The sequence below is a fragment of the Ochotona curzoniae genome, unplaced genomic scaffold, assembly GCF_017591425.1.
Source record: "Ochotona curzoniae isolate NIBS_2020 unplaced genomic scaffold, NIBS_Ocur_1.0 contig_64, whole genome shotgun sequence".
Classification (NCBI taxonomy): Eukaryota; Metazoa; Chordata; class Mammalia; order Lagomorpha; family Ochotonidae; genus Ochotona; species Ochotona curzoniae.
The window spans coordinates 2,495,821-2,563,491 of NW_024466502.1; the positions used below are offsets into that span (position 1 = coordinate 2,495,821).

General features: G+C 44.5%; 1 protein-coding gene across 3 annotated transcripts; it reads right to left on the bottom strand.

Moving 5' to 3' along the window:
• Positions 1-17,328: 17,328 nt before the first annotated feature.
• TNFSF13B (TNF superfamily member 13b) lies at positions 17,329-50,854 on the bottom strand. Of its 3 annotated transcripts, none has more exons than XM_040991144.1 (6): positions 49,368-50,854; positions 49,160-49,250; positions 35,423-35,479; positions 23,178-23,290; positions 22,941-23,091; positions 17,329-18,969 (listed from the first exon to the last, which is right to left on the bottom strand). In XM_040991144.1, exons 1-6 carry the CDS (start codon positions 49,932-49,934, stop codon positions 18,857-18,859), a joined length of 1,092 nt encoding a protein of 363 aa, XP_040847078.1. In that variant the 5' UTR covers positions 49,935-50,854; the 3' UTR covers positions 17,329-18,856. The 3 variants fall into 3 exon arrangements, with proteins under 3 accessions (XP_040847078.1, XP_040847077.1, XP_040847079.1); XM_040991143.1 differs by having other exon boundaries at positions 49,160-49,231; positions 49,313-50,854; XM_040991145.1 differs by lacking the exon at positions 35,423-35,479 and having other exon boundaries at positions 49,160-49,231; positions 49,313-50,854.
• Between the last annotated feature and the right edge of the window lie 16,817 nt (positions 50,855-67,671).

Consider the following 67,671-nt stretch of genomic DNA (forward strand, 5'->3'; position numbering starts at 1 on the left):
AACTTCCAGCGCTGTGTCCCCTCATGTTCTGAGCTTCGGTGCTGACCAAATTGTGTCTTTTGTTTGGGAAGGATGATTTTGGTCTATGAAAAATCAATCAGGGACTATTTTCCATGTGTCCTTAAGAGCAAACTGTGCAACTGTGAAGAAGCTGACCTCGTGTGATATGTTTCCTAAAGAAATGCCCTCTTGCTGGTGTGCTGTGCCAAGTGCCAGTGACTGACGGCCATTTCGTAAATCTGTGATTTAAAAAAATAAATAACAAAACTAGAAGCCAGTTTTATTGACATTGCACATTTAATCATGCAATCAATGACTTTTATAGAAAAGCCTTAAAATAAAGAGCTGTCTATCTAAATATAAAGACTGCTTCTGTTGACAAAACGAGAGCCAGCTCGCCACGCTGCTTCTGCCTGCTGCCTCACCTTCCTCTCCCAGACAAGCCGAGTCCCTCCCTCCTCACTGTACATCTCTTCCTCGGGGGCACTTGGTTTTATGCTCTTGTAGATTAAAACTGCTCTTGTCTGGGGCAAGCGTACTCTCCCAACCAGCGCAATGTGTGGGGAGTTTAGCTTGGGCTGTGGAAGCACTGTGACCAAGCCACGGGCAGTGTTCCTGGCTCCAGGCGGCATGCACGGGACCCTAGGACCTGGAGGGAGGCAGGGCCCTCGGAGAGGGAGTAGGGCTCTCCAGGGTCAAGCTTGCCTGAAGGAACCGGAGAGCCCAGCTCCCTGCCTGGTCTGTCACAGGTTGGGGAGGAGTGTCCAGCCACGCCCAGGCTGTGCTCAGCTCCATTGCTGCTTCTCCAGCCACGGGCCTGCAGTGCCGGCCAGGCGGCTCTCCATCGCAGCGCCCTGACTGACAGCGTTCCGGCCCTCACCTGCCTTTTCTTGTCTTTCCCCCCTCTTTCTCTTTAACATACGTTCATTTGAAAGTCAAAGTCACTCAGAGAGACAGAGTGAAGCTTCCACGTGCTGCTTCACTCCCAGCGGGAGCCAGGGAGCCAGGGTCTTCTTTTCCAGGGTTCCCACATGAGTGGCAGAAGCCCAAACAACCAGGCCCCCCTCTGCTGCTTTGCCCAGGTCGTTTGCAGCGAGCTGGATCACAAGTGGTCATGACGCAGGCAGCTGGAACGGAGCCAGCACCATGTGAGATTTCAGTCAGAATGTCTCATTTAACATTATTTTCACTCAATTTGAAAGGCGGTGAGGGCACTGGCTAGCTGATAAAGCAACTGACTGGGGCTGAGCCATTCCCTTTGGAGGTCAGTCCATGCCCTGACTGCCACACTTGCAGTCCTACTCCATGTTACTGACCTCAGACTTTTTGGGCCCCTGCCACCCATGTGGGAGACGCAAAGTCCCTGGTTCCCAGCTCCTGGCTTCTGCCTGGCTGAACTTTGGCCATTTGATCAGCTGAGTAATGAACCCATGGATGCAAGATCTCTCAATCTCTTCATCTCTCTCCGTAACTCTGTCTTTCAGACAAATAAATCGACCTTATAAGGGGCTAGGGGAGAGAAGGAAAGAGGGAAGATGGGTACCTCATTGACTGTTCCATTTGGCGGATGCCCTTCTCGGCTGGACGGAATGATGGTTTGGAGGTGGAGCTTGAACTCAGACCTGGACATTCTAACACAGCAGGCAGCTGTCCTGCATGGCATCGCACCCCTGTACCACAACAGTCACTTCTGCATAGTTCTCTTTCTCTTTTTCTCTCCCAGGCTAACCATCCATTATCAGGGTGCCAATAGCATTTCAATAGCATTTTCTTGTTCTAAATAAATTGCTGGGTCAGTTTCCATGGGCTCCAAAAAAAATGGTAGTATATGGGGTTGTGATGTATACAAGAATCGTTGGATCTGGCACTGTGGCCTAGTGGCTAAAGTCCTCGCCTTGAATGTGCTGGGATCCCATATGGGCGCTTGTTCTAATCCCAGCGGCCCTACTTCCCATCCAACTCCCAGCTTATGGCCTGGGAAAACAGTCAAAGACAGTCCAAAGCCTTGGACCCTGCACCCACTTTGGAGAACCAGAAGAGGCTCTGGGCTCCTGACTTTGGATTGGCTCAGCTCCTTGGGTAGTGAATCATCGGACAGAAGATCTTCCTCTCTGTCTTTGCTCCTCTCCGTATATCTGCCTTTGCAATAAAAATAAATACATCTTTTTAAAAAAAAGACATGGAGGAGAAAATACCATATTTCATTTGAGAAAAATGACTCAGGGACCCAGAATACCCTAACTGCCTATTCCTCACACACAAGCTCTGCCACATTGCCACAGACTAGAGCCACGTCACTGCTTTATAACCATGCTTTGGAATTCTCAGATGAACGCAGCGTGACCAGACCTGGTGCACCAATCACAACACTGGGACTCCAGGAAGTCAACACAAGTCCAAGTCAAACACAGTCTTGTTGTGTGTGTTTTTACTTATTTACGTACCTGTTTGAAAGGCAAAGTTATAAAAAAAGGAGGGACACAAAGGGATCTTCCATCTATTGGTTCACTCTCCAAATGGCTGTGATTACTAGGGTTGAGTTGGGCCAAATCCAAGAGTCAGGAGCCTTTTCTGGGTCTCCCACATGGTGGTAAGTGCTTGCCCCACCTTGTGTTGCTCTCTCAGGAGAGGCAGGGAGCTGGATTGGAAGCAGAGCTGCCAAGATGTCACCTGGTGCCCACACTGATGTCAGTGGTTCATACAGAAGCTTTATTAGCATTGCCACAACACAGGGCCTGACATGGTTTGAGTCGGAACCCCTTTCATGAGACTCCAGATCCCAGGCTGTGGCAGAACACCACTGTCAGTCAGAACATGACATGTCAGCTCTGTGACTGTTTCAAAAGATTTCAGGGAGCCTTGCAGAAAGTTCTCAACAAAGGAAGTGAAGCTCAGTGTGAGCCTGAAATACTGGAACCCCATTTTGAAGGATAATAGCATAGTCGTGGCTTGCAGTCCAGCTCGGCTCCCAACGCGTCGGCAGCTTCCTCCGCAGTGACACATCAGAGCCTGTAACCCGGAGAAGTGCCACGGACAACACTCACAGGCGGTTTTTCCAGCCAACATGTAAAACTATCCTTGAAATTTCCAATATGTCATGGATATCACATTGTTTTGGTCTGGTACATTAATTGAAAAGAAAAATGGATGAATTGCCACTCCAAGACAAATATGAATAGCAGTCATTAAGATTATCATATAGCTAGATATTACTAACAGAATCATTGAAAGTCTGCCATTTCCATTTCATATTGTTAATTCGATTCACAATGCAGACGAACTTCATTAATGCCAGTGGCGCGTGGAGAGGCCTTTTCTAACAACAGTGAAATCCAATGAGGCTGCCTCTCGGACTCAGGTTATTAAACTGAATCCATGATTAAACCAAAAAACTAATTAGAAATGGAGACGGTTGGGATGTAGATGCCCTCTCGCCCGGGTGACGACGGAACAAGCTTCTTGGGGAGACAATGCGAGGGTTTTCCTCTCCAGAGCTTGAATGGGGCTTTGTGTCTAAGAACTTCGGCGGGGTTGCAGGCTATTCCAATTACACAAGATGTGTGTTTGTGGTTTTTGGTTTTTTTGTTTGTTTGTTTGTTTGTTTGCCATTCAAAGGACAGAGGGTGAGTCTCTGCATTGAAAACCAAAACGAAGGAGAAGTGTGAAGAGCAGACAATTCTTATTACTTTTGCGAAGAACATTCAAAACGTATCCTACCAGGTACCGCTTGCTTTTCTTGCGTCCCACACTGTTCATTAAACCATCTATGGAAAATGATTCTACTCATTGCCGCATTCATTGAACTGAAAAGCAGAAGGAGTAAGGGAGGCATCTCTGATGCCTGCACCTTCTCTCCACGACTATTCTAGCCCATCCCAGAGTGCTCTAGCCCAAGCTGCTTGTCTTGGGATGTTGTCCACCTCCGCTCCCCCGCCTCCAGAACCCCCTGTGACCTCTGAACGCATGTGCGTAGCCTGTGAACCTACCAGGGGGATCTTCTGGAAGCTGCCCTCACTTCCTGTCATCAGCAAGTCGTGAAGACTTGCCTTTTGTCATCAAGCCACCTGCAATCGGGTGCCTTTCTCCATGACTCTCCCTACTGCAGGGAGGGGCCACGGGCACAGGTGCCGCCGCATCCATGCACTTCCCTCTGCCATCTGCCCCCTCCAGGTGGTGTGGCGCTCCCTGTCTTCCTCTGGGCTTCTCTCACCTCCTCGCTGCTGGTGTTGATGTTGAAGAATTACAGTTTGTGCTCCACAGTCCATGTAATAAGGAGCACTTAGGCTTCCTGGAGAAGAAAATGACCTGTGTGAAAAGTGAGGGAAAAAAAGTGGCCTCAGATTCAGCTTAAGTCTGTTCTCTGAAGGTATGCAAGAAAAAGAACAGTGCTGCTTGTTAAAGAAAGCCTTTCAAATACTCAAAAATAACTCATGCCTCCTTCCACACCAATCCCATTTCCTTCCTTGTTACCTTCCTTCCTTCCTTCTTTCTTTTTTGATCTAAATTCCTTGAACAAATATAAGTCTAACATCATGGGCTATATGCTGCAATGTCCAGCTTTTCATCTTCCCACGCCAATGAAAACACTTGTGGGAACAGAGAGCTTCAAAAATGAGCAGACACCAGGTAGCCAATGGGCCATTCAATGTAACCATGACAATGAATGCAAACTCCTAGTGCCTGTGTCAGGTGCTGGGGATCAAGGAGTGATAACTTGTGATTGCTCAGCCCAAAAGAGCCCTGGTGAGTACAGGCAAGAATGAGTATGAATAGAATGCTATGCGCTGGGTCCTATTTGAATTCCTGATTCCCACTAGGACGGGGCTTGGAAGGAGCCTCTACACATCTGGGGAAGACAAAACGAGGTCCTTAGAGTGGGCTCTGACCGAACAGGACTGATATTCCAGTAAGAAGAAGAGAAGACAGGAGATATGCATGCAGAGAAGGGACCGCGTGAGGGACAGTGAGAGAGTTGGCCATCTGCAGGTGTAGAGGGAACCCAGGAGAAAGCAGCTCTTCGTGACCGTGAGCTCAGAAGGCTAACTTCCACAGCCACAGCAGAGTGAGTCCCTGTGCCTGCCACTGCACAGCGCGGCAGCCCAGGGAGACAGAGCCACTGTCACAGCATCAGGTGTAAGCATAACACTCTCACTAACCGATAACCACGGGACAGCTGTCAGCACAGGCCCATCCCAGAGGCCAGGGGCAGGAAGAGGACAGCCTGGTTTGCTCCCTTTACTAATGCGTGCATTGTTGCTTTCAGCAGCCGGTGATTTCCCAGAATGCAGCACACAGGCAAGTTGACCAGCAGTGATGGATGGGCAGTTAGGGAGTCCCATGTTTTGCCCTTAACTTTCCCCCATGGGTTAAGTGCTATAAAAAGAAAAGATGAAACATCCTGAGTTTCCGCTGAGGTGAGCAGAGAGACAGGAACAGGAAGGGAAGGCGGACTGAGTCCTCAGCTGGGATTAGAGTCTTGCCACAACGCCTTGCTAATCCCTCACTGAACGCTGTAACAGCAAAGCTATTCTAAAAATAATTGGATGGACTGTTACTCTGTGCTAAGTTTCCTAACAAACTGAGAAAGTTGGCGGAAGGAGGAGAAGCAGCAGGACTCCAAGGGAAGGACTCATCAAAGAGCTGGTGTTAGGAGCTGCTGTTTGTTTCCTTGCCCTGTGTCCACTTATAAATATTTATTCAGTAAATATCTCCTGGCCGCCCTCCATAGCCCCTCCCCCTTGCCTAGCAATCAGTGCCCAAAAATGCATTACACAACACAACGGAAGAGAACGGAAACTAGAAAAGAGCTGTGGGAACGGGGAGTCGTTTCTCCCATCTGTAAAGGTCGCAGGGCTCCTATGTCCTTTCTCTCTGAGTACAAATCTAATATAAATACATGTTTGCCCTTTATTCGACAGTTTCGAAGCACCCCTCAGCTGCTCTGCGGTCTCTGTGTGGTCCTGTGAGGGGTAAGCACGGAAATGTCCAGAGATTCGCAGAAGGGCAAGGCCCAGGGGAGAAGTCCCAGGCTCTGGCTGTGTTGGCAGCCAGAGCTTGCACTGACAAGCCCCCGAGTTTCAGCCAGGTGAGGAGCAGTGTTTTATGCTTTTCCTTGGCATGTTCATTGTTTACCTGGTTTTGCCTGGGAGAGCAATGGTGAGAGGTGGCCGGTGTGTGTTGGTGCCATCTGAAGGCAACGTGGTGCCAGCTGTGCGAGCTATGGCATTCCTATGGGACAGACATCCGGCCACTGCAGAATTTGCATGAGTGTTTATTAGTATTTTCCTGCAAGACTTACTGGTAGCAAAGAAAAAATATTTTGATTAAAAAAGTATGGTAACTACTTGACGGTGACACTCAGAAATAAGTGGGGCTGGGTGTTTGATTAGTGGGTGTCAGGCCTGGTGGCTAAGACACTCCACTAACTCATGTCGGAGTGCCTGGTTTCAGTCCTGGCTCTACCCACACTCCAGATGCCCGCCAGTGTGAACAGGAGTGGGTGGGGACAGCAGGGCGGCTGCAGCCGTTGAAGCTCTGTGGCTCACAGGGGGATTGGATTGGATTCCTGGGTCCCGGCTTCAGCTTGGCCCAGGCACAGAGTGGGAGTGTCTGCAGAGTGTACCAGCAGATACAAGTTTGCTCTGTTGGTTCTGTCTTTCTCTTGTCTCTCTGCTTCTTCAATGCATTCATGCACACATAAAATGTTGATTTTTTGAAAAGGAACATGGAAGGTCATTACATGCCAATTGCCGAGGGAAAGAAGCTGCTCTGAAAAGACTGCCAAGTGTGTGCTCCGACAATAAGATGCCCTCTGAAGAGCAAATCTGCAAGACGGCAAAGGTCTCAGGGTGGGGAGGAGGCCGGCGGGCTACGTGTGGGACTGGGGCGAGGCTTAGGGCCATGAAACTACTCAGTGCTGGTGGATACATGCCATTGTGCACCTGGTGAGTCTCAGGATTCGACCACGCTGAGGCAACCTCACTGCAAATCAATTTTGTGAACACAAACGCATCTTCAATACACCCCTAAGTCTGAATACATGAAACACACGAGCTTATTTACCCTCTATAATATTTTTAAAATAGAAAATTACCATGTATCAATATTCATCAATGGACACCAAAAAAATTATTGATCACTCAACATGAATGTAAGATAATGTTTGCAATAGCGGCCCCAGCGAGTGAGGAAGAAGAGGGCTCGCTCTTGAAGGTTTCCGTTTCTGTTTTTGTGTTAAACCCTCTGGAAATGTCTAAGGGCCAAGTTAGATAACAGTGGTGATGTTTTAACTCAATGACATAAACAGTTCGACAAACAGAAGTAGACAAGTAGAAATGCAGGTGTTACATCATTTAGAAAAACACAGATGCATTCACGTATTTCATTGTGAACTCATAAAACATGCCATTGTGTACTGATGAAATGCACACGGTGTTGGATGACGATAAGAAAGGGCGCCTAATCTCAAAAGGGATCCCTTCCATTAGCCTTTTCTTGGTAAATCCAGGCTGCTGTGAGCAGCAGTTAGAGTCAGAGAAGGGAAGACCTCCAGAGACCAGACGAAGTGAGGCTGGAGCCTGGAGCTGTCCGCCACCCTCCCTGCCACAGCCCCGGCCGTCCACCTGCCCACCTCCTGTCCCCTGCCCCTCTCATTGGACTGGGTCTTGATATCTAAGATGCACAGCTGAGTTAGTCCAACTGGGACTTCATTTACGTAGGAAGCGAGTACAACTGTGGTATCGCACACGTCCGTGACACAGGTAATCTGGTTTGAGGAAATACAAAACGTGCCTGTTAGGACTTTGACGGTTCTTCCAATTCACGGTATTATCATTTTTGTGTTGATTCATTTATTTGCGTTTTAGACTCATGTTGGTTGTCTTTGTGCTTCCCTCTAGTGGTTGTCTATGTGTACAACAAGCAAAGGAAGGCCCCGGCCGTTAGGTTAGGGTTTCGACTTCTTTTTCATACGGCATAATTCTGCAAGAAAAATATCGGACGAACTCACATTGGGAGCACTGTTACTCTGTAAAATCCCCAAGGTCATACAAAATACGGAGAGACTGAGAAAGCTTGCAGACCAGAGGATGCAGGGGAGGGATCGGCTGTGTGCTACGAGCCAGGCTGGCCTGGCATCTGGAGCCCAGCAGGAGCCAGTGCATAGAATCCAGAAGACGCAGGGGTCTGGTGAACAGTGGCCGTCCGGATTGACTTTTCTGTTGGGACAAGTTCCTGCAGGTGATGTGTAGACGGGACGTGACCCTGGTCTGGGACGCAGGGGGGCTCTGGGCTGGTCTGGGGGGATGCGGGGTGCTCTGGGCTGGTCTGGGGGGAGGCGGGGTGCTCTGTGGGCTGGTCTGGGGGGAGGCGGGGGGCTCTGTGGGCTGGTCTCGGGGGATGCAGGGTGCTCTGTGGGCTGGTGTGGGGGGATGCGGGGTGCTCTGTGGGCTGGTGTGGGACGCAGGGGTGCTCTGTGGGCTGGTCTGGGGGGAGGCGTGGGGCTCTGTGGGCTGGTCTGGGGGGAGGCGGGGGGCTCTGTGGGCTGGTCTGGGACGCAGGGGTGCTCTGTGGGCTGGTCTGGGACGCAGGGGGGGGCTCTGAGGGCAATCTTGTGACTTGCTCTAAATCTGAATCTGTTCTGAAGCAGAAAAGGACATTAAAATATTCTCTCAAAGGATACCTCAAGATTTTTCTTTTTAGAAAGCTTGTGTTTTCATTTTATTTTACATTTCCCCCCTAGTCCCTTGAAACAACAGTTTAGGCCAGTCAGGAGCCCCAGCACTGCCCTGTGCCTCCCAGTGGGGACCAGCAGGAAGCCTGATGGAAGCAGAGCAGAAAGTTGAACTGTTAGAGATGCCAGCTTTGAAGTCTCCCATCCAAGTGCTAACCAGCTTCAGAGATCAGAAGAGATCAGACGCGCTCAGGGTGGTATGGCCGTAGACCACCTTCGAAGTCAGTGGCTTAGCCCACTGTCCACAACTCCAGCCCCTGGTTCCTAGGCACAAAGCTGTGTCTTTGGGGGCTAGCAAAACTTTCTCTCCCTCTTTCTAGGGAAGTTCTCTCTCTCTCCCTTCCTCTTTCCCTCCCTCTTTCTTCCTCTCTTTTTCCCTCTCTCAATCCATCCATCTCTATCTGTCTTCTATTTCAAAAATCTAGTGAGTAGCAAGCCTGGGACAGATATCAAACATGCATCCCAGCTTCCTCATTGTAAACAATGAGCCACTTCGCTCTTGCTCTGCTTGGAAATTCAAATTCTTTGCCTCACCCTTCAAAAAAAATCGGTTGCCTTGATTTTCAGTGAAAGTACATGGGCAAACCAGCGCCAGCTAGTGTCCCCGTGAGTGGATTGTTGCCATAATTCTTCAGTTTAGAAAGGATGGAAACGGCCTACTATGAAGCAGACCAGGTGGTGCTGGCTGGGGGCAGTGCAGGGACCAGCTGTGCTGTGAGCGCAGCCTTCTGAAGGGCAGCGGGCTGCTAGCATTCGGGACTGCATTGTATGCACTTGCACCAGCACAGGCTCTCAGCGTGCCTGGTCAACTGCTTTTGCTGCAGCCAAGTCACCCATCCTATTATAGGTGGGAAACCAAGGCTTTCTTTCTCTGTGCATTTGCAAAGGGGAGCTGCTTAGGGGAGCACTTAACAAAGACTCCCACAGTTGCATCCAGGGGTTTCTAAATGCCTGCAGTGTCTCAGACTCTTACAAGTGGCTCTGCTCTGCCTCCTGGTCACGCATCCACACAGGCGACATGACTCAAAGGGAGCTCAGTGTGCTAGGTTTGCGCTCCTGGAATATGATGAGCTGGGACTGGAATGTGCAAACCACATCTCCGTGTCCTTACAGCGGACCTGGGTTTCAAACCTTGAAACAGGCAGTCTCGTAAGAAACTGGATGGCAATCGCACCGGGAAGCAGTGGGCATTCCTCAGGAGAAGTATGATTTTCAAACCGTTTTCATTTTTACCGTGCCTGTCGGATGCTAGTCTGGAAGCCCTGTGAAGTTTACACTTAAGGAGAAAAAATGATGCCATCTGTCTTCATTTACAAGGAAGTGAGATTGCAGGTGCTGTGCGATAGTCCTGAGATGAAGAAGTGGCTGTGTTCATTGTCAGGCAGCAACCTAAAGCACCTTGTCCATGCGGGGGCATGCCTTGTATTTTCCCTGCACTTTGGAAACATTCTTAGGGAGACCAATGGATTTATCATCCTACAGAGGGAGGTTATGGGCTGGGGTCCCAGGGTGTGCAAGCTGGGCAGCCCACTACTCCTAAAACTGGTCCCAACCTCACAGACATTCCTCTTTCCCTACTTGCTGCTACTGCTGGGTTTCTGATCCCAATTCTTTCTCACTCCTGTTGGGTCCAGATTCAGGTCACCTTCTGCTGCAGGGCTTAAGTCCTTGCCCCAGCTGTTTAACTTTGGATGAAGATTCCAGGCTGAGATGCCATTGAACAGAGGCTGGTGAGAGACAAAGGCCAGAACAGTGAGGACCTCCGGGGGCTGCTGTTACTGCCTCCTGCTCACATTCCTCCCTTTCCTCCTTCTGGTCCTTTCTTTCTTCTTGTTTCTGGTCTGCTTAACATATCTGTTGACCAAAATAATCACAGTCTGCTTGAAGAGTAAAATGAAGAGTTTATTCAGAGAGCGAATGAGAACTACGGCCCAGGAAAAGAGTGGGTAAGTCTGGGAAGACAGCTTGCTCCGTCTTTATCGGTCTCAAGTGTTCTATGTATATTTTTAACTTTTTTTGATGTTTTAAAAATTCATTTGAAAAGGAGAGAGAATGTGGAGGGGGGGAGAGAAAGAGAGAGAGGGAGAGAAAGAGATAGAGGGAGAGAGAGAGAGAGACTTTTAGGAACCTTTCATTTGCTAGTTCACTTCTCAAACACCCGCGGCAGTCAGGGTTAGGTCAGGAGGAAGCCAGTAGCTGGGTCTTCCTTGTGGGTCTCCCATCCAACTCTGTGAGCCATATCCGCTTCCTCCCACAGTGTGCTGGGACTCTAAACCGTGAGCAGCCATCCCAGGTGGGGCCTTGACCGCTTGCTCCGACTCTTGCCCCTCTGCCTGTCTTTACTGCTACAGCACAAGCAGAAAATCAGGTTACAAGGCAGTGTTAGTCAGATGTACCTGGTTATTCCTTATCGAGGGGCAGTGTATCTGCTGAAGCCGGACACACTTGCTTTCTGATTACAAGGCCTGCACAGTGTGCCTGCACTCCAGTACGAGCTAAATTCAAGAAGAGGCCAGTACTGGGTCATTCTTTCCCTCAAGGACTTAGAGCTGGCTCCTTTCATTCTGTTTCGCTTGCCTAATTGGAGCAGGTATTCCCATGGTCTTAAGGAAGTCCTTGCTTGGCCTGCCCCCAGCTTGGAGTCCTCCAGCTGATGCAGGTGTTTGCAGCCTCCATCTTGTCCTGGAGATTTCATTTAGATCATATTGGGAAAACAACACAGCGCCAAGCAGACAGGCCTCAATTTCCTGCCAAGGCAGTTTCTAGATCCCTTGCTAAAATGAAAACCAGACAGGGTGCTTCTCTTTCCTTTGGACTTGTGGTTGATACTCCATTATCTGTATTCATGAGTAGGGCTACCCATGTCTTTTGAAAGCTAAAGCATGGGTATGTATCGTGTGCAAGAGACTATTCTAAGTGTTTTTATATATTAATTAAATTTTCTCTATTCCATCAGAATAAGGGTCCTTTTAATTCAGATATCCCCAGCTATAAAACCAGTCAACAGCAGGTAGAAATTTATATGCTTGAACCTGGGTTTGATGCACCAGCACCTTCAGTCAGGACCATGGCATAGGCTACCGGACTCAATGCACTGCGGGATGAAACTGCAGGAACCTTGTCCAGCAAGAGTGGAACCTTACACCATGCAGGGCACGTTTCTGAGTGTGGGGACCTGTGGAGGCCATGTGTGTGTGTGTGTGTGCGTGCGTGCGTGGAGGAGCAATGGTAGGAATTCATGCCGAGGCTGGATTCTGAGGACCCTCTAGGTGGTTGTAGAGGAACAACATGTCCAACCAGCAGTGCATCGGGTAACAGGTGGGACTGGCTCCAGGATACTGCAGAGACAAACATTCCATGAGCTCACGACTTTCAGTAAGAACACTTTAGGTTTCCATCATAATCCTGGGGTTGGGTGGGCGGTGGGGGCTTGCGAGAGGGATGGGGAGGGCTGAGCTTTTTCCTCAGAGGCTCCCAGGGATCCAGACTGATGGGACAACAGACAAGATTGTGTGGAAATTCTGGGCCACAGACCCTGTGGAAGTTTGCTCACGACTAGTTAGTCAGGAAGTCATGTGGCGCAGCCAAAGATGCAGCAGAGTAGTCTCGCTGAGTGACCAGAAGGGGGTTAGAACTGGAAAGAACTGTGTGCTGCAAGCAGAAGAATGTTCTGGGTAGCCTTGATCAATAAAGGAAAAACGCAGTATTAGGAATAGCCCCAACCTCCATGACCAAGGTGTCTTCAACATGTCTATTACAGTGTAGTCAACAGGTATCTCCAACCAAAAGCAGCTGAAGGCTGACTGATGGAAGGAGTGTGTGGCACAGTGAGTGCATGGTCACATCATTGCTTAGCATACCCACATTCCTGCCTATCAGAATGCCAGGGATCTTCCTTTGCTTCCTATCCAGCCTCCTGCTCCTGGGTGGGAATGAGTAGCAGTGGCTCAAATAATTTCAATGTCCCTCCCACCCATGTGGGAGACCTGGCTCCAGACTTTATCCTGACTCAGACTTAGCTGCTGCAGGCAGCCAGCTGGGGAAGTCCTAGAGGGCATTTGGCTGGAAGGGCTGGCCGTCCACTGCTGCTGATGGCTTCAGGCTGGAGATGGACATGTGGTCAGGTCATGAGGTAGGTATGTGTCAGGTCAGGAGGGGCTTGGTTTTAGGAGTCCTGCTTCCATCCTGTCTCACTCACATGAGGCTTTACCTGACACCTCACTGGGATGTCCACCAGACAAATGTGGTGTTCCATTGGAATGCCTCATCCCCTCATTCGCACTTGGGCTGTACCTTTCCGTCTTGTTTTGTTTTCAGTCCTGTCTTGGGTGTGATTGTCATTCAAATCGCTCTGAATATAGTTTTGGATTTCCCAGATTTTCTCTTTCTCTTCCTGAATCACTGTTCTGAAGGCTGGCTATCGTTTCCTCCTCTGCTGTCCCAGGGGCAATCTGCCTCTGCCGGCATCTGGAAATGCTTGCTGCTCCTCGGCTTTTAGGCCTGTCTCTGTGATGGCTGCCTGGATGCTCCAGTGCCCCTCCCACTATGTGTGTGTCTGTGAGCCTCAGAAGGACGGCAACAGTTGGATGAGTAGCCCACTCGACGTCAAAGTGGCCCCACTTTAACATACATCTTATTTACATTTGTGAAGATCCCATTTCCAGAGAGGGTCAGCCTTATGGAATCAGGTGTTGGAACCTGAATGCATGTTTTTTTTTTTTGGAAATGTAGTTCAATAATAACAATAATACACACACACACAAGCTACAAGTGAGAACATGATCAGTGTCTCCTACAAACTTGAACAAGGCTTTGGAGCAAGTGAGACACAGAGAAACCCATCATCATGTTCTGTGGGTACCAGGGCTCCACTGCCTCTGCTGTCGGTTGGGGCCCCCACACAGAGTCAACTATTCTACTTCAACCCATTTGTTTCAATCTTTGTACTTAGCTTTACACACTGTGTGTGACTGAAGAAGGACTTCAAAAACTAGATGAGATCAAGATTAGGTAAGCAAAACCAATGTGTTGAACATTTACACATGCACAAAAATAATTGTGCAAAAAAACCCACTATTGTATGTTCTAAGTATTTGCAAATATTATACCGGCCTAAGAGGGCAAAGTAGACCTAACCTAAGCAACATGTCTGTTAGGATGTTACTACTAGTATACTTGTATTTTTTATTTTCAAAGTTATATAAGACATGATTCCATTTCTTGGTTTTAAATGACAGACGATTCAGGCCACCTGCACAATGACAAAGGTGAGGAAATCACCACAAACCTCACGCTGAGTAAAACAGAAACATTTGATCCTTGATCACCTGCGACAAGATCCCAAGACCTTCCTCAGCATTTAGAACTCCAACCAGCTTGGGCCAGCCCCTCATTCCTGAGCTTGGATCACAGGACAAGAGGAATTCTGAAAGGGAAACTGCTCTGAGGGTTCAAGCCCCCTTGTCAACTGTGATTAAGTTATAAAGTGAATCCAACTTCCATATGCTCCCAAAATTAATGTAGATAAAGTGTGTGTTTGCAATTAATTAGGACTACATTCAGCTTGGTTACCCCCTGGAGAAGCAAGCGTGGCCCCGATGCTAACAGGTGTACTGGACATAGCAGCATTCACTTGGCTGGAGCTGGCTGATGGTGATCTGTCCCTTCAAGTTTATTCTGCAAAACCTGATTCTGTTAGATCTTCAAAAAACTGATGAGCATTTTTGGCAGTATTCCCGGAATTTGTACATAAATGCATCTTATGTTGCAGCAATTCTGCTTCCAGATATAAACCTAGCAGAAATAGGTACACAGGTTGGGTTCATCCAGCTATTTTAAGAAAGTACGCATAGCCATATTATCCAAAGTTGTTCCAAACTGGAAACACTTCGGAATCTAATTACCAGACCAGACCAAATCGTGCTGGCAAGACCTTCTCTTTTCACAGTCACTTACAGAGCGTCTCTCCAGGCGCCAGTTAGAACTGCAAATTATGTTATACTGAGTGTTCTGTGAACCTATTGAGCTACAAAACGGAATGATCAATAGCCTAGAATAGGTATCCACAAGCACAACTTTGGATTTGGACTCTAAGTTAATATGGAGTCTGGGTTGGGTTCATTCACTTCAAGTATGGCATCTCTTTCCCTAAAAAGCAAAAACAAAAACAAACAACAACAACAAAAAAACATTGAGGTGTTCAGTGTTGTGGCTTAACAAGCAAGCCGTTGCCTGTAGTGTCAGCATCCCTTGTGCGTGCCAGTTCAAGTTAGCTGGGCTGCTCCATGTCTAACCCAGCTCCCTGCTGATGGACCTGGGAGAAACAGCAGACCCGGATGGAGCTCCTGGCTCCTGGATTTGGTCTGGCACAGCCTACTGTTGGGGCCATTTGGGGAGTGAGCCAGTGGATAGATTTCTCTCTCTCTAATTCTACATTTTGAAGAAATAAGTTCTATCTTTTAAAAAAAATCAAGGACAAAGTTTACAAAGAAAACTCTGATAACTGGTGTTGCCAGCAGGCACGGTCACATGGCTGCTGTTCCTCTCCTACCCTACATCTATTTCCAGATATCCAAATACACTTCACTTAAGCAAAGGCTGTTTCCCTGTCTCACATATAAGGAAGGTGGGACTCACATTGTATCACTGATTTAAGCCAACAGTAAATTGAGATAGTTTACATGGCTATATTCTATATCTGCTTACAAACACATTAAATAATCTGAGAACAACTGTCCTGTAAGCTGTAGATTATAATAGCTTTGTGTGTCAGGCAGTTTATATTGTGGTTACATATATACATATATACATCTAGTATATATATGGTTATATATACTTACATATATAGGCTTACATAGTTGATCAAGATGGGAAGGATCGAGGGTCAGCGAAAAGTGGGTGTGATCTTTGCTTCCAAGTGTTCCATTTCTTTTCCTGTATCTGCGTGGAGGGGAGGACTAGGGAGAAGCCACACCCAGTCTCCCAACTACCCCAGCAGCCAGACCTTAGGCTTCAGAAGTTCTGGCTTGCATCCTGCAACATCACCCAGCCAGCCTGGAGGCACAGTGGGAGGCTGTCATCAAGACGGTGCCCACAGCTGTCAGGGTAGTTGGGAAGCGACACTGGATCCATAAGAGCCAACTGCAGAAGGACTCCGCCCAGGAACCAGGTGGACAGAGGGCCATCCAGAAACTGATGCCAGACCAGAACCTGCTTGATCTAAAAGATCTATTCTGTCCTCCATGGGTAACTCCCTTGCTTACTGCCCTGTCCACATTTGTTGCCCTGCCCCTGCTGCGCCTCCCTGTGTCCTGTAAAAATGACTGATGGCCATTTCCACCAGGTGTGACCCTCTAGACATGGATGAGTCCAAGACTGGACTTTGTAACTGAAGCCAGTGGGGAACGTGACAGCCTAGACAATGGAAAACGGTGACAGTAAGGCTAGGTCTTCTGAAAGCCTTCTGAGACATGTGCATAACCTGACCTCTGCCGCAACCTTGGGTTCTTGGAAAGTCCCAAAGAGAAGCGAGAGTGCTTATTTCACTTCAGGAGCTCTTTCCTTTCACAGCTCAGGCGGCAGCAGTAAGCTGATGGACCAAATCGTTTTCTGGAAACAGAACTGGAAGGGTCTGCTTGCCCGCACTGCTCCTGTGAGGTGGAGCACTCTTGCTGATTGCTAGTTTACAGTGATAGTGCCCCATGCTCTGCACCACTGTCTTTGGTTGAATGAATGATTCCTACCATATGCCAACATTCTCTTCCTTGATCCAATTATTGACGCTTAAATATTTCAGTTAAGCAAAGTACAAACAGAGAAACTTTAGGCTTCAAGAAAGAATATTTTATATAGATAAATACAGATAATAATAGATTCCTTTTCAAATATGAAAAAATTCGCACATTGGCAAACTCTTTATTATTAAATTCCAGCAGGTATTATGTTATATTTTTTCACATTACATTATGTTTTAAGGATTTATTTATTTGAAAGGCAGTGTTGCAGAAGGAAAGAGATGGAAATCTTCCATTCACTGTTTTACTCCTCAATGGCCACAGGTGTTGGGCCTGGGCCAAGCTGAAACCAGAACCTAGAACTCCATCAGAATTTCCTACATGGATCACAGGGGCCCAAGCACTTGGGCCAGCTCCCACTGCTTTCCTGGGTGCATTAAAAGAGAGTTGGGGGTCTGGCGTGGTAACCTAGTGGATAAAGTCCTTGCCTTGCATGCACGGGGGCCCCATAAGGGCGCTGGTTCTGATCCCAATGGCCCTGTGTCCCATCCAGCTCCCTGCCTGTGGCCTGGGAAACCAGTCAAGAATGGTGCAAAGCCTTGGGACCCTGCACCTGCATCAGGAACCAAGAACAAGCTCCTGGCTCCTGGCTTTGGCTGGGATCAGCTCTGGTCGTTGTGGCCACTTGGGGAGTGAATCAGCGGACGAAGGCTTTCTTTTTGTCTCTATTCCTCTCTGTATATGTAGCTTTCAATAAAAATTAATAAATGTTTTTTTTAAAAAAGAGAGAGAGCTGGATTGGAAGTGGAGCAGCTGGGACTGGAACTGGAGATCCTCCAGTTGGTAACTTAAAACACTGGCTACCACACTGGTCCATCAGCAGATTTTTGAAGTGATCTTTACTTGTTTACACAGAAACCAAACGATAGGTATTGACAAACTCAGACGATGAGGCCAAAGGCACTCTGTTTTATTTGACATTCACATTAGCAGCAACACAAGGAAAAATACTAACCATTTCTTCATTATCCAAACCCCACCACATCCATTTCGATTCTTTATGTATAACCTTGTAAAACAAAATACATTGCAAAAATATATTCTATTTGAACTAAAAAGCAAGAATCAGAAAAATCAGAGATTTAAACAAGTTTAATTTTGGATGCAAAATTTAAAGCATGTTCTTTGTTTTGAAAAGTCTATCTTAAAATGTATTTGGGTAGATGGGAAAATTAGTGTAGACTGGAGTCTATTCCTGCATCTACCATTTAAGACAAATCCTGCTGACATGAGGAACGAAGGCAAGCACACCGAGGAGCCCTGAAGGCGTGAGAGGTCAGCACAGCAGCACTCGCAAGCCCAGCTTTTTCAAAAATGAAATCAGGATACTGTCTTCTGAGACCTCCCGATCCTGGCAAGGCGGGACCGGCCTCTGCTATACTTAAGGATGCTACGACGTTGTGCTAAACCTCAGCGCCTGTCGAGCGAGTGCAGAATTCTCTACCAACAGGCTGGGTATGTGAACTATAACAGCAGCAGTTTGAAACAGAAAAACAGGAAATAAAGCAGAAACCATATTGCATTCTCACCAGCAGAAGGGCAGTTATAGCTCAGTGTCTGCGTTCTGTGCATGAATTGGAGTTGTTCTATATGAGTTTCGAGGGCAGCTGGCTTGCATGGCAGAAAGTGCAGAGAGGCACAGATGAATGAGAAAGACTCTTCCCTCCTGTGAAAATCATTTGGATAAACTCAGAGACATAACAATTACAAGTTAAGTCCCAAAAGATGTAAACAATATCCTGCTTGGAGTATAATAGTTAGTATTTAAGTTGAAGCCTGCCATGATTGGCTTGTGTGTCTGTTGCAAGATTTCTAGCATTCTTGTTTTATTTCTGTAATGTTCGCTGAAATGAAAAGGGGCCTATTTAATAGAAAAGGAAACAGCATAAACCAAAGATTGCCCATCTTGTGCCACAGATGCGAACACTCCAGGTATGGCCAGTCACAGCGCCCCAGGTCTGCAGAAATCCTAATGCCCCTTTGAGCTGTGCGCTTCCTCCAAAGATAGGAAGACGTGAGCCAATTGCTCAATGAGGAATTAGAGTGACACATCTTTCTAATTCCATCTTTCCTTACATGGACTTTATTTCTTGTAATTCACATGATAGTCTGCGGCCGGCTGTTAAATTTCCTGTTTCAGACTAGTTTCAGCAAACCAAAACAAATAGCTCACAGAGAAGGCCATAGTGACTACTGTTTGTTCCTTTTGCTAAGTGTTTCCCCGGAGAGGTTACGCTCGGGGTAGGGAAGAGCTGTGCACGGTGCAAGCAGCAGGTCAGCTTCCCCAGAGAGGTTACACCGGGGTGGGGAGGAGCCGTGCGGTGCAAGCAGCTCACAGCAGCTTCAAGGCACCAAAGAAAGTGCCGTCTCCATCTCGTGAGATCTGCGCATTCTCTCGTGGTATGGCAAGCTGAAGTTCGTCTCCCTCCTCCAACTTCGCAATGCCTAGGGAAGAAGCATTCGCAACAATGTAAGTGTTGTATAACTGTCCCTTCCCCTTCAAATTCTTACAAAAAGCTATGCTGTTTTGGGAAACTTTTCCCATTGCTCTTCACCCTCCCGAGTATGCCTGATGGCCTCTAACTCATGGACAATCCGATTAGGCCAAACATACCCCAAAGCAGTAAGTACAAGCAGTTACAGCAGATATAAGCATTTTTATCACAGCTTAAAGTAAGTAAACCACAGCACACGCCTTGGTAGAATCTTGCAGAGTTAAATATTGATTTTGCTTAATTTTATTAACAAGGAGACACTTTACAATAATGGAAAACAAAAAAATGGGAAAAATTTATCTACATAATAGTAAAAATACAAAAACTGCACTCATTCCTACATAAAAGTTGCCAAGTGCGGAGCATGACACCCACATGTTGGATAGTCATGGTCCTATTTTACCTACGTACATGGGATGATAAGCACTGAAAAGTGAGAAGGGAGACTTCGGGGGTGACCGCTTAGCCGAGCAATGGGGCAGCCTGTGACCTGCAGTAGAGGACTCGGCTCCCACAGCCAGCGTCCTGCCTTTGCAGATCCCGCCCAGGCCCTGGCTCCAGCACCCTGCCTTGCAGATCCCACCCAGGCCCTGGCTCCAGCACCCTGCCTTGCAGATCCCACCCAGGCCCTGGCTCCAGCGTCCTGCCTTGCAGATCCCGCCCAGGCCCTGGCTCCAGCACCCTGCCTTGCAGATACCGCCCAGGCCCTGGCTCCAGCACCCTGCCTTTGCAGATCCCGCCCAGGCCCTGGCTCCAGCACCCTGCCTTGCAGATCCCGCCCAGGCCCTGGCTCCAGCACCCTGCCTTGCAGATCCCGCCCAGGCCCTGGCTCCAGCACCCTGCCTTGCAGATCCCGCCCAGGCTCTGGCTCCAGCACCCTGCCTTGCAGATCCCGGGAAGTAGCAGGAGGCCACTCAGTGACCGGGCTGGACTCCTGTCTCCTAGCTGTAGTCTAGCCCAGCTTCAGCTGTTGTAGCTTATCTGGAGTGTAAACCAGCAGGTGGAAGCTCTCCTTCTAGCTCTGTGCCTCTCAAGCAATTTTACAAACATCCTTTATCATCATAGAACAATTTTAAACACAACTGATCTCTGCAATCAGGCCCCTGGATTTAGGTGTCATGTAGATCGCTTTTTAAAGCCTTTCACATTTTGTTTGCTTAAATGTTTCTTATGATTAAATGTACTGAATTGGTTATCTCCTTAAAAATGATCAATGCATGTGTATTAGTCTAAAATGAGGGATAAATCTAAGCATTGGGAATATAAAATAGAATTCAAACTACACTGAGGATGTCTTAGCTGATTTAGAGGATAATTTGAAGAAGAAAGAAGAGGAGCAGGGGAGAAAAACTATCAAATAAAATCACAACTCGACTTACAAAGTAATTGCATTGTTTCTTTCACACGTGACGAAGCGTCCTTACACAAGCCTATCCATGCCCATCAGTGTCTGCTTTATCCGAAAGGCCAAAAGCACCCAGACCTACTGGGGCCAGAAGCAGCCGCCGGTGATGGATTGCACACTCGCTGTGTGCCAGACCCTCTTGGAGACCAGCACACAGACAACTACTGGAGCACAGAAGGTCCTCTCCTGCACTGGGGTTTATGCTCAGCCACCCAGAATGGCAACAGCCAGAAGAGTATGTTTTAAAGTATTGTTATAGGTAAAGGCTATATTTTCTGTCATTGGCACAGTATTAGAGGACCAACTTCAGTGCTTTGAAAAAGCAAAGTGGAGCCTTGTTTGTCTAACCAGTATCTGTCTTTATCATAGACATTAAGGCAACCCACTGTTTTAGGAAAACCTAGAGAATGTAGAGAACCAAGTCATGTTAGTGCTACAAATGAAATGTTTTGAACCTGCTGATTTCATGGGCCATTCCTACTCCGCGTTCCTGGCTCTTTCAACTCCCTCTGTTGACAGTAATCAACAGGAAAGAGCTAGAGTGTTCTCTACGGTGAGCAAATCACAGGATTCTGCTCCGTGTGCAGCAACAACTCCTTAATTTATGTATCTTAAAAATATTTATATATTGGAAAGGCAGCCAGAGGATGTGATATCCTCCATTTGCTGGTTCTCTCCCCAAGTGGCCACAATAGCTACGCCTGGCCCAGTCTGTGGCCATGAGCACTGAGCTCCATCTGGGTCCCCTGCATGGGTGACAAGGGCTGAAGGCCTCCGGCCATTCTCCTCTTCTTTCCCGAGCATGTCAGCAGGGACACAAACAAGGGGCAGAGGAGCCAGTATTGGTGCCAGCCGCCCATGATGGGACGCTGGTGTCCCAAATAGTCGCTCAACCACTTGTACTGCAACACTGGCCCCAGTATTATTTTAGGCTTCTGAAGTTGGCCACTTAGTTTTCTCAGATTTTTTACAGAAACGTTTTATGCACTTACATGCTAATGTGACTTTTAATGATTTTAAACAAAATTTGTCCCAAACAGATGAATTTGCAGACCTGCAATTTAATTAAGACAGATGGTTCTCACACATGACACTGAGTTGTTAAGGTCAATCAGGGCCTCTTGAGAAGGAAAGCACCATGAAAGCTGGCAGGACTCGCCTAGGAATTCCATGTGAGGGAGCAGCTGAGTACCAACTCTAAAAGGGTTGTGAAACTCTAAGTACACACAATCTGATAAATAGCAGATTGGGGTGGCCGTGCCATTTATGAGCATTTTGCAATACCAAAATGCTGGTCAGCACTGGGCTCAAGAAGAAGACTTTATGAAAATTAGGGAATTCCAGTTTAATGAACTTCCTCCTCATCCCATTGATGTTTGCAGATCCAGAACAAAATCATCTCCTTTTTTTTTTTTTTTTTAGCATAAATCCTTTGTTTTCATTTCTAGCTGATTCTCTGGGCATATGTTGATGCAGCGCCTTGGAAACCCAGTGCTGCCCTGGTCCTGAGCCAGTACTATCTAGCACACGGGCACCCCCTGGTCCTGACCCAGGGCTGCTCAGCACACAAGTGGACCCTGGTCCTGAGCCAGTGCTGCATAGCACATGGACAGCCTCTGATCCTGACCCAAGACTATTCAGCACATGGGTGGCCTCTGGTCCTGACCCAGGGCTGCCCAGCACACGGGCAGTCCCTTGGTGACTGGAACTGAAGCCATTCCTCAGGGTTCCAAAAAGATTTGCCAGAATTCCCAGAGAAAAAGAAATATGCTAAGACAAGCATATCCTTCTAAGATTGGTCTTAACTCATTTACCATTGCTCTCCAAATAACTAACTAACTAAAGAAATAAATAAAATGAAGGGCTGTTGGCAGTTTCAGCTAACATGACCTGCCCTTGCTGCTCTCTGCTCATTGTGCCATGCCCCAGGGTCAGTGTCGGGTGCCTGTTTGCACCTGCTATCATCTCTGTGTGAATGATGGAGGAGCCTCTGCACCACTCACCCTTCCATCTTGTGTTTCTCCCGTACCTTCCCCTGCAGCATGGGGAAGAGCGCGAGAGGACCACGCTGCATGATGGGGTGAAAACAAGTCCTTGAACTCAGTAGCTGCACCCTTGGGCAACTACGTGCTGGCTCTGACTCAGATTCCACATCACTTACACGGGAAGAGGGAGCAAGTGTCTAGTGGCAAAAGCACCTGACAGACTGGACTCCATCTGCGGATGTTTCCTTGTATTATTGCTGCTGGTGCAGATGGAGGAAGAGATCTCTCGTGATTGGTCTCAATGTAGAATGCCACGCACTTGCTTCCTTCTTCATAAACTTACACAAGAACGATCAGTCTGTCACAATTGAACAGAGCTGCTGATGACTAAGAATGCAACACACACAAGAGATGGAGGAGGGTCTTTCTAATTACATCTCGGGCATCATTCTTCCGGGCCTGCAAATGGCAGCTCACTTTCCGGAGCCTCGCTCCATGTGACACTGAACAAGCCTAGGAGCTGTTACTCACCAGCGGAATAGCATGAGTTATTGGGCAGTGTCTCGGGCATGTTTTGAATGCATCGGAACAAAGTCACCAGACTCAGTTCGTCTCCAAAGACGTGGACTTTTTTCCTCTGAATCAGGTGTCCCATAGCAAAGGTGTTGTCAGTGTATAAGACCTGAGGGACAAGCCGAAGAGTGTGGTCAGGAGGGTGTGCAAGGGCGGGGGCATGGGCTGTGAGGGTGGACAGGGGCATGAACCTACCTGACCATATATAAAGAAGTAACCAGTCTCTTTGACCAATATTTTATTCTCCTTTTCTTCCAGGGCTCTTCCTCTTTTAAAGCTGAGAAGCCATGGGACAAATGTGTAAGATCCTACAAGGAAGAGCATCATGTGTAAGAAAAGAAACAGAAAACTCAGCTTTATTACTTAACCAAATCTGAAACTTAGAGGATAAATTCATCTTTAGAAAACAGAAGCCAGGGAGGCCAAGCACCATGCTGCCTTTGGACTCCCGGCCGTCACGACCTCAGGGACCTGTGTGTCAGCACACCTTGGAGTGTCTGGGTTTTCTTTTGTTGCTGAGAGTTTCAGCCAGTTGATAGGAAACCCTGGTATGGATGGGAAAGCTTGAAGCCAACCTCAGGCAGCACTGTGGGTGACTCCTCTTGGGTTGCCAGCGGGGAGATCAGGAACAAGTGAGTCCCCCACAACAAAACTGCTGAGCAGAGGCCAGGCGGAAGGACCTGCTAAGACATGACCTTCCTGGGAAAGGTCAAGAGCTGCTGTACCCTGGGTCTGAAACAGCCACAGGGCTGCTGTACAGGACACAGGTCCTCCTGCATTGGTCCCCGGTATGTCCCCGCAGAGGTCCACCGTCAGTTGAAGGAGCAGAGAGAAAAGTGCAGGTGCAGAGAGGGGTGAAAAGCGAGACCAAACCACAGGAGCTGTGCTTTGGGCCGGCAGACGCACTGGGGAGCACTGACACTCCCTTTCCATACCTGTGCAGTTCAAGTCGCTGGTTTTCCACTTGCATGGTGTAACGACGGGAGCAAGGGTAAACTCCAAGGACAAAGACCAAGAGACCCAAGGTATACAAAGAACATGGTGTAACACAAGTGAACAGAGGTTAGGCAAATGCCAAAATAAGGAAAGAACATAAAGCAAGGTGATCTTGGTGTCCAATCACATGGCAGCGCTCCTGACAGGCTGGCAATGGTGGCTGCTGAGGCCTGGACTGGGTGTCCCCACCAGAACTCAGGATGAACCTTGGCTTCTGATGGAGTGTTTAAGCAATGGATAAATGCCATCCAACTGCTCATGTTATAACCAGGTTGCTTATTCTCGAGCAGATATGGCCCTGAATTTTGAACTTTCTTGCCTCAAAAACTCTGAGCTAAAATAAACTTCTTCTACTTACAATCAAACACTCTTGGGTATTTTGTTATAGCAACACAAAGTAGTGGGACTAAGATGATACGACATAGGCATCTCCTAATTTTTCCTTGGTCATAACAAGAAAGGTGACAAAGGTAAAATTAAAACCCAAATCGGTGGGACCGACATGATGGCATAGCAAGCTAATCCATCATTTGTGATGTTGGCGTCCCGTATGGGCATGGATTCAGGCTGTATCTTGTCCAATCCCGGAGTGAACTTAAGGCCCCAGAAAGTATCAGAGAATGGCCCAAAGCCTTGAGACTCTGTACCCACATGAGAAGATGGGAAGAGGCTCCTGGCTCCCAGCTTTGGATCAGCTCAGTTCTGGTCAGATGGCCATGTGGGGAGCCTACCAGGGTTTGGGAGAGTTCTCTGTCTTTGCTGCTCTCTCTGTAAGTCTACCAATCCAATCAAAATAACAATAACAATAAAACCTCTGAATCTGCAAGACACAACATGACAGAAGCTCACAAGGCTAGCTTTCCTGGGACTGAGGAGGCAGGAAGTCTTTTGTGCAACCCCCCCCCCCCAACAGAGGCACAATAAGACATACACCCAACGATTCTCTTATTCCACAAATGCAATTGCCAAGCGTACTTATCTGTTTTGGACAACACTGTCGAGGCAAATGAAATATATCTGAAATATTTCCAGATTTGGTTTCTGAGGGAAGGACAACAAACCAGCACCATACATCTGGGTATTTCTAGGGAGCTGAGAGTTCCAGGTGATCAAAAAAATCGCTCCACAAATACAAGTTAAACTGAGCATGAGAGTCTTCAGGCTTAGGGGAGTCTGGGGAGAAGGGAGGGAAGACCAAGGAGGAAGGAAGTGGATGACAAACGGTGACAGGCCTCCACCCACCCCAGAGGCCATCCCCATCGCTGTGTCTCCCTGGACATGCACGTGCTGACACGGAGCAGGTCACCCCAAAGAAAGGCGTCCAGGAGCCTTTTCCTCCAGTGCGTGGCGGAACCCCTGCCACTAACGGCTTGAGTGGTTTCATCTTCACCTGTCTGCACTTTATCTCAGCCACAGTGCTCTTCACTACTGAAATAAGATAACAGTCAACATGCTGAGAAGCGCTAGGAAGCATTAGCCTTAATGACTGCTACAACTGCAAACTGCAGGCTTGGGCATTAAAGGTGATGACTTTTGGGAGTTCAGTGAGATTCCTTTGATGCTCTGTTCTCCCCCAACCAACACCAGTGGGTGTCTTACTGTTATCTATAAACTTAAGCTCTATTTACACACTGCTTCCTTGAGCTTCCCTGGGGCTTCAAATGGCCACAACACTCACAGCAGGCTTGTAGCAAGTGGTTATTCACTTAACAATTCAACTTGAGACATAAAATAATCCAAAACAACACAATATGACAGTTTATCAAAAACATTTAATGGTTTTCTGAAAAGCAGTTTTATGACTAATTGCTGAAATTCTGGGAAGTGAAACAGCCTCCATCACACACCCATGAGTTGGAACAAAACATCTTTCCCTGAGAATTTGTTTATTTTCTGGCTAGAGACATTGATTTGCTAAAGTTTCTTCTGCAATACTTCAAATCAAGTTCTGTTTCTTTATGCCATATCTGTATGGATTGAACTAATAACCCAATTCTTTGTAAAGTTCTTGACATTGTCAGAATAGGAAGAAAAAGTCACGATGAGATCTGCCTTCTTATTTTCTCTTGATATTTTCCTTTTGGCATTTCACTTTCTGTGGAAAAGTCTGTCTCACACACACACACACTCTCTCTCTCTCTCTCTCTCAGGGATTCTCCTGCATGAAATTCCAGTTTGTGAGTCAGAGCTGAACACTAAAGACATGGTAATACACTGGAGAAACATGTGCTGTGGAAATTCTAAGCACTTTAAGAAAACAGATTAAACAGCAAACTTGAGACTATGGCCCCTTAAGCAAAACCAAATGCTACAGCAAGTTTCTACATCTTAAAATTATCTCGGATTTTTAACTTTGTTATGAGACTACAGATAAATGAGGAAAAGAAAATATACATTAATGCCCAATTAATAGTGATGTCTTCTGATCTTTCATTTGACACTGCTTAAAGTAGATATTTAAGAATTTTGGATTAAATTTCCAGCACATTGGCACTTATTGTAAGTAAACAGCTAAAATGTTGGTATGCCCTCACATAAATGCAACTCCATATATTTGAAATACTTCATTACTGAAATGTCTGAAAATTGAGCAAATTAATATATACATTAAAATCCAGAAGTAAATAAAAAATAAGTTCAGTATTAATACGTGAGAGCCATTGCAAGCATTTCTGAAATCATCTGCCCTTATATTTCAGAATAAGAAGTTTTATAGAAAATAAATGGTTATCTTAAGAACTCCTTTTTATTTTATTGTCTAGAGCGTACACGTTCCCCAAATCGTCACTTGCAGCACTGTCTCCTTCAGGCCGCAAATAAACACGGCAGCCATCATTCAAGCTATTCTCTTGGGCAATTTCTCTTGAATTTCTATTTTGTTATCTTAAAAGTGCTTGAAATACTTTTTAAAGACAGAAGTTTTATTGACGAGATCTTTCAAAACTAGCTAAGAAAATCAATTCAAGCAACAGCATTTTCGTTACACAAAGCAGACATTGCCTGGCGTTGTGATTCACTGTGGACGAGAAGAAGCTCAAAAAATCAACAAACTTCTGGGAGATTCGGAAGCAACTTGAATATTAGCGAACGGATGACAGACAGCACCTTGAGATCGTTTAACGATGGCAAAGAAATAGAATGAAAGGAGTGGGATGAAGCGAGAGCTCTGAAAAGTGCCCATATTTACAATCGACGTGTAAGAACAAATTGTGAAAACATTAAAAAGGATTGTCCCCAAGTTCTGGAAAGTGTGTTTGTGAATCACTAAGGCAAGCATGCTCCAGAAGCAAGGGCGTCCCCAGGCAGCGCCGTGAGTGTGTGCAAGTCCCAGCACGACACTGCTGAAATAATGACGCGAAAGGTCGGAACACGAGCTGACAGCTGCACACGCGGCTGTGGACACCTCTCCCTGCTTCTCTGCCTCCTGCGGGTATACGGCTGGGCAGGTACAAATGTCAACACAGCTCACTGAAATCACGGCCAAGTGAGGACTCTTAGCAACGGGGCGGGGGCTCAGCTGCCTCCCAAGGGCCAGAAAGCCTCCCACACCAGATCCTGCCCCGCACACACTCCAGAAAGTTGCAATGTTAGCTGAAAGAATTGGAGGGATTAAAAAAAAAAAACAAAATAACTAAAAGTAGAAATTTTAGAAAGGAAAATAAATCTGATACCAAACAAAATGGCATGGAAATAAAGAGTTCAGGAGCTGAATAAGAGTCTGGAGTCAGGAAACAATATAAAGGTAAGGACTTACCATCATACACAGAATTGCAGCTTACAAGGCAAAACAACCAACCAATCAGCACACAAGACAAAGCTGAGCAATCTCCTGGGCCTGATACAAGCTGCAGGCCCCCGTGTCTGAGGGCTGCAGTACATCCCTGGGACTACTATAACCAACTGCTGCAAATCTGGCAGCTTCAAAAACCAAATATTGGGCCAAGTGCAGGAGCCTAGTGGCTAAATCTTTGCCTTGAATGCACTGGGGTCTCATATGGGAACTGGTTTGTATCCCAGCTGCTCCACTTCCCATTGAGCCCCTGGCCTGGGAAAGCAGCCAACAACAGCCCAAAGCCCAAAGCCTTGGGACCCTGTACCCATGTGGGAGACCAGCAAGAAGCTCCTGGATTCTGGCTTCAGCTCAGCTCAGCTCTGGCTGTTGTGGCCAGTTGGGGAGTAAACCAGCAGATGGAAGATCTTTCTCTTTGTCTATCCTTCTCTCTGTAAGTCTGACTTTCCAATAAAAATAAATAAATCTTAAAAAAAAAAAACCCCACACAAATGCTTTTTGTCTCATAAATTTGTACATCAGATGTCTCACTGGGCTAATAGCAAGGGCATGCAGGGCTCCATGCCTTCCAGAAGCTTCTGGGAAGAATCTGCTTTCTTGTTTTCTTCCCCTACTGCAGGTTTCCTGCAGTCCTTGACGAACAGCTGTCTCTCACTTCACAACCAGCAATCCTACGCTCACCTAGAGCTGAGGACTTCAACCCATACAAAAGCCTGCACTAGATGTTTACAGTTTAGTTTTATTAATAATTACCAAACCTGATATTCCCAGATATCCTGCAATAAGTGAAGGGGTAAACTGCTGTACACATCAAACAAAAGGATATCATTCAGTACTATGAGGAAATGAATCACCAAGCCATAAAAGGGCACACAAAGAAAACTTGAATGCATATTACTCAGTGAGCAAAGTCAACCTTGAAAAGCTTCCATGTTGTGTAATCACAGCTGTACAACACTCTGGGAAGGTCAAAACTATGCAGACAGTAAGAAGAGGCAGTGCTAGTCCAAGGTTAAGGTGAGGGAGGGAAAGCGGACTCAGAACAAAGCGAGCTGAGAGCAGGGGGAGAGCATTTTACACAACAGCATAATGGTAGGTACAGGTCACTGTGGATCTGTGGTACCCTGCAGAACATGCAGTAAGAGTGGGTTCCGGTGTAAGTCAGGAGCTGCAGGTGGAAATGTGCATCACTCATGCAGATGTGGCTCTCTGAGGAGGACCGTGGTAACAGAAGTTACGCGTGCATATGGCTTAGAAGGATTTTGGATAGTTGTAGCTTCATCTCAATTTTCCTAACAGTCCTGTGAATCCAAAGCTATCCTAAAAAATAAAGTTAAATACAAGAATCAAGCCAAGTGAATAAATCACAAATGACTTCCAGGATACCACTGAGCAGATTAACCTACAATTCATGGGAATCCAAATGGGAGAAGGAGGGGGAGGCTGTATAAATAGTAACTGGAGAAACAGTGAGCAAATTCCTCCCAATCTTGAGAGAGAAATGAACTGACAAAAGTGCAGTCAGGATAAACACAACGAGATCCATGACAAGACTCATTATGATTAAGCTACTAAAGAACAAGGAGAGAATTTGGAAAACAGCAAGAAGAAACTCCTCCAACACAATGGATTAACAAGATGAGCAGCCGATTTCTTGTCAGAAACCACGGGTGCCTGGAGACGATGAGGTGATCTATTAAATTTGATAAATGAAAAAGATGTCAACCACATATTATGTATCTGAGAAAAAATTATTCAAATGTGAAGGAAAAATTAACATACTATTAACAAAATAAAACCTAAGGAATTCATCAGTAGTAAATGTAGCTTCTAGGAAATGTTAAAGCAGATCCTAGAGCTCAGAGAAAATGACCCTGAATAATTATGGAAAGGTATGTGAAGAAATAAAGATCACTGATAAAGATATCTAACTAAGCAAACATGAACTCTATTGCTGGGGCCTGTGTGGTGGTAATCAGGCTGATCCTCTGCCTGCAGCGCCACTATCTCATATGAGCACCGACTCATGTCCGGTTACTCTACCTCCAGTCCAACTCCTTGCTTATGGTCTGAGAAAGCACCAGAGAATGGCTCAAGTCTTTGGATCACTGCACCTGTGTGGGAGACCCAGAAGAAACTCCTGGGTCTTAGCTTCGGACAGGCCCAGCTGCAGCTGTTGTGGCCATTTGCGGAGTGAACCAATGGATGAACAATCTCTCTGTCTCTCCTTCTCTATATAAATTTTCCTCCCAAAAGAAAAAAATTTAAAGAAAACCCATTGCTATTTGTTTTTGAATTTCATTGTATTTTGTTTTGTTTTCTATGTAATTGAAAAGATCAATATAAAAAATGTTAAGTGACACTTAACATTAACATTATTATTATGTTAAGTGACACTTCCTGTATGCATCTATATTTTCTGACAGCAACTAATAAAGAAATTTTAAAAGGGAGAAATCAAGTTTATAGCAATTAAATTCACACTTTGTAGGATGTTTCTTGCAATAGCCAGTAACAACTATGACTACTAAAAAATATACAGCAAAGAAAATTAGGAAGAAAAGATGGAATGCATGTAAATCCTGAACAAAGAAAAAAACTCACCCAAGAATAAAACAAAAGTATAAATATTTAAATAGCAGAAATAATTATTTCCTTATCAGTAACAGCTCTGCATATAAGCTTGCTAACTAAAGCAACTGCAGAGCTTTGCAAAAAATATATATAGAGACGTAAAACATAAAAATCTCAACATCCACCCATATGCTGCTTAAAGGATTTGTGCCTTTGAACTTGAAGGTTGAACAAATCGGTTGAAGGTAAAAGCGTGGAGAATGTAACTAGTAATCAAAGAGTGGTCATACTAATATCAGGTGATATATACCCTAAATTAAAGATTGTTATGATTCGAAATGGTATTATGTATTGGTAAATGGTCAATTTACAAAGACCTAAAAATTGCAAACAATTTCATATCACTCAACAGAACCTCAAAATCTAAATAGAGATTGAACAGAAGAGATAAATAGATTTTCTAATGGATAATTGACTGGCCAAATTTCAGTAATAACTGGGCAATCTAATAAGAGATCAGTAAGCCAGTAGAGAACTTGAACAAAGCCTTGTGATAACTAGTACCAAAACACAAACAATGGGCAAACAAACAAACAAAAACCTGGAAGCAGAGCTGGGTCAAGCTAAAAGAAGTATTCAAGAATTAAGAGACACTATTAAAAGGCCTAACATAAGAGTTATTGGAGTTTCAGAAGGCGCAGAAAGAGAAGCTGGGTTTAAAAATGCATTCAATGAAATAATAAAGGAAAATTTCCCTAATCTGGAGAGAATTGGGAAACAAGATCCAGAGGAGCGCAGAACTTCCAACAGGCTTGATCAAAAGTGATCCTCACCACAACACGTGATAATCAAGATCTCTTCAATCAAACAAGGAAAAGATCCTTACATGTGCTTGTGAAAAAATCAATTGACAAATAGAGGAATGACGACTAAAGCAATGCTAATCTCTCACAGGAAACTCTACAGGCCAGAAGAGAATGAAGTGACATATTCTAGTCATGTTCTAGTAAATAAAAGCAAAAATTGTTGACCCAGAATAATGTACCCCAAAAAGCTTTCCTTGGACTTTGGAAAGAAATAAAATTCTTCCACAGTAAGGAAAAGTTAAAAGAATATGCTTGTCCATACCTGCCCTACAAATGTTCTAAAGATGTTCTCAAAGCATCCACCAAAACCAAAGGCAAATGTGAAGAACATCCCAGTAAAATGACAACAGAAGACTAATACAACAGCCCATTCCTAAAATGACAGGACCAAATAACCACCTATCCATATTACCTCTGAATGTAAATAACTTAAAATCCATCAATCAAATGTCATAAATTATTAGGATGGGTTAAAAAACAAATCAACTGCCTACAGGAGACAGATTTCACCGACTAAGATCAGCAGACTCTATATCTCAAGGATTCCGTTTTTCAGTTTCACTTCTTTAAAACAGTTTTCTCATTCAATCCTTCACTGATCATACATTACACAGTTGCATCATTTTCTTCAAGAAGGTTTGTGATTTTCCTTGGCATTTCTTCAGCTACACATTAGTAATTCAGGACCATGTTATTTAACTTCATGACATTGTAGATTTCTATTTTTTCTTCCTATTGTTGATTTAGTTTTGCGGCTTTTCATTTAAGGGGATGTATAGTAACTGTGCAATGGAGACTATCATATCCAGATGTGAGGATACAATGCATTATGCATCTCTACTTCCAGACAAAGATGGACTCCCAATGAAACTGTTTAGTATATCTTGACAATATGAAGCTGGATTCTCTGCCATTGTCTATGCCTACAATGGTGGACTTATGACTGACTATGAAGAATTATACTATTGTAATAATATAGGGGAACTCAGTGGAGGGAAGGGTGTTTGGTGAGAGGGGAAAGGGAAAATTCCAGAACATATGGAACTGTACATAAAATGATAATAATAATAGATAAAAATTAAAAGTGGGAAAAAAGAAGCCAAAAATTTGTACACGAACATTTTAAGACAAGAGTGCCAAACACCATTCAATTGGGAGAAAATCGATAGTAAATGATGTTGCAACAACTGAGTATCCATAGGAAAAGTGAATTATATTGGCACCATGCTCCATACTACACACAAAAATGAGCTGCCAATAGATGGCTGATCTAGTATGAAACATAAAGTCATAAGACCAAACGAAAACATGGGAGTGAATCATGTAACACATTCTTTGATAATGATGCCCAAAGTACGGGAAACAAATGCAAAAACTAGATGTGTTGGCTTCATCAGAATGAATACTTTCCTTTCATCACAAGGTAGCCTCCAGCAAAGGAAGGATACTTGTGAATCAGGTATTTCATAAGGGTCTAGCATTCACAACACAAAAGGAACTGCTCTCGGCAGTCCAGCGACACTGAGAGGGCTCTTCAGCCACTACGAGGTCAGTGTCGACAGCAACACCAGGGAGGATGTGGAAGAGGAAGAAGCTGACATATTGCTGGTGGGGATGTGAAAGGCTGTGGCCACCAAGGGTAACAGGTGCTCCGGGGAAAGCAAACAACAAGAACACCTTGACAGTGCAAACGAGTGAAGAGGGACTTGGAAATGCCAGGTAATAAGCTTGTACAAGCTCTTATAACCAAAAGTCACTGGGGCCAGAAGGCAATACGAGTGTGCAGATAAACCAATGTTTAGGGGAGGAAAAATGAAAAAAAGATAAATTTGTCCAAATACAGGGATTTAATACCAGGTAAAGCTAATTTGACAAAGAAAACATTAAAAATTACAAAGAAAACAATAACATAGTAGAAAATACTTATGATTCACAATGCAAAGAATTTATCTCCTTAAAAAACTTGCTTTTGATTAATTTGCACATGACCAAATGTCCTATAGAAAATGGAAAGGATATGAACAGATAATTCAGAGAAAAAAATACAAAAATAGGAGGACTGTAGACAGCAAAATAAGTGAATTTTAAAGTATGTAACAATATCACATGCATTTCTTGTTAAAAAAAATAAATTTCAGGGACTTTGTTTTAGTCACCCATTGTAGAGTTACATTTCATAAGTCCTGCAGAACCACTTCACAACTGTTGGGAAAGTTCAAACTATCCAATACACAGATTGACCAGATTGAGAAATTAGAAAAACATACAATTATTCTTTAAACCACTGTCATTTAAAAGACTGTCACCAAGAACATTGGAATGGGACTGGTTAAGCAGATTATAATCTTACCTGGGAATACTATGCAGGTTTTAAACTATCAATAAGAATTCTTTATGTACAGATATAACAGAATCTGTGCCATAAAGGCAGCAGCTACAGTCTTGTTTCCCAGTGGTGTGTCAGTTAGCAGTTGTCTCCCCAGAGTGTCTGGGATCAGAGGCAAGCAATCAGCACTTCAGGAAGACCACAACACTTTAGACAGCTCACGCTACTCTGACTTACAGCAGCAGCACCGTTTGCAAGGTTCACAGCATTTTAGGAGCCAGATTCCTAGACCTTTTCCTAGTAAGTATTCAAAATTTTATCTCTGGTCCTTCAGGTCATCTTGTGGTTTCATCTGAATTCTTAGGAAATAGCTTGCTGCTTATTAAAAGCTGAAAACGGGATTTGGGAACATGTTGAACCCTAAATCATAACACATATTCAAATAGTTTGGTATTGAGTTGCAGTTATGGTCATTAAAGCCATGGGGAAAAGATGAGAAACCAAGCCTGATTACAATAGGTGTTGGTTGACCCTTCCCCTTCCTGGCCCCACTGCTCACGCTCTTGATAAGCAAGACCACCTGTTGGCCTTAACTCCACCTGAATTCGCTCTGTTTTCTCCTCATCAGGAGGTTAGCTCCATCAAAATAGAAAATGACACATATTTCACTTACTGTCCCCTGCAGGGCCAAGGCTGTATATAGAAGACAGTGTGTTCTTAACTTGTGCAAAATTAAATTGATTAATAAATTTGAGACTGAATGAATCATTCATCTCCAGTACATTCTTGCTCGGTAGGTGTCTTGTATAGCCAGAAACCGCAACTGAGTGGCAAGTCCCAGATTATTGCTTCAGGGAGCTTTTGATGCACATGAATGTATGAACAACCAGCTTAACGATGCCCAACAAACGTCTTTTATAGAGCAGGACTTCTCAGATTCATTACTTTATTAATGTGCCTTATGACTGTTAAGCATGACTAATACCTTCACATCTGCACATAACCTACAATGTCAGAATATAATTACATAGCAGAATGATGAACTCATGACTGTTGATGAAGGACTATACTATTGTAATAATAAAATAATTTTTAAAAGGTAACTGGATATATGATGCTGCATTTCCAGACTCATCTGATAACGAAGCTTTATTTGGGGACCCTTCTTCTGGGTCAAGGCTGTAGATGCTAACTTGTTGGGTAGTCCCCATGAAACTGGGGCCACATTCTAGAAAACGCTCTGTGTAGATACTATATTGTCGCAATGCACTACTTATATGACGATCTGTATTTTTTGTTCTTAGTAATAATAAATGACATGTAAGCTCTAGATTATGGCTTTCATTACAGTGAACCTGTACCAATCTCATTAAAATAGTCATAGAACTGAAAATTTGGAACTTACTGGGTTAAAGCTAAGAAAAACTTCAAAAAGCCAAAACATTCAAATCATGTTTACTTTGAGAAAGTGGTAATTATCAAGTAATAATTTGATAAATCTTTATAATATATTCAGTTTGAACTGCATACTGTTATTATTTCCAGAACTTGATCTAAGAGAAGAACTAATATTTCTGAGTTATGGAAGGTAAATTAATTCTGTCAGTTAAATCTGATTTAATATGGTTTTATAGTATTTTACTCTAATTCTTTAACATTTCTAGAAGTTGGTGCTTTGGGCTGTTCTGTCTGTAGGAATATTAATAGACATAATATTTTACAGTGATTTTGAATACACAGAAGGTTATTATGTTATTCTGATGTTAAGGTTTGAGGTGGATGGTTGATCTGAGATGCAGTGCAAATAGAATCTTTAGGTGTGACACTTGCAAGCATTTGTACAGCACTATTTCCAAAGTAATATAAAGTAGCATTGCCATTTTATTACCTTTTCGTATAGTTGGTGTGTCACTGTCTGCGATCAGTTGTAAGCAATCTTGAATGGCTAAAAGGGAAAGATATTATTTTAATCACTGAAATAGAAATTACATGGGAACTAGGATTATTGAGAAAGCTGGTAATCCATTTTTTCAGAAGCATTAAACCAACTACTTCAAAACATCACTTCAATACCATTATTTCAAAAGTTACTGCATGAAATTTGCACATTGGTCTTACTAGGTACTTGAAATTTGCATTACTTTAAAAAAAAACTATATGTACTTTTGAAATACAGTAAGTGTGTCACCCATTGAGGCTGGCTCCACCTGTTTTGAAATATTATGGCTGCAGAGAAATCAAGCTTGGAGATTTTTTCCCAAGTCCACCAAATACATAAAACATTTGGACATCATATCATTCTAAAACTTTTATTTTTAAAAAAGAAAAAAAACTAAAGTAATTATTAGCTGCTCCCCCTGCCCCCCAGTGTCACTTGTGCTGACACTGGTGAAAATCAGAACATTGTTTATGCTGAGAGTACAGACATAATGTGGACAAAGTACTTGACACCCTTTGCCCTCTTCCATTCGAAGGAAAGTCAGCCATGAGCTCTTGAAAACTGAGACTCCAGAACCATAGATCAGAGGCTTTGCCAGGACCTCAGCCAGGATTCAAAATCAAGTGTCTTGTTTTGTTGTTTTGTTTGGTAACACATATTGACCCAAAAGAGATGTCTTTTAAAAATTAAGCAGATTTCTATGTAGTTTCATAATAAAGTGTTTTGGAAACATCAATTCACATCTTATCACACGTAGAGTTCTCTGGAAGATTTCCAAAGGAAAGAAGTAAAAATCACCCTGAAGAAAGAGAAATGCCAGCTTGTTGAATTGATAACAGTACTTGTTAGATTTGATAACAGTACTTGTTAGATTTGTAGGAGCAAGAAAAAAAAGGGGCAAAGTCCAAAGCAATGGTGGGAAGAAAAAATGTGGGAAAAAGATCTTCAAGTTTTCATGCTTTATTTTAAGCAGATATTAATATAAATTATTTTCTAGCAGATTTCTTTACTCAATATTGAAGTAGTTATACTTTTTTCTCAGTTTACACACTCTGAGAATTTGATATAGGAAAGAGTAAGAGAAAAGTTTCTTACATTTATTTCTTGGAATAGCAAACATCATATTTTGTTGCTATTCAGATACATACTGCTTAGAAATACGATCATTTAAGAAAATATATTTTAAAATCCTCTTTATTTCTTAAAGTAACAATGTTATGTTAAATTACAATGCTGCTCTTCGGGTGGATACTGCTACAAATGGGATCACTTTGATAGGAGAGCATTGTGGTCTACACCGCAGATTCCCCTGATCCTCAGAAACAAAGGCAGTTATGCCTGTGTTGTGACCGAACGCATTGCTTACTGCAATTACCATGGAGGACCGCTGTTCATTGAAAACACATGGAAAGTCTCACACAGATGAAAGAGCCGGCAAGAAAGGACGACCAAGGCACCCAAGCAGCTCAGCCCGGAGCAAACAGAACCACTTTAAACATGTTCCTAGTTTTCCTACAAATCCTTAGGTCGCTGATTCACAAGCACTGTCATGGGCTCAGTGACAGAACCGAGGGGCAGCCAGGGCAGACACAGCTCTGCGGCGGAGGGAGAGGACAAAGCTCAAAGACAAACTGCCAGGCGTTCAGCCTCTCCCATGCACGTGTATATGTTGTAGCAATGACCTAATGTAACACATGTGACATACGTAACAGGCTTAGTTCTATACGCTGCACATAATGATTTGTTCAAAAAGACTTAGTTATTAGTGATCGTGAAATCAGCATTTTTCTTGTCATATAGCATCAAGCCAAATACACGTAAAATAGAACACAAAAACACTCTGAAAGCATGAAGCCAGACTAAAGTGTTGAAGCCTGGAGAAATACTAGAATATGTCATTCTCTGCATCCCTGCCTCTGTTCCCCGAAGCTCCTGGAGGAGACTGCTTTGGCCCAAGTGTATCAGTCCAAATTCTTGGACTGAAACTCAGTAAACAATGTGATGGTTGTAAAGATGGGGCTCTGGGGAGCTGATGAAGACGCGAAGGTGAATACTGGTGAGTGGGAATCGTGCCTTTATAACAGACTCTCCAAGAAGCGAGCTTTCCCTAAAACCAACGGTGACTCGTTACGCAGGTCCTCGCCTGAGACGGGGTCTGGCAAGCTTTTGGGCTTCCGGACGGGGAGCCGTGAGTACTAAGTCTTTGTCAGTGGCTCCACTCATTGGCACTTTCTTCCAGCAGTCCAGGCCTACAGAGGCCAAGCTCAGACATTCGAGTCACAAAGAGGCCTCCTAATTAAGTCATCACTCACTATCAAACAGATAGGAGAATGTGGGGGTTTTAACCTTACAGTCCAACGAAAATTTGACTCCAGCCAACATACTGAAAGACAAACGTCTATGCTGTGATATAGTAGCAGAAATTGATCCTTTAGAAGAAAAGGTGCTTTAGAAAGAAAAAGCTTATTCCAGAAAAAAGGGCTGTGAAATTGGTAGCTCAACACCCGGGTTGGCTTCTACTTAGCTCACGTCGGTTCTCATTTCTCTTTCTCCCAGTCTCAGGACTGTTCAAAGACAATGTCTTTCAGAAGATCTGACATCCAAAAGCAACTTGGGCTTTTAAACATCTCTTTTTTTTTTCAGCTAATTATCTGCCCCCACAAGGAGAGGGCTGGAGAAAGTGGTATTTTAATATCTCCCAACAGCACAGATAACCAGTCACAGCTCTGAAAAAGCATAGTTACCATTGTAATATTCTTGTTTGGTTCTCAAAATTCTTTCACGCCTCTTTCTCCTACAATTGAAGTAAATTATACAAGGGGTTAAGAATATTTGATTTACCAAACAAGGCAATATCTCAGATTAAAATGTTTCTCAGTCTATTGATGGGACATTGTGAACACATATTCTAAAGATGATTTCATAGCTATGGTAAGACAGTGATGATCATCTTAACAAAACACTTTTGTGCAGAATAAGAAAATTCACTCACAATAAAAAAATTTGTATACTACAAAGTGAATTGCTGACCAAAATTAGTTTACAAAAGAAAATTCCTAAAATAAGAACATAGGAATAAAAATAGTTTGCTACTGGGCAGCTAAATTGAGCCCCTGTTTGAAGATGAACCCTGCTTCCCTGAGTCTCCAGTTTTATCCCAAAGTAGCAAGGAAGTCAGAAGCTTGGAGGGAATGCAAAGGGCCTGTTCCCCAAAAAAGCTATCTGACCAGACCCAAGCGTCAACATCGAAAGGCGACTCCCACTTCTCAGGGCTCTCTCAGAGCGTCCAGACCTTTCCAAAAGCTTTGGCCAAATCAAAAGCTTTGTGACTCTTCAGTTGTATCATAAGCAAGGCGACAGAGCCTGCGGTGTCAGCTTGTCCTGGCAATGCATAGAGAAGGGTCTCTGTCACACCACCAGCACAGCTTTCCGTTTTGAGCAGTCAGACTACAATTACAACCTGTGATTGCTTGCTGCTGTCCCAGTTCTTTCTTTAGTTTTAATCTCAGAATTGTGTTTAAGGGACATCATTTCTACCATTTCTTTGGGTCTTTCTCTCTTGAAAACCCCCTTCTGATGCTGCAGCAAAAGTTCCATCTTTCATAAATTTCGCTTTGCTTACTGAAATTGTCCACATGAAAACTCTCCTTTCGTGTAAGACAAGAACCGAGGTGGAATTCCCCCATAACAGTGTGAAGGTTTAGTGTATATTAAGACCTGTTGTATTAAAAAAGAAAACCCAGAATTTGGTTTATTGACATTGTTTCAACCAACCTGGATCTAACATACACTGACAGGGCGACTGTACATTGCACACAGCCCCCTCAGAAATGTCACTCAGCTTTTTCCCATCTTGTTTATACGGTCTCAGCTGTGTATACCTACATACATTTTTCTTATAGGTTCAATTGCTTATTTGAAAGTCTGTTACGAAGAAGAGAGAGCATGAGAGAGAGAGAGAGAGAGAGAGAGAGAGAGAGAAAGAAACCTTTCACCAGTCAATTCCCCAGATATTTGGGACAGCTAGCATTGGGCCAGGCCAAAGCCAGAAGCTTCTTCTACTTGTGTCACATGGGTGGCATGGGCTATCCTCTACTGCTCTTCCAAACAGGACGTTGGGCTGGAAGTAGAACAGCTGGGATCTGACCCAGTGCCCATCCTGCATGCCAGCATTGGGGGCAGCAGCGTCATCCTCTAGCCTACAGTACTGGCTCCTACGAGTATTTCCCAGTGCTGTGCACGGTCTCCATCAGTCAGCCTCCCGGCTCTACCACCTGCATACGTGCTGTCTGTGGTGTGTCTTCCTGGTCACTCCTTGCCATCTTAGGTTTTGAAACACATGTCCGCACAGATGGAGGATTCTGGAGACAATGCCCCCCTCCCTTTTGGCACACCTTATTCTTGGGCACATGTAACTCAGAACAGATATAGTAGAAGTTTATCATTATTATTATTTTCTTGAAGGAGCCCTGGATAATTTAGTGTCAGGAAAATGTGAATTAAGGGAAACCACTTAAACCAAATCTTGACCTAATTTTAGTGTTGACTTATTAAGAAGTAGAACAAGCAGAATTTTGGATAAACTAAATCATAATGTCTTATTTGCTCAAAGCTATGTAGTTTGCCTAGAGTGGTTACTTACAAAAGCAATAAAAGTTGAGAGTTTATGAAGGATTTCTAGAGAGCTGGATGGAGTAGTGTGTGTGTGGCTCCTTCAAGCATGTGAAAACAGTGCTAAGAACTCTCACAAGGAGCACATGTGGAGGGAGAGCATCCACTGGCTGCGCGGAAAGCAGCTGCTGCAAAGGGGAAGGAGGCGAAGCCTCACCGAGCGGCTGCTGACCAGCACACGGCGAAGAAGGTATGAAACGGAGAATCCAAAGCGAATCGCAAAAACAAATTAAGAAGTTGTGATTGACAGTTATATGTATTCAGAGGAGAGTTGAAAATTACTAACATTAGTCCATTTTTATTTTAGGGTGTTAGGAGAAATGGTGGCACTAAAATGGCCCATTGGAAGGAAGGGTTCTGGCTTTATTTACCACAGGGACTGCAGAGGAATTAACAGGTCAGAGATAATAGGAGCAGACAGACTGGTGAGAATTCCAGCGGCCAGGAGGGATGTAAAATATTGACATGATTTTTCCATCTTGTAAATGTGTATATGTGTGTGGACAGAGTCAGTGAGAAAGAGAGAAGCTTTAATTGGTCATTATCATGCTTCTCATAATTTAATTACATCATATGTTTAAAGCAACATACAAGACACAAAACTACATTCTTCTGCATTGCTTCATGGGCATTAAGCTAAAAAAATACTCCATATAATGTTGATTCAATTAAACACCATCCAAATATTTTAATATGAAGTTGTTAGTTTTATACTTGGGAAATCATCTGTGGTTTACATGTTAAACTCTTTGAATTCATTAATACTGTACACTTAGAAGGCTCTGAACAGCAGAAAATCCATGAGGAACAAGTTTCAAGATTCCATGTGCCAGCAACCTGTAGTAAAGGAAGATGGGAAAGCCAGAGACAGGAACACCCCTGAGTGCAGGTAAGAAGTGACCGTCAGCTTCCCCCAGGACATATCTATGTGAAATCCATACTGATGTAAGCTCAACATACCCCAAATTTCATTCTCGAGCTCTCTCTTGAATTCTCATCTCCTTTCCCAATCTTTTATGGTAGCGTATCCTCTGTATAGCCCAAATCAGACGTTTTACAAACATGCTTGATCCCTTGCTCCTCAGTTTTGAAATCCAGCTAAAAATCAAGATTAAGTAGTTTTAATTCTTCTGTTTGTTTTAGATGCTACATCTCATTCATCTCACTTGACGAATTTACAATTGAATTTATGTCAGACATTGTGTTAAAGTTACCAGACTCAAACACAATCCTTCGCCCTAATGAGTTTAAATTCAGTGGAAGAAATGGGCTTTGTGCACACTCACATGAGCAGACTTAAGTTGCTGTTGTAACATTCAAGTGGTTGCTCCACCAAAGCTACAGTGCAGGAATGAGACCTTGTGTCCTGCTGCACAGTGGATGGCTTTGGCTAACAGTAACTTATTGAATATGTCAAAATTTGTATAAGAGAATCCTGAATGTCTTGCGAGGTGATGCCTAGGCACAATATCTTGATTTGATCATTACATGAGCTAAACACGTATCAAAACATCATCCCAGACATCATAAATATGTATAATTATTATGAATCAGTTAAGTGGAAATTGTATAAAATTAATTAGGTTCAGAAGGGCAGGTGGGAACATTGCACACAGAGCGGACAACTTGGTATGATGTTGGGACAGGCACACAGAGAAAACGAGTACTGCACGCTCACCCTTCTTGACCTGGACTTAGCTTGCCAAGTGCAGCTCTCCTCTTCACAATGCCTAGTTCATCGTCTGCATTTCTCCAGGATGATCTTTCCAAACTCAGAGTTGATCTCCTCATCGCAGTGTTTATCTTCCCTTAGCTGTGTCTCCCTGGCAAGCAGTACTCATGTCTTCCAATGCCCGGCCTCCTCTCTCAGCTTCATGCATGCCACCCACTTACTTCCAGCTGTACTTAATCAGACTTAGAACAACAGGCCATCATCTCTGCTTGCATAACTGTCCGCTGTACTGCTCCTCTGACATACTCTTTCCCTGCAGCTGGTGAGCTGCACTCATCCTCCGGGCTGTAGATCATTCCCCAGTGCTCTCCCCAGTGCTTCTGCTGAATATTTGACCCCATTACATTTTGGACATCCATCTGCTGGAAAGAAATTTATGGTGCTTAGTAATGATTTCTAAACAGTGATTCTCTCCTACTTTGCTGTCAATTAACACTAAGGGTCATCATTTACGAACTGCCACAGGGTATGGTTTACAATCTGCTGTAAAGTTGCAAGCCTGTGGGACAACTTGAGAAAGAAAAGGAGCACAAAAGTTCTTAGACACTGAGTCCTTATATCCTAATTTTGGATGCAAGTTAAATCACAATAAATGAGTGCTTTGGGGGAATGGAGTTGTATAAAATAAAATCATTTGCATAATTTGTGGACTCTATAAGAACAAAGCCTTGAGCCCTCAGTTATATAGGAAACGTTTTCTAACAAAAATCTTTAAGTTTGGATTGTTCATCCATATAATCACAATACTCAAATTTAAAATAAAAATAAAGGTTTGCTCCAGAGCGGCAGATCAAAAAAGAAAAGGCACAGCTGCAGCGATCCTTGGCAGCGCGGTCAGATTCTATGGAGTAGCAGTGATACCCACTCGTGCGTCATCCCGGCTTGAGCAGAGGGAGCCCAAGGACAGGAGGGCAGACAGCAGCAAGCTCAGTGTGCAACACTGGAGCAGGTAATAAAGACACAGATGAAAGGTGCTTGCATCAGCTATGTCTCTGACTACATAAGGTAACGCTCCTAGAATTTTTTGGGTTTCCTGTTTGATTACTGTCTTCCCACAACCTGAGATTTCAAAGTCTACTAAAATCCACTCAGGGTTCTCAAAAATCTCTTTAAACCCAGGTCACTTTTTCTTGGCTACTTTTTGCAGTGTTCCACTGCTAATAGAATTCTCTAATTCTGCAATCTGATCTCTCCCTCTGTGGATGACAGTAACATCTCAACCCCCTCTGGCAGCCACTCATTTTTCACAAATCTAGTATTTTGTTTGAAAATTAAGCATGTAAGGGCCCGGCGCGGTGGCGCAAGTGGTTAACGTCCTTGCCTTGCATGCCCGGGATCCTGTATGGGCGCCGGTTCTATCCCAGCAGCCCCGCTTCCCTTCCAGCTCCCTGCCTGTGGCCCGGGAAAGCAGTCGAGGACGGCCCAGAGCTTTGGGACCCTGCGCCCGCGTGGCAGACCCGGAAGAGGCTCCTGGCTTCGGATCGGCATAGCATCGGCCATTGCGCTCACTTGGGGAGTGAATCATCGGACGGAAGATCTTCCTCTCTGTCTCTCCTCTCCGTATATCCGCCTTTCCAATGAAAAAATAATAAAAATAAATCTAAAAAAAAAATAAATAAATCTTAAAAAAAAGAAAATTAAGCGTGTAAAATTCTACAGTAGAAATGGAAATTAGAATTTATAATCCACAGAAAACGAAGCTAAACTTTGCTACTCTATCAATGAGTTAATAACCATAAGTTCAGTAATTTTGAACTTTAGTTCATTAGAGTAATGATGTCTGTTTCACTGTTCCCAAATAGCCGCAGACATCATTTAGATGCACACTTACTTATTTTACTATTACCTAAAATTATTCGGAATGTTTAATTCCTATCACGAGACGGTTCTCTTGCTTCTCTCACGGACTGTGCTGCTCACTGAGCGGGTGGGCAGACAGTGAGACCTGCCTGGGGGCTGTCGGCTTCCTCCTCCGCTTCTCTCCTGCACGGAGCAGCCCAGGTACTCCCTGGGTCTTTGCACACACAATGGGTGAGAAATCTGTAATGAGAGAAGCCTGTGCTTTTAGCTTTCTCCTTCTCTAACTCTTCAGAAATGGGAATTTCCTAGCAAAAAAAAAAAAAAAAGTACCACAGCAGGACAGCAGGATTACCACTGCCAAGTTCACTTATACAGAGAAAAATTAGACATCAGAATGAAAACACAGAATTATGTGTAAGGTCACATTCCAAAAGAAATTGAAGAATATAGAGACTTTGGTCTTTGGATTCCCTGGTGTAAAACAGAGACACTGCCTCACTTTTCACGTTCCGTAATGCATGACCTTTCAATACATTTATCACTTTCTAGTATTACAATTCCTCTTGTCATGTGTGTGCTATTTCCGTGTCAGTCAGAGTCTGCAGCAAAGGCACAAATTTCTTCTTTATCAAGTTGGTTGATTTGTTTCCTGTTTCTTCTGTTTCCCAAAATTTCAAGCTTAACGAGAAAAAGGTTCAAAGATTATTTTTTTCTTTTCTTTTTGGAAACTCACCAGAACCCAGCTCTTGCAACATTGAAAAGCAGTGTCATTATTGAAGCAGAGGAGGAAAAACCTAACGCCCAGTCAAGCCTGTGGTGAAAGAGCAACAGGGCGGCTGCCAGCTGGCTGAGCTCCAGGGAGGAGTGTGCCCTTGCTGGTGAGAGGCGCAGGCTCCTCCGCGTTCCCACCAGACGGAAGGCGAGTTCTCCACACCTCGCGTCCTGCACTCACGGTGAGCCGGGAATGTGGGCAAGCTGGGTGTGACGGCACTCGGCTTGTCTCTGCAGAGCTCAGGGAACGGGACTCAAAGGCAGTTTGGATGTTTTTACTTGAAGCACTTTTACAGAGATATCCAAGTTCCAATATTAGGTGCTACCTTATATGTACAGTGTTCAAAATCTTAGTTTAAAACCATGTTCAACGGAAACTGGCATCCTGGACAACTTCTGGAACACGTCAAAGACACTGGTGGAAAAACTGATCAAATTCAAGTCAAGTATGCAGTTTAGCGAGTAATTCAGTCGCAGTGCTGGCATCTCTGTGTGACCAGGCGTCACGGCCACGTAAGACAGTGTCATTAGGAAAAGAGAGTGAAGCGCCAAACAGGACCTGGACACTGCATGTAACTTTACTGTGAACCCTAAAACTCTACGTTTTCTATCTTTAGATACTTAAAATGGAGAAAAAGAACTTGAAGTATATCAGCAAAAAAATCTTACAATTATTATTTGGAAAAGAACATGTGGCAATCTTTCCCATTCTTATTCACACATATTTAAGCTTCTCATCATCTCATCATGAAATGGATAAAACTATAAGCAAGTGTGTGTTCAAAATACAGACAAATCATGATCAATTTGGAAAGAAAATGTACTATGTAATATTTTAAAAGGCATATTGCTTTAATTATTTCTCTTCAACTGGGAATACCTCCAAATACATTTACACACTTAAAAGTGAATTTTTTGTTAATATGGCTTATTTTGCAATTTTTATTCTGGATTTCCCCACATTTCTGTTTATTGAACTGTAATCAAAAGCAACCTTACGAAACACATTAAGCGTAATAAGGCTTTAGTTGAAGCATTTTATAATTAAGAAAAACAAAACTGAAGCCAAGTCCTAAACTGTTACAATTAAGTAAGGTTGGTGTTTACCCTTGGGAGAGCTGGGAGGGAGCGTCCAGCGGCATGCTGCGACGGTCATGTCTGCTCTTTGATCTACGGCTTCTATGCAATCCCACCAGAAATGCCAGTGCTTCCTAGCTACAGACAGCAGCCACAGACACGACTCTAATCCCAAGGGGCGATGCAAGACTTTGAGTCTTCCTTAAAGTAAGTTATACAACAAAGCTGCACAGATTCGCGCCACTTAGAACTCTCTCAGTTCCAAAAATGACCCTGGTGAGCAGTAAAAAATGTCACTGGAGTTCAGACAATTTTGGAGCAGTGTTAAGCAAATTAAGTGTTCCTTCTACCAAAGGATAGCATCTAGAACAACATTCAAGATTATTTCATTGACAAGGAGTCAAGGTTACTACCTGTCACTAAAACTGCTTTCAAATGCTGCATGTTGAATTTGTGAATGTGATACCTACGTATATCATGCAGTAATAATAAGATACAATATGCTACATTAAGGGTTTGCAAAGCATCTAAGGTAATAATGGTGCTGACAACAGTGATCAGATCTGAGCAAATCAGTACATTTAGATTGCTTTCGTTGCAATTTCTTGTTATTCCCCAAACTTTCTACCAATTGAAAATTATTTGCAGAACATTTTTCACCATTATAAAATTTAGGGAATGTCATAAAAACACATACATGTATAATATGTACATAAAAGCACTTTTTAGACACTCAGAGAGAATATCTGGAGAAAGTGTGAGTCGGGGTAATTTCTTACTGTATTATTTTTTATGAAATCCACAGAAATGAGCCCATACCTCATTTAGAATGACATGGTCACAATCAAAGCAAGAGAATATTGACAAAGAAAGCTAAAGAAGATGAAAGAATCGTGATTGCACTAGATACTGCCGTCGCTTAACATAGTTTATTTGAAAAAGGTAAATAGAATAAATCAATGAAAGAAAGTTCTTCAAATAGTCACTCATATGAAGAACTCAATATAATTCAGTAATTTTTTTCTAACACAAAGGCTTTACAAGAATTATCTATTATATTTGGTTGTGATAGAAGTTTAGAAGGGAAAATAATGAAAAAAGGAAGAAATTAAAGACAGTATGAAGTAATTCACAGAAGTAAATGCATGTAATATTAAGAAATTAAACTAAAAGATCAAACTTTGAGTCAAAATGCTAGAATCTAAAGTGGGTCACCTAACAGCTCACAAGCAAGACTTGGCTTGGTTTTGATTTATTAAAGAAAACTTTTTTTAAAAAAGTAAGTTGATCACATTAATATGCATGAAGGCAGAATCTGCACAAGTCAAAGTTCCATGGAAACATTGACATTCAACTTGGAGAAGCAGAGTCAGGTATTTGCTGCCACAGACAAGGTCTCATCTGGAATTTTCACAACCCATGTCAGTCTCTGGGGTTGAGACCCAGCTCTGCTTCCAATGCCAGCTCCCATAGCAGACGCCGAAGAGACAGCAGGGCACGGGTCAGGAATTTGGGCTGCCAGGAGTGTCTGGCTTCACTTGGGGGTTTCTGCTTTCAGCACGGCCCAGCCTGAGCCGTTGCGGGCATCTGGAGAGCGACACAAGAAATGGAAGGTCTCTCTCTCTCTCTCTGTGTTTATTTTTCAAAATGAAAAAAAAATTGTTTTGATAAAAAAGCAATATGTCTAAATAGAAAGAGCTTACTCAAAATTATGTAAAATTATAGAATACACATCTGGGAGAAGTCAGACCATGTTTAGAGTGCAGAGTGTCAGGCCGCCCCCTACAATGCCAACGTTCCGTATGGGAGCACAGGTTCAGGTCCTGGCTGCTGCACTGCTGATGCAGCCTGCCAGCCACAGAGAAGCGCCAGGCAGGCCCAGGACCCGGGCTTCAGCCGCACGCAGCTCGGCTGCTCGGGCCATTGAGGGAGTGAACCAGCACTGGAAAATGTCACTCTCTCTCCATGCCCCTACCCTGTGTCAGCCTACCACGAAATCAACACATCAATCTTTAAAAACTAAGAATTAACAGAAGATAGAATTACTCAAAATAAGAAGTTCATCCTTATATTAATAACATGTAACACATTAAAATAACTTAGAAATTGTTTTACAACTGCTATATGAAAATAAAATTTTAAAAACAAAATGTTAGTAAGAAGGTGTAGAACTGATGTACTATCTTTTGTATTGCTTATTTACAAGCTGATTTGAGAAAACATGCCAATAAGTTAGCAAGTGTAATAAAAGTATTCATTTGTTTTTAGCTCAGAAATTTTATTTTATGGATTTATATTGAATATATAATTCTTCAGACACAAAAGACACATGCACAAAAATTTGCATGTTCTATTTTAGGCAAAAATAGAAGTAAGCATGTGAAATAATGGTGTGAAAACAAATTGACACATATTTTGGAGTTACTTACAAAGATAGGAAGTGTTTGCCTCTATGAATAAAAAACAGTATATGTTATACTATTATCAATTATGTATAAAACACAAAATGCAAAATAGAAACATAATTATAATAAAGTGTGTTTCTTTTAAATGCTTTTAAAATGTTTACACCCGGTTGCTCCTAAATACAAAGATAAGGGAAGCAGTTATAACAAAGGATGAGTTCACAGAATAAAAGGTGTTTACTTTTCTGAACCTACAGGTAATAAGAAGACCAGACAGCAGCTTGTGCGCATCTGTGTGGAGGAACCTGGCCCGGCTCTCAGGACCACACACACTACTCCACAGAAGGAAAGCACAAGAGCCAAGATTGTGTGGTCTGAGGGCCTCGCGGAGTCCCTGCCAAGTCCCCGAAACTGCGAAAATGCCTGTCCTTGTTGGTGCCTGCCTCACGTAGTCCACACACTCAAGCATGCTCCTCGAGAGTAAGAAGGACTGACACAGAGGAGCTTTGAGATGCACCGCTCGTCCACACAGCCCAAGCACTTCACAATGAACTTCTAGTGGGAATTAGAACTGATTATTTTGACAGATCTAGCTAACGCCATGGAACTCTGAGGAAGAAACAGGTGAAGAAAGGCCGAAGTCACTGAAGAGCTATTACAAGAAGACTGTAAGTTCATGCATCTCCTGGAAAAGTGTGCACTAACAAAGGCTTGGAAGTGTGTGTGTGTGTGTGTGTGTGTGTGTGTGTAAAATACTCCTTTTAGCAAAGAAACAAAAGTGAGGAACACTCATTCGTCGGGTCTCACTGTTTTTCCACCTGCTGGCAGGAACCGCAAAGCAGTCCTGGGATACTACCCAAGGCCCCGTTCCTGCTCTGCTCTTTGCAGGAATGGGCCGTGCTCTCACATAGGGACGCACTCTTTGAGGATGAAGTGTGTCCCTGTCTTCTCTCTAGGCTTCTTTCACAGCAGATAAATATTTACTGATGCTCAGATAAATACTTAGTGCCAACACTCTGCTCATGGCGGGACAGAGCGTCCAGTGCCACCATGGACGCTGCCCATGCTCAGGCTTTGCTTGAAACTGCTCTGGCTTTCAGAGCAGTGCCGTGGGCTCTCCTGGAGGACTCCCGAGGCTGTGTTCCCTGCTTGCTCCCCCAAACCAGGTGCTTTGAGTGATACCTATGAACATGTCCCTCACTCCTAAATGCTTCCGTGTCCCAGACATACCTGTTTCGTCTACACCCTCCACGGCACGCTTCCTCCTGCTGCTCCTGCTGGAGTTGCTTTCTCTCGGAGCTGCTGCCGGTGCCAAAAGACCCTAGGAAGAGAAAAGTCTCCAGGTTACTGGACACACAGCACACGAGCAGGAGGGCGGGGGACGGGGCGGCGGAGTGGCGAGGAGGCAGGCTGGTCCTGGGGCTGAAGCTGAACTCACTTTCAGTCCTGTGGTGATAGCTGCAGCTTCCTCCAGGTCGGCCTTGGGGGAAGCTGTGTCTGACCCAGGAAGCTCAGGCAGCTGCTCCGCCTGGTGGCCCCGCACTGCTGCCCGGAGGTTCAACAGATCGGCCTGCAGTGCGGCCACCCGATAGAGAGACACCACCGAGAGGCTGCAGGAGAGCAGGGCCAGCAGCAAGGCCACGGCCAGGAGCTTGCCATCTCTGGAGAGGCGGGTAGAGGGGCTTTCCTTCTGCAGGAGGAGGGGAACACACTCCTTCAGTTTCATTTCTTCTGTCTCTTTGATGCCAGAGGGAAGGCGGGACTGCTGTCTTTCGGTGGAGTCATCCATTGCAGTACTTGCACTTGGGAGGTTAGGGCCTTTAGAGAAAGTGACCACAGGGGATGCCGGATCATTTCCTGTTATCTGTGTGTGCCCTGCTCTGACTACATCGCCGGGCCAGGCTCTGCCCCTCAGGAGAGTTCTCCTCGATTCTCTTCTTTCTGCCCCTCTGCATCTCTGCCACGACCAACCGTGCAGTCGCTGCACTGGCGTTCGCCCTTCCATTGATTGCTCAATCGGCCTTCCTCATTTCACTTTCAGTTTTTGCAAGAATTGTAATGCCACCTCATACACTCCTGCTCAAGGAGATTTAAGACTGCTCCTGTCTCCTGAAAACCTTGGAGCTCAGACAGGCGCGTGCTGGGGAGAAGTTGGAGCACCTGCCCGGGCTTAAGCACTTATCCCTTAGGGTTAAGACAGAACTGAGTCTACTCGCCAGACCACAGGACTGCGCAAGGACGGGACAAGAGAGCGTTAAAAGTCCTGCTAGGGCAATAAAAATAATGAATGTGAAGGTCAGATAAGCTAAGTGCTTCAGCATCAGGGCATCTGTTTAGCCAGGAGAGCAGTGTTTGCATGGACCTTAAAGAGGCATGCGCGTCCAGTGGGAGCTATTTGCGGTATCTAAAGATGGTGACTAAGAAATGGTTGGGTTAAATGTCAGGGGCAAAAGCATTTTTAGGTTAACATGTACAGCCTCTTCCCTGGAGACTCCTGGCTGATGGATGAGTCAGTTATGCACCCGGGGCACCAGGCTGCAGTGTCCCATGTCATTTTTGCTCACCACGCTGCCTTCCGAGGCATCCAGTCGCTGCTCAGCCATATGCTGTTTAGGAGAATCAGCCTCACCTCCAACCCCAGCTGCTCTCACTTGGCTTATCCACGTTTCAATCCCACATGTCATTACCTGTATGGAGACCCGGCAGCTGGGTAACCAAAGCATCCTGACCGTGTTGTGTTACTGGAGATACAAGAGGGACTGGAATATTTCCATTATCCCGAGAACCCAAATACTGACTCACATTTTACGAGTGTTTCTGAGCCTTGCAGGTCCCCTTTGGGGCAGGTCTCTTGTATACACTGTCTGCCCTCCCCAGACATGAGCGCCATCTCATGCCACATTCTGTGCAGTCTTAACAAAGTTACAGAATAACACAATGCAGAGGCAAGGACTCCAGAGGCTGGCTTCCTGACTCTGTGATGTGGTCCTCATCCGCAACATGGGCGGGGGGAGAGTGACTGTCCCTGAGCTGTGATCTGAAGGTTTCCAGGAAGGATGATTTCATCTCGGCATTTCCTCCATTCGTTAGCATTCCTGCTGTGTCAAACCAGTGCACATTACGCAATGCCAAGGTAGGGTGAGCCATACCAGATGTGGTCGCAGCACCCACACAGCACATGTGAGAACCAGGGTGGGGGGCAAAGCTGGCAGGGGGAATGTGGGCTTCCCTGCTGGACAACCACTCCCACTGGAGAGCATGAGTTGGGATGGAGGCAGATCAGACCACGCATGGCTACAACGCCTGTGGGCCTCATGTTCGCTAGATCAGGAAAATGCCAGGTTGGGCTGATTCTTGCGAGTAGTGCAAGCAAAAATTAGAGTGGGTGAGGGTTGGTTGGTCTTTGCTGCAGCATCAGTTGGCAGAGGCTGGCGCTGGGGGCTAAATCTGTCAAGTTAAACTCCCAAGCCCCCTGGAGAGCGCATAACCCAAGAGTAGGAGTGGTCTAGAAGGGAGATAGTGGACACCTCCTTCTTGGGTTACCACTCCCACTGGAGAGCATGAAAACCAAGACAGAGGCAGGGGTGGCTAGACAGAAAGGCACCTGCCAGTATGTGTGTGGGCTGGATAGTAGGGTTGGTTGGGTTGAACTAGGCTTCAATACCCATTGGGATGTGGGACAGACTGAGTAAGTGTGCGGTACATACTGGCATGCATGGGAACCAGGGTAGGGGGCAGGTGGTGGGGGATATAGGGAGTCACCCCAACTAGGCTGCAGCTCCCACTGGTTTGCGTGAGGACCGAATATGAAGTGGGTAGGATCGAGCTGGACTACAAAATCCATCGGGTCAAGTGGAACACAGGGCTGGATACAGAACTGACTCAGCAATTGCAATGACCAGCATGTGCATAAGCTGATTGGGGCATTGGACTGTGCCAGACCCTGTACTGGCAAATTGACACAAGAATCAGGTTTGGGATCATCTCAGATGAAGTTTCTTTGGAGATCCCTCCAACTTACTGTTCTCAGAACTCCAACCATGAAGGGACTATGTCAGCCAGTGCACTCTGAATAGATTTCATCGTGCTTGGAATGGCGAGATTGACAGCAATTCAGAACTGTTGAACTATCAAAACTGCTTGAGCAGGACCCTGGAGCATGTCTCACATCGGGGACCTGGGATGGGTGGGAGGGGCTTTTCCCTTTGTTTCTCCCCTGACCCCAGATACAGGGAAAAAAAGTGATGATATTAGTGTGGAAACAATGGTCTTACCCACTTTCCTGTAGCCCTTGACCCTCTGTGCCCTAATCAACTAAGTAAGATTATTTAAAACAAACAAACAAAAATATTCCCGGCATGTTCCAGTAGACCCTTTGTAATATCTGGGGGGATCCCTGAAATGTGACCAGCTGAGGGTCAGGCACCCCAGCCTCACTTTGTACAGATTTCACCGGCATCCTCCCTTCCTCATCTCATTAGACACAGCCTTGTCATTCTTGAGAATTTTGGTTTTTTCCCTTTCCGTGCACATGCTTCGATGCCCTTTCCTGCAGTTAGTGCTTTCCTGCCCCACACTCTGCAGCACAATCTGGTCCCTATAGGGAAGGTCTGCTCTTTTGGATGTCAGTCTTGCTCCAGGTCAGTAAGGCATCCCGGGCAATCTTGCAATGAAAAATAATAATGATTTGTAGAATTTACCAAGGTCTGGGAGCAACTGAGACTCTCTCAGATTCTGTGTGTGTGTGTGTGTGTTCATGTACCTTACCTAACTACAGAAAAACGCCAAGGATTCAAGGCAATGTGGAAGCCAGTGCTGCTATGCAAGGCACACAGCGCTGAGTGCTTGGTGAGGCAGAGCATCCAGCACTCCTGCTGGGCCTCCTCTGTGTGTTCCTGCCGGGTGGAAAGCACCCAGAGGGCATGACAAGTCTGTCCTAGGAGAGGCTTGTGCTTCCCTGCTTTGTTGGGCCAAGATCTCCCTGCGGCCCCCTCCACTCAGAAGCGCTGGGCAGCCCATGCGCAGCCCGATTCAACATGAGCCCCTGTTGTACACAGTGAGCAGTGCTGGGCACAGTGGGTCAGCTGGGTGGCAGCATGGCCTGCTCTGGGTCTTCCTCAGGGATCATATGAGGGGATTTTTCTCTAAAGGCAGATAGAAAACCAAGAGGCACTTCTGAGTCTTGAATTTCCTATTGGGAGAACAAATGGAAGTTATTATACCAAAATCAAGGACCAATTTCCTACAGAGGAAATAGTTTGGGGATAATATAGCTGAAATTTTGATAAACAGAGGACATATTCATGTGTCTTGTACAACACACCACATCATAGGCTTGCTCAGGGAGCAAAACCACGGTGCATGAGCCACAGATCATGCGGTGAAGCTTAAGGCATAGCCAGGGTTTGCTGTCATGTCGTGGGTGATTTTGTACAGCATGTTTCTCAACACAAGCATAACGTCTTCTGTGATAGAAGCATACTGCACTAGAAATAAAACAGAGATGCCATGGCCTTGGCACTGTCCAGACTGTCCCCTCCCATGGAGTGTACTCATGGACTGAAAAGAACAGAAGTTGTGTTTTCAAGGCCCAGAACCAGCAAGCAAAATATGCTTTCACCTGCTGACCATTCGCTTCCAACACTGATGACTCCACACCTGTTCAGAAAGGCCAGTTACAGATCTGTGCCTCCAGAGTCCCCGAAGAATGAAGGTTTGGGGGCTCTTGCACACCCCTTTCCTGGAGCCAAGAGGCAGCCTCCATGCGAGCTGGGGGCACAGCTCTGCTGCACAGGACCTCTACAAAACAGACACTGTGCCAATCAGGAGCACTGCATACAGATGACCATGACCATCAGAGAGAACTGTGCTGCTGCCACAGGTAGAGTCTCATGGTCACACCTGATTTGGAAGCTAACTGCTGCTTGTGTCATTCAGCCAACAAGTAACAGCATTGGGCCTGGCATGGTAAACTAGTGGCTAATGTCCTTGCCTTGTACATGCCGGAATTCCATATGCGCGTTGGTTAGTATCCTGGCTGTTCCAATTTTTATCCAGCTCCCTGCTTGTGGCATGAGAAAGCAGTCAAAGATGGCCCAAAGCTTTGGGAAGCTGCACCCACATTGGAGACCCAGAAGAAACTCCTGGCTCCTGGCTTCAGATGAATCAGCTCAGCTCCAGCCATTGTGGCCATTTGGGAAGTGAATCAGCAGATGGAAAATATTTGTCTCTCTGTAAATCTGACTTTCCAATAAAAAACAAACAAATCTTTTTTAAAAAGAAGTAATGATATTATTCAAAATACACAACTCTGATAATTCCTTACATTGAAAGCTAACACAAATGCCTAGATTATTTTTTTTCTATTTCCTAATAAATATACTAACTAGAGGCACATACAGGAATGCTGGAGTGTAAGCACATTTTTCTGAAGTCCTCAGCATCAATGCCAAGCTTGGTTCCTGACTCCAGAGTCCTGCTGGTGCAGACACGGCAGGCAGCAGGTGGAGGATCCGCTGAGTTCCTGCCACACAAGTGGGAGACTGACACTGGGTTCCTGACCTTCGGTTCAGCCTCGCCCAGCACCAGCTTTTGTGGACATGCCACAAGCAGATGTGAGCACCGTCCCTATTGTTTCCCTCGATCTCAAATAAATGGATTTTTAAAAAGCGAGTATGCATGCACTTACTGGGACTCTACCACTGCTGGGGAAAGCATCTGCTTTCTAAAGAACCTGAATCCAGGAGTTTTATATGTATCAGATTCACTCGCATCATGCATCATGATTCATTACCTTGATATTACAAGCATAATTTATGTTGACTGAGATGTCACTGAGGGGGAGCTTTTGTCTCCCATATCCAGCCATGCAGAATACACATTGACAAGTACCACAGGGTCAGATAAAATCGCCTCAAGGTCACTGTGGGGAAAGACCGTTTCATTCTTCCCACGCACGCACATTACTTAGGAGCTTTCTCTACCCCTGAAAATGAATATATAAGAGATGGAAAAAGCTTTACCTGTTTGAAATTTGCCTGCTAAGTGTGAGGAAGGGGCTGAAGTGAAGCTCTCAGGCCTAAATGTTAGAGGTGCCTGTGAGTGCAGGGGGCACAGACACCTCCCTGGGTCAGCCCAGGGGACCCACTCATCTCGCATCAGAGATTCTCTGCTCAGTCACAGAAACACAGTCCTTCCGTAGCTGATTCTGGGACAGATAGCAAAGAAGCTTCGTTGCATTCCAGGTGTTGTAGGGGTCCTCACCTGAAAAGCTCTCTTCAGCTGAACTTGGTGAGTTTGTATGAAAACCTGGACCTGCCATCCCAGGACGTTCTGCCTGAGGGCATGATCCTGGCAGGTGCACGAGTCTTCAAGCTTGGGATTGTGCTGTGGAATTAACCAACTTTGCTGTTCCTTATTTGGGTCTTGACTGTTTTTTGTTTGTCTGTTTAGGTCACCTTAAGACAAGACATCCAGAAACATCCTAACCTACAACTTTGAGGATGCTACTCTTAGGAGCAAATACTTTTATAAAAGCTGTTTTGGAAATTCTCCAAATGCCCACAGTTTTAAAATGCAGTGTGAGGAGAAAAGGTTGGTGTCCGAGCGTGTGCAGAATGAGATGTCCTCTGCAGCACCGGCATCCCGCATCGGAGCGCCAGTTCAGGTAGTTCAGGTCTCAGCTTCTCTGCTCCAGCTCCCTGCTAACGCACCGTGGAAGACAGCAGGTGACGGTCCGCAGGCCTGGACCACTGTACCCCCGTGAGAGGCTACTGACTGAGGCCGGATCCCGCCCTGGCTTTTAAAGCCAAGTGCAAGAAAAATCTGGGTAGAAGATATCTTTCTCTCTCTGTCTTTATCATCCTGCCTTTCAAATAAATGAATAACTAAAAACAATTCTCTTTTTAAAGAGAATATTGTTAAGTAAAGTATTTTTAAAAAGGAAAAATCAAAGTGTTCATCAAGTGTATCATTTCCAGTTCTACCACACAGATATGCTTAGCTACATTATTTAATAGAATCAGGAAACTAAAGAGCATAACCTCTCCACTGTTGCGCCTATGTAAAGACATATTTAATGAATCTGTCTTCTCTCCATGGAGCATGAATAAATCTCATCACTTCTTCCAGGAAGGAAGTTATGAAATTGTGAATTTTCATGTAAGAAAAGAAAGAATAACCAAGGAGGCGCAGGGGGTTCCAAGAAAAGCGCTGCAGCATACAGCTGGCCTCCTTCACTTTCTTTTTGGAGCTGACCTGCAGCAGAGCCGAGCAAGGAGTGGCGCTCAGGCAGGCCTTCTGCAACAACTCATCCAGAGGCAGAGACCCAGTGCAAGAAGCAGTCTTGGAAACTAAAGCGAGTCTTCTACTTTCCCATTACACAATTTCACACATTGGTGAAAGAACGGACGGCCACTTTGCAGCCATACATTATTGGACTGCATTCCCAAGAAGTAAAATCTCAAACACTGTGCCTTTTTTTAATGTATTACTCATGTGAAAGAGACGGCAGGACAGAGACTTTCCATCTGCTGCCGGCTGACTTTCCAAATGCCCACAGAAGCCGCGCTGAGCCATCCTGAAGCTTCACCAGATATCCCACTTGGAGGCAGGGGCCCAAGCACGTGGGCCAGCTTCTGCCACTCTTCCCAGATGTGTTATCAGGGAATTGGATCTGAAGTGGAAGAGCAGGAAGTGGCTTAACTTGCTGTGCTGTAAAGCTGGTCCCTAAAACTTATTTTTGCTGTAAAAGGGATGATAGAGATTAAAGAGAAACAATGATATAAAAACCTATAGGGAAAACACATCCTTCTTAATAAATGAAAGCCCTAAGACTATAGTTTGGAAACAAGTCCCAGATAGCAAAGTTGAGGAAAAAAATGCATTCAGACATGGTCTAATGAAACTCTGACTAGAGCAAGGTTAATGAGACACATTGACGGTAACTCGGCAGGATGTGTAGGATGCATGCAAAGCAGGCCCAGCACAGCAGGCTATTGGTTACAGTCATTGCCTTGCATCTGCCAGAATCCCATGTGGGTGCTGGTTCAGGTCCTGGTTACTCCATTTCTCTTCCAGCTCCGTGCTTGTAGCCAGGGAAGCAGTGGAGGATAGCCCAAATCCTTGGGACTGTATACCTGTGTGGGGGACCTGGAAGAAGCTCCTGGATCCTGGCTTCAGGTTGGCTGCACTTGGGGAGTGAGCCAGGGGATGGAAGATTTTTCTCTCTGCTCTCCTTCTCTCTACTCTAATAAAAATAAATAATTGTTTTAAAAAGATGCTTGCAAAAGCTACTTAGGAGGAACTGTTAACTTCATTTTATATTTTAGGATACATAACAATGAGTAGAGTACACATTAATTTTTAAAAATTAAAGACAAAGATAAATTAAGCTTAATGAGTGAAATCAAAAAACATTTTAAAAGATAAGAAATAAATGAAATGGAAAATAATGATATAATAGACTTCAAAGTTTCTGGTTATTTGACATAACAAATAAAACATAATTTGTAGAAGTACAACATAAAGAAAGAATAAAGTTTCCATTATAAATAAAAATATATTTCTAGACCTTTAGACCTTTTATAAAAGATAAACATATTTCAGGGGTATTATGAACACACTGTGCAGTAAAAACAAGGAGAAGTGTAGTATGCATACATTTTTCTTGAGAATAAGAAAATGGTGAAATAAAACACGTAAAGCAATTATCAGCAGAAAGATGTTCGGCACTCATTCACTGAATCATGTTCTCAGTATTGGGAACGCAAGAAAACAGGAGGGGAAGGGAAGGAAGGCAAAGGAAGGGGAGGCAAGTTAAAAATTCTTGTCTGTCAGAGTTTAATTTCTGTTGTACCAGAACACAAGAGCTAGGGTTGGGGACAGGCCAGGCCAGGCAGGGTTGTAGCATCTGACAGTGCACATATGGTAGCTGGTGGGTGAGCCCGTCTGGGCCTGTCCATAGCACACACTGCCATAAGCAAAAACCAGTATTGGGTACAAGCCCTGTTGGATAACACCTACCAGTTCACATGAAACCTGGTGTGGGTCAGTCTGGGCTAGGCTGCTGCACCCACCAACAAGGGCTAGGGCTGGGGACAGGCCAGGCTGAGTCAGGGTGTAGCACCTACTGGTCAATGCCCAGACAGGCCTTGTAGGAGAACTTCAGGGACTCCCATGCTGGGCTGCTGCTTCCACTGGTGAGTGTGAGAGCTGGGACTTGAGGCAGGCTGGTTCAAGGAGGGCTTAAGCATCTGTCAGTATGTGGGCAGGTCTGGGGTCAGGGCAGGCTGGGCCAGGCTGCTGTACCTGCTGACAAGTGTTGGAACCGGATGTGAATCATGGAGGCAAAAGATCCTGGGCTGAGAGCAGGCCTGGTAGAGGAAGTGTAAGTACTCCCCTGCTGGGCTGCAGCTCCAACTTGTGAGCATGACAGCCAGAGTTGGGGGTAGGGGTTGGGGAGTAGGCCATGCTGGGGTCAAGGTGGCAGCACCTCTCAGTAAACGTGTGAGCTTGGTCTGGTGATGAGTTGGGCTGAGCTAAGCTTCAGAGCCCACAGGTTTGCATGAGAGCTGGATGGGATGCAGGTTGGACCGGGCGAGGCCCACAGCACATGCTGGGCTGGAGGTGGCCCTCATGGGGGTTACTGCAGGTTTCCCTGACTAGGCCACTGCATCTGCTAGTGTGCATGAAGACAGGGCTTGTGGAGGCCTGGGCTGGGATGGGTTGTGGGACCCATCAGTTCCCATGAGAGACGGGGCTGGAACAGAACTGACCAGGCAACTGCATTCGCTGTTGTGTGCAATGGCTGGTACAGGAGACAAACTGAACATGACCCTGAAATGGCTGGTGCACACAGAAGTCAAATCTGAGGTCCACCCATGTGAGATTTCTTAGGAGGCTCCCCAGATAGACTGCTGAGTTCAAATCCCAGCAATAGGGAAAATCACTGTGTGTGGTTCTTGGAGTATGTATCAGGACTGGGCCTCCTCAGTTACTAATACCTGTGTCCTGGACAGCATGTCCACATACATACGTTGGGGAGCTGGGGGAGGAGGCAGGGGCATGACAGCAAGCTCATCTAGCCCAGTAGAAGACATGGAGTTTCTTGTCAGAGGATGGAAAATAGAACAGGTTGGACAATTCTCCCGGCCAAGCTTTGCTGGGCCCATGTCTGTGTCTGATTCCTGGGTCTGTGGATGCACTAAGGTGCACTTGTCAGCCAAAGGATCCTGGGAGCAATGTCTCAGTCTTGGAGCAGTGAAGCTGACAACATCTCAGACTTTCAAACCCACTTGAGGAACACCTTCGAATGCTCCTCCCCACACTGAGGTCTCTAATTCATCATCAAAGGACCATCCACGATCCCTGGGTGCTGACGGAGTCTGACAGCAAAGAGCTTATTGTTTCTATTAACAAAGCTTAATCAGAGTTGCTGTAGGGTTTAACAATATTATCATTTATGTGACTATAGCAGATACTCAAAAAGAAGTGATGTCCTCAGAGACTGTTTACTCTGTATAGTCCTTTTTTTTTTTAAATTTATGCGATCTCTCACATAGTAAAGGAGATAGATAAGATCTCTTACAAGTAATGTTTTTCCTGCTTTCTCCTGGAGGAATCAGCAGTAATTTCTAATTCTATATAGAGCTATTGCCTCTGGATTTGATAAATTTAAAATAACTTTGCTCTATTTTTTAGTCTACTTCTTTGAGATACAAAACTCTTTATCACTAGTATGAAAAAAGTGAGATGAAGACTAGAATTTTAACCAAAATTACAATCTGTTACCTCATGGTCATAGTTGTTTACATATTTTAAACTGACTGCAATGATTTCAACACTTAGGCCCCATCCAGGCCCTTGAAACTTCCACACTCAAGACAAGCAATGATAACGCAGCAAAACATACACGAGACATGCCCATCATCACTTAAAACTACCAAAACCAAAAGATGGGAGTCAAGGAAATTAGTAGTGAACTGGACTCTGCTGACTACTAAAATCTATCAACATCTCGGAACACCGGCTCATGAATTATTTACCAAACCTATTCTTCATCTTTGAAAAAATTCATGGTAAGGCAAACATGCAGGAAATTCACTAACTTCAACTATTTTTTAAAGTCACTCTTAAGAGGCCCAATGCAATAGCCTATTGGTTAAATTCTTGCCTTACTTGCCCTAGGATCCCATATTGGCACCGGTTCATATCCTGGCTGCTCCACTTTCTACCCACACTGCTTGTGGTCTGAGAAAGCAGTGGAGGATAGCCCAAAGCCTTGGGATCCTGTACCTGTGCGGGAGACCTGGAAGAAGTTCCTGGCTCCTGGTTTTGGATCAGCTCAGCTCAGGCTATTGCAGCCACTTGGGAAGTGAACCAATGGATGCAAGATCTTTGTCTCTGTCACTTCTTCTCTCTGTAAATCTGACTTTCCAGTAAAAAATAATAAATTAAATCTTTATATTCACTCATAACAATTTCTCTTTAACATTATGACTTATGCACTGTTTTAACGCCTCACCACCACTGCCAAGGCAACTTTTCGCTTTGTAGATCTCTGCTGGCTGTGAATGTGGTAAATAAAGGAGGATGTACACATTGCAATGGTCTGAACACGACTATAATATAAATAGCACTATGGATTAAAGGTGTTTGTTAGTATATGATCAGAGCTACGGTTTACACACAGTTAGGATGTAGATCACGGTATTGTCTCACCTGTGCCATGTTTTATATTGTAAGGATAAACACAGAGCCATGATTCAAATATAACTGGAACATGCACATTGCTATTCTTTTAATATGATTTGCTCCTACAAAAATTCACTAGGAGACTTTGTCACCAATGTAATAGTGCTGAGAGGAAATGAGCACTTAAATGATTAGGTTATTCTCAGATTATTCTTAAGTCAATCTCAATGTGCTTCTCATGGAAGTATTTCTTTTTCTCTCAGGACTAGATTGGTCACCATGAGTGTGGGTTACTATAAGGCAATACTAACATCTCATCTGCTTTTTCCTGTTTTGTGTGTGCTCCCTGTGCTCCACCAGGAGGGCCCCCACCAGAAGTTGATCAGAAATTGACAATGTGTTCTCGGACTTCACAACTTTGAGTCAAACAAGATTGTTGTTTCTATACTTGATCAGTCTCAGGTATTATGTTATAGTCACAGAACACAGACTGAGACGCACATCATTTGAGAGGTATGAAGGCAGCAGAGTGTGTGATGCAATTTGAACGTATCCCCAGACAGGATTTATAGCAGACCTGATGCCTGACCCCCATAGTTGGGAGCTGCAGCCCTAACGAAGTTCTGAGTCACAAGGACTCCACCCTCACGGATCCCAATGTGGATAACAAGAAGCTAAATGCTGTAGATTAGCTCCCTTTTTGCCTTGTGTGGGCTGGGCTTTCTTAACCTCTCACCTTCAACGATGAGATGACAAAGCAAGAAGGCCATCACTGGCTGCAGAACGTTAATCTTGAATTTCACAATCTCCATACAAGTAATTTTTTCTATACAATTTATCCAATGTCTGCTATTCTGTTAGAGCAGCATAGAATGGACCAGAAAGCACCCAGAGGAAGAATATCCAAGCAGAAAAGCCATCAAGTGCTCTGGAGCTTCTTTAGTCTCTGACAGGGAGACAAACTGATATAAAGTCACAGCAGACACAGGAAACAACAAGTTAGAAAATGTTTTCATTATTCCCAAGTAAAGAATGAAACCTGTGTTTAAGAAAACAAATCGGCAGGAATCAAGATGGTGGAATAGGCTAAGGATATGTTTAAATGGACGGAGAAACATTAACCAGTATGAAGCAGAGGGGACACATCCCAGGAAATAGGAGAGGACGGAACAGCAGAGGGGCACCTGGAGACTGACAGACACAGGAAAGCAGCAGACACAACAGAGTGGCAGTGCGGTGACTGATATCCCAGCGAATTCAGCAAGAGATGATCTGAATTTCAGCAGCAGCCAGAACTCCAACAAGGTAGGAAGGGACTTTCACCGGGAGCTCGGGGGGTAAACACAAAGAACTGCCTCTCCTGCTCATCTTTTTCATTTGACCAGGAGCAGAGACAGAGCAGAAGATTCCAGACAAGCAGTTCTGGAACAGGGTGGATTTCAGTGCCCAGTCTATGTCATAAAGCGAAATCAGGCACCATTTTGTTTAAGGAGGATAGGCTAGGGAAAGGACTGAGCATATGCTGAGCTGGGAGTGAACTCATTTCTGGCTCAGTGAACTGCAACGATATGGCATCCGACAGGTTCCACCTAAGACAAGTCCTGGTAGCCCTCAGACCTGACAGCCAGCAGATTAAGGACTCTAATAGTGGTACGTCAGGCACCATTCTGTACAGTGTGGCAAAAGTTTCAGGACTGCAGGGACAACAGTGAGATGTGCAAGTGCTGAGCTCACGAGAACTCACTGAGCTCAGTGCATTGCACTGGTCCCACAGGAAAACAATACCGACTATGGCATTGTACAGATCAAAATAGGTCCATGTGGCCCTCAGACCTAATGGCCAACAGGTTCCTGCAAGACTACCACCACCAACAACCTAGCTATATAGGATACCTGGTGTCTCCCTAATCCTGGGGCCCACCCCAACCGGAAGTGGGAGAAAGGTTGCACAGACAACAGTGTGACAATAGCATGGGATCACAGGAGGTGGGGTAGTGAGCCAGGAGCTGGGGCTGTGGAGACCATGGTGGAAATCTAACATAATAAACCCGGACCTGGAACTCCCTAGAGGGAGTGGCACAACTGACTGCAAACAAAGAGCTGTGTACCAACTGCAATAAGTAAAATCAAACTGTAGACCCATGGGTGACAGAGCTTAGAAACCTGCCCAAGGAGAAGAATCTGATAACCAGAAGTACAATGACAAAAGAAGAGGCAAAAGCAAAATGAATACTACTGAGGGCTCCACTGCAAAGGAGCAAAAACCTTTGCCAACTTCAGAGTTCACTGAGGAAGACATTGGGGAATTTGGAGATACAGAATTCAAAACACTTGTTATAAAACTTATCAACAACAAGAAGCATGTGAAACAGGCCTTCAAGGAATTTAAAAAACACTTCACACTGGAAATGAATCAAATGAAAGCTGATATATCAGAAATGAAAAATGCAGTGGAGTAAAGTAAAAGTACAGTGGAGGGTCTCCAACATAGAAAGGAGGAGGCAGAAGAACGAACTTTGAAATTAGAAGATACTTCCCGACACCAGGGGGAAACAAACAAAAAGCTGGAAGCAGAGCTGTGTCAAGCTGAAAAAAGTATTGAAGAATTGGAAAACACTGTCAAAAGGCCTAATGTAAGAGTTATGAGAGTCCCAGAAGGTGCAGAAAGAGAAACTGGGATTAAATGTGTATTTAATGAAATATTAAGGGAAAATTTCCCTAATCTAGAGAAAGAATTGGGAGACAACATCTATGAAGGGGCACAGAACTCCCAACAGGGTTGACCAAAAGCGATCTTCACCAAGACCCATGATAATCAAGCTCTCTTCAACCGAGCATAAGGAAAAGATCCTTAAATGTGCACATGAAAAAAAATCAACTGACATATAAAGGAATGAGACCTCTCACAGGAAATTCTATAGGACAGAAGAGAATGGAGTGACATATCCCAGATTCTAAAAGCAAAATATTATCAGCCCAGGATAACATATCCAACAAAGCTTTCTTTTGTCTGTGAAAATGCAATAAAATTCTATGGAATCTGTATGAAACTACAAAGTTTTGAGAATTCAAATTGAGGTGCATTCTCTGACAACTCTGGAGGCCAGAGTTTAGATTCGATGTTTGCAAGGTCATACTGCTTTCGGGGTTTTCATGGAGAGCCTCTTCCTTGCCTCTTCTAGGTTCTGGTGGTTATCAGTGTCTGATTCCTTACCTCCAACTTCCACACCTTTCTCACTGGCTACAAATTCCCCTCTATCTACGAAGACAACTGAGCTTAGCTTCAGAAATTAAAAAAAAAAAAAATACATGGCCTTCATTTAATCATATTTGCGAGACCTTCTTCCCTTCTAAGGGAGCATACAGATTTTGGGGATTAGGACCTGCTATCTTTGCATCCATTATTCATCAACACACATTTTGGATTGCTGCGGGAGCAAGGCACACACACAAAAAGGAAGACGGTATGTAGAAAAGAACAGAATTAAACATAATTCAGCATTCAAACAAATGCAGTGAGTACAATGGATATTCAGCAAGGGCAGTAAATTATTGCAGGAGCTAGAATGAATTTTGAGTTTGTGATTCAAAGAGCTGAAGAGGTGAACAGGCATTCAAACTGGAGATTATGGCATAAGACTTAAGTCCATGCACAGCAGAAGGATGTTTCTGATTCAAGAAAGAATGTACCTTCTGCAAGGCTACACTTACTGCGTAGGGCACCCTAAAGCTGAGAAGTCTGACTTTGACCTATTGAGCAATGCAGTCATACTAAGCCTGCAATCAGGGAAGAGGGAAGACCACTTTCCATTGTTAAGAATAGCAATGATGAAGGGGCCTGGATAGCTCAGTCAGTAGAGCATCAGACTAAGAATAGCAATGATGGCCAAAGACTTGGAATAGTAAAATTAGAACATTTTGTCATCTAATCAATTAAAAATAACAAAAAAAGTCCCAACAAAACTTGGTATATTGAAAGCACTCAAGAAAAATGAAGACTAAAAGTAATTTCAGGACTTGTGTGGTAGCAATTTATATGTGGGGAGGGACATTATTGAAAAAATAAACAGATCAATTTTGAAAGTTATCAGAAGTCAATTTAAATTAGTTTACATAGTTGAGAGAGAAGTGCACACATGTGGGCTTCAGATTTGGGTGGAGAGAGCTGTGCTATGAAGGAAGATGGGAGGAGTCTATGCTTGCAGTCAAACTACGTAAGTTCACCAGGGATGGTGGACACTCACTTGATGCCTTAGAGAACCTGATGTGGATAAGCATGTTCCAGGGTGTTACTTGAGTAGTTTTTAAAATGATTTATTTACCTTTATTTGAAAGGTGGATTTACACAGAGAAGGGTAGACAGAAAGACCTTCCATACACTGTTTCACTCTCCAAGTGGCCACGATGGCTGGAGCTGAGCCAGTCCAAAGTCAGAAGCCAGGATCCCCTTCTGCCCTCCATTCCATCCTCTCATGAGGCAGTCGGTCAATTAGATGAGCTGGACATGCATATTGTGACACATGTATCCATCTGGGCACGTTGTCCACCACATCGGCATCAGCAACCGAGTTAGCCCAGTCCTAATACATGCATTCCAAGAACCATATATATAGTGATTTTCCCTGTTGCTGGGGTTTGCGTCCAGCAGTCTAGTTGGGCAGTCCCTCAAGAAATCACAACTGCAGGGCTCAGATGTGAGTCTTGTATGCACCAGCTACTGCAGGGTCAGGCTCGGTCCATTGCCAATGCATACTAGAGGAGGCAGCTACCTTGTTTAGTTCCAACACAGCCCCATCTCTTATGTGATCCAACAGGTGCTACAGCTCAGCCCAGCCAGGCAGTCACAGATCCAGTTATCGATACCAGTGGATACCAAGGCCTAGCTGAGGTGACCCCCAACTAGGCCTCCATGCACACCACGAGCCTTGGTTGCTTGCACATACAAGTCCAGTCCAGCCCACATGCCATCCAGTCCTTGTGCACATCCATGGCTGCTGCAGCTTAGCTCAGCCTGACACAGCCCCAGACCCAGGTCTCACGTTTGCTGACAGGTGCTGCTGCCTAGCCCTTGTTCTTGTGCACACCAGCAGTAGGTACAACCCAGAAGGGGAGTGTCCAGTTCCCCTTGCCATGTATGCTCCTAGCCCCAGACTTTGCACCTCACAGGGCGTACTGTGGTCTAGTTTGAAATGACTTGTACCCAGTCCTGGCACTTGTGAGCTGGTGGTGTGCCACACCCATCCTGGATCTTCTGCACATCAGTCAGCAGATGTGGCAGCTTAGGCCAGCCTGGCCCGCCCCCAGTCCCAGCTCTCACACTCACCAGTGGAAGCAGCAGCCCAGAAAGGGAGGCCACAAAGTTCCCCTTTCAGGCCTGCTCTTAGCTCTGGATCATGAGCATGCCAGCAAATGCTGTGGCTGTTTGAGATGGCCCAGCCTCAGTTTGGGTATTTGCCAGTAGGAGCTATAACCTAGCTCAGCCTGTCAGGCTCTGTCCCAGCTCTCACCTGAGGGTAGAGCAGCCTAGCCCACCTCCTGCCTTCACGTGAATTGGCGGGTATTACAGTCCAATCTGGCCTGACAGGAAAACCTATCCTGGTTCTCACTTGTTCCAGCGTGTGCTGTGGACACACTGTTCGGCCTGTCCTCCAACCTGGCTCAAGTGAATGCCAATTAGTGTTTCAGTCTGCTCCCAGCCCAGGCTTTCATGTTCACCAGTGGGGTCATAATTTATAAGCATTTTTCCAATCTCAGTTATTCATAAAAGGCTGAAGAAACAGGATAAGTCTTACTTGCTTAACTTCTACATTTCCAGCAGGAATATTGGCCTAGTTACTTAGAAGAAAATGTAGTATATTGAGTAACGCTATGGATTTTCAGTTTGCATCAATTCTTGGGGAAAGACCCCCCCCAAAAAGATCCACTTGAATTTCATTTAAGCTTTTAAATCGATTCCAACATGAGTAAAAATTTACAAATTATTTACTGACGACACGAGTGAATTCATATTCTTGTCTCAGACTTAGAACTAGACATTGACTCAGATATTGACTCCATTCTGGGTAACTTTAGCATATTACTCAGCCACTCGGAGCCTGTGTCTCATAAAACAGGACTAAAACTACAGTGAAGAACTCAATAACACTAAAACACACAACACCTGGACCTTAGACAGGGCTTCCATTCCTTCCCCCTTACTTCAACAAGAAAAAAGTGATGCATTCTCCAACCACATACGGTTGCTCTTACTTTTCAGGCACTAACAGAATGAGATGGAGGAGCTAGAGTGAAACATGCAAGCAAAAGAAGAAAAAAAGAAATGCAATTCAACATAGTCCTAGAGGTTCTCGCTGAGGCCGTAAGACAAGAAAAAGAAATCAAAGGAATTCAAATGGGAAATGAAGAAGTCAAACTTTCACTCTGTGTGGATGACATGATCCTTTACACAGAAAAACCAAGAGACTCAATACAGAGACTGCTAGAACTTATACGAGAGTTTGGTAGAGTGGCAGGGTACAAAATTAATGAACAAAAATCAACAGCCACAGTGTATGCAAACAGTCCCAAGATGGAAGAAGATGTAACCAGCAAGATACCATTCAAAGCAACAAAGAAAAATACCAAGTATCTAGGAATAAATCTAACCAAAAATGTAGAAGACCTTTTTGAAGAAAACTACAAACTACTTAAAAAACAAATCGAACAAGACCTCAAAAGATAGAATAACATCCCATGCTCCTGGACAGGTGAAATCAATAATCATTAAAATGTCTATACTACCAAAAGCAATATACATATATTCAACCCAATCCCAATCAAATTGCCCATAACATTCTTCATGGAACTGGAGACAATGATACAAAGGTTTGTCTGGAAACACAAAAGAAACCACAAATAGCTAGAACCATCTTGAAGAATAGAACGTTAACAGGGGGAATCACAGTTCTGGATCTCTGGACATACTACAGGGCAATCGTCATCAAAACAGCATGTAACTGGCACAAAGACAGAGAGGAGGATCAATGGAGCAGAATAGAAGCAACAGAAGG

Bases quoted from the DNA above. Each gene is read 5' to 3' on its own strand.
- TNFSF13B (XM_040991143.1), bottom strand. From the start codon at position 49,934: ATGGAAGGGCGAACGCCAGTGCAGCGACTGCACGGTTGGTCGTGGCAG. The intron at 35,480-49,159 runs GTATGTCTGGGA...TTTCCCTTTTAG, and splicing joins GGAGGGTGTAGACGAAACAG to CCATTCAAGATTGCTTACAA. The intron at 23,092-23,177 runs GTAGGTTCATGC...CTTGTCCCTCAG, and splicing joins ACTTCTTTATATATGGTCAG to GTCTTATACACTGACAACAC.